The following is a 72,089-nucleotide window of genomic DNA, read 5'->3' as shown; positions in this document are numbered from 1 at the left end:
CACGTGATGTTGAACGTTATTTTGTTCCATGTTCCACGTTTCTCACGTGATGTTGAACATTATTTTGTTCCATGTTCCACGTTTCTCAAGTGATGTTGAACGTTATTTTGTTCCATGTTCCAAGTTTCTCACGTGATGTTGAACGTTATTTTGTTCCATGTTTCATGTTTCTCACATAATCTCGAACATTATTTTGTTCCATGTTCCATGTTTCTCACGTGATGTTGAACGTTATTTGGTTCCATGTTCCAAGTTTCTCACGTGATGTTGAACATTATTTTGTTCCATGTTCCAAGTTTCTCACGTGATGTAGAACGTTATTTTGTTCCATGTTCCAAGTTTCTCACGTGATGTTGAACGTTATTTTGTTCCATGTTCCACGTTTCTCACGTGATGTTGAACGTTATTTTGTTCCATGTGCCACGTTTCTCACGTGATGTTGAACGTTTTTTTCTTCCATGTCCATGTTTCTCACGTGATGCTGAACATTATTTTGTTCCATGTCCATGTTTCTCATGTGATGCTGAATGTTATTTGGTTCCATGTACATGTTTCTCACGTGATCTCGAACGTTATTTGGTTCCATGTTCCATGTTTTTCACGTGATGTTGAATGTTATTTTGTTCCATGTTACCCGTTCCTCACGTGATCTCGGACATTATTTTGTTCCATGTTCCACGTTTCTCACGTAATGTTGAACGTTATTTTGTTCCGTGTTCCATGTTTCTCAGGTAATGTTGAATGTTATTTTGTTTAATGTATAACGTTTTTCATGTGATGTTGAATGTTATTTTGTTCCATGTTTCTTACGTAATGTTAAATGTTATTTTGTTTCATGTATAACGTTTTTCATGTGATCTCGAACGTTATTTTGTACCGTGTTTCTCACGTAATGTTGAATGTTATTTTGTTTCGTGTTCCATGTTTTTCATGTGATGTTGAATGTTATTTTGTTCCATGTTTCTCACGTAATGTTGAATGTTATTTTGTTCCATGTTTCTCACGTAATGTTGAATGCTATTTCGTTTCATGTTCCACGTTTTTCACATGATGTTGAATGGTATTTTGTTTCAATGTTCCATGTTTCTCACGTAATATTGAATGTTATTTTGTTCCATGTTCCACGTTTCTCACGTGATCCCAAAGTTTATTTTGTTTCGTGTGCCACGTTTCTCTCAAACATTACTCACATCTCTCATATTATCGTCTTTCTCCTTTTTTCTTTATCAGTGACGTCATTTTGCTGTCTTCACTATGTTACAAAGACTAACGCAGTAGTTTTCATGATGACAAAACCAGAACTTAAATCTCATATACGTCTAAAAGATTTTTTTGAAAACCGAATAAGTGTTTTATAAATTTCCAGAAATCAAGCTACCGTAAATAAAATTTTTTAAAAGCTGAGTTACCATTCTTTTTATAATCCACAAACATAAAGGATATTTGGCATCAGTTTGCAGGCAATTATTTTTGCTTAAAAACAGAATTTCTGATCTTTTGCCAATAAATGCATTACATAAATATATTTCTTGTAATTATTTCCTGTCAACTTCTGGAAATAATTTTTTTTTCCAGAAAATTTCACAAATACATTTTTTTTTACTTTCTATAAAGCAGCAAAATCTACGTAAAATAGAAATTGGCATACCCGGTATTATTTTACCTTTCTGAATTTTGGAGATGAGAATTGGCTAATCATATTATTTGGATTCTTCAAACTACTGTTCTCATCTTGAGTGTCATTTTCACGTTTCCACAAGGACACGTAACACTGGTTAGAATATCTGGAAAAAAAAATCAATTGTAAAAATGATATTCTCCTGAAGGTTGAAGGTCCAATTTTCAGTGTAGGCGACAAAAAAATACAATTGTGAATTACTTAGAACCTCTATCCAGTCGTATCTGACGGAACAAAAACATGCTATCTCCTTAAAGTAAACAAACGTTCCGTTTGAAATTCCATCCAGATTCACAAGTTCAACAAGGTGCACCTGAAGAAGGTCAGAGGTTACATCGATTGAAACACTGAAAAATGACACTCAAGATGAGAACAGTAGTCCAAAGAATCCAAATACAAATAACAAACTCTAACCAAAAAATCACTGTGCTAGTTCATAATACTCCCTCCCATCACCACAAAAAAAAAAAAAAAATCTTTATGATGTATGTTCCCGTGATGGAAAGGAAATATCATACACCAAAAATCGTGAACTAATCAAATAATTTTTTTTATAAAGAAAATCATTTTTTAGTGATTAATGGGTATTTGTAGGCATTATGACGATGAAAAAGTTTGATTTTAAACTATTTCTTTGGCGAGCTGTTTTAAGGAGGGAGTAGACCAGTAATGAATTTGGATTTTTCCAATGTTTCCCTATGTTAAGAATGGCTTTCTAAAATCTCCAAAAGTTTAAATTATTTGGAATTATCTCTCTTATCCTTCAATCTATTTGCAAAATGGTTGAGTGATTACTGACCGTCATTTAGCTACAAAATTTGATTTTCTTTTTTTATTTAAAAAATCTACCTGATCCATTTGTGATTTTTGGTGTATGATATTTCGTATCATGAATATGTACACCATAAAATGTTTCTTTTTGGGGGGATTTTTCGTGAGGACAGAGTTAAAGACTTGCAGTGAAATCCCTTATGAGTTTGGGTTTGCTTCGTTCATGGTTAATGCTTGATGCAGTATCTAACATTGAATCATCAGTTCTTTTCAACATGCAGGTTGGGGGTAGCATCCCTTCCACACAGGTGACTAATTGCATGCATGGCATCATACTCTAATTTCCATTTCAAACTGCCAAGAAACAAGGATCAACTGTAGAGAGCTCCCACACTATGCAATCTCTCTGCAGCATTATATATTACGTTTATTGGGATCTTTGGAGGTGAGTAATTTGTGTATTTTTAGTTTATACCCATATCAAAGGATTCCAATAAAAATAATATATAATACCATTCAGTACAAACCCGACAATGGACGACCAGATAAAAACACAAAATTGGATTTATAAGACCAAAAAATCCAACCTTGGTCACTCTTTGGAGCCCGTGTCGCAGTGGATAGATGTGTTGAATCTCTACAGTTTCAGGTGAACATTGCTGAAGATAATGATTTCAATCCTACCCAAAGCAGGCCAGACTATTAGTTGGCCAAAATTTGGTGAGACAACTATGGAAGGCAGTAGTTACTGGAGATACAGTTACAAGACTCAGCATTCCTATCCTGTCGCGGTTAATCACCCGAAGAAGGCCAGAGGATGAGTTGGCTGAAACGTGGTGAAACAACAATTATGAAGATGAGGATAATCGTCCAAAACAAAATATGTATACTTTCTACGACAGTTCTGTCCAAACCAACTTAGATTAGCTTCTCCCCCACCAACCAGGGGCTTCCAATTCTCGAACTATCTTGATAATACTATTCAAACATTCCGTGAGTGATGCAGCCATCATGCAGGTCTTATAAAGACAAAAAGTGAGGGTCATACTGTGTGTCACTCATCATGGAAATGAATCCAGAGCATCCCACTTAGAAGATAGAATCTTGTTATTTTTTGTACAATGAGAAAATTTCATTTTTTTTGAATGGTAGCAAATTTTTGTTGAGAGAAAATGAGGATGAACCTCCATCTGGAGTAGAGTTTGTGTCATTTGTGTCAGGTTACGTGATTAATGAGATTCGTGTTTTGGAGAATTGTTAATTACAATTCAAGTCAGAGTATTTTAGAGTTGACACAGTGATGTTTTGGAGAATTCATTATTATAATTTGAGTCGGACATTTTATGAGTTGGCATCATCATATTTTGAAGAATTGATAATTACAACTTGAATCAGATTTTCTGAGCACTGGCGCTGTCGTGTTTTGGAGAATTATTTATAGGACTAAGACGACAGAATAGTCTTATCATTGGTTTGACTCTTGAGTGTATATCTGACAGTTAATCAATTGAGAACCACATCACTTTATATAAAAACATATATCAACATATATATACTCGAGAGCGAAAATAAAGAAAATATTGTGTTGCCCTAGATCTAATTATTAATCACAATGAGTCGGACTTTTTATTTTTTTGTGTGTATGAACTTTCAACATTTCACTGTTACAAGTATATCAATGAAACCCTTTTGTTCTCAATTTCCATGGGGTCAAGCTGCCTCAGCAGATCTTGGTACCATACGCTTGGCATATCTTTTTACTTCACATTGCCCTGTTACTTTATTCTAAATCTACTTTGAAACAATAAAACAAGTGCATTGCAGCCAGAGAAGATTACTTGATGTGTGTACATCAATGAAAGTGCCTATACAAAAACGTTTGGAAACTTATTGAAGGCACCTTGTATGTGTCATGTCGGAATTAGTATAAATTCCAAAAATTATGAAAAATAATCCAGAATATATATGAGATCTACTTTTTGGAAAAAAAATTGTAGAGAATAATGGTTTGAGATTTTTCAGTTTTTCAATGGCGGAGTTTGAGAAAAACACAGGAAATAAATAAGATTTTAAGGACTCTCCAAACTTCAATATATTAAAACATACGAGAAAACTCGATAAAGTCTATTTTTACTTGTAATTATTTTCCTACTAGATTACTTTTTGTAAATTTTTAAACTTCTACTAATTTCAACATGACATGTAACTATGTAATAATGTTTTTAACCAAAATGTGTTTATTTCAAAATTCACCATTCTCCACCAGCACTGAAATCAGATATACCTTCTGTAAGATTTGTATTTAATAGCATAGCAATCTTTTTTTAGTTATTCAATACAAAAACACAATATACATTTACTGAAACGGATTTATTGAAGACAAACAAATACTGATTGTATTTTATCCATAGCAACGGTGATTGCAAATTCATACAGCATGTGGATACTATCGTGTAAGTCAACATTTTGAATATCTGATAGAATTGAACTTGTCATGGCTAATTCCATAATCTGTGACAGTATTCATTAACCTTCCCATGATTTTTTTTTGTGTCTGTGTGTAATACATATATACATATAAAAACATACAAACATAAATGCATATATATTATACACACACATATATATATGTATGCATATATATTACATATGTATACATTCACACATATGTATGCATATATATTACATATGTACACATACATATATATTACATATGTACAAATACACATATATTACATATGTATACATACACATATATTACATATGTATACATACACACATTACATATGTATACATACACACCTATTACATATGTATACATTCACACATATGTATGCATATATATTACATATGTACACATACATATATATTACATATGTACACATACATACATATTACATATGTACAAATACACACATATTACATATGTATACATACACACATATTACATATGTATACATACACACATATTACATATGTATACATACACACATATTACATATGTATGTATATATCCACATGTATTCCTTAGAAAATACATATATGTGTGTATGCATCTATAAAAGTTAATGCGCAAAGTATAAAAGATTTTCGTTATTCATTTTTTGTTATAGGAATACAAAATGTCTTTTGAAAATAAACTTTTTGTTCTTGGAAAAAAAAAAAAATTCCTACACCCAAGAAAAAATGAATAATAAAAAAGTATATAATAAACATATATATACTTTGTGCATTAATATTTTTGTACATACATACATTTATGTATGCATATATATGTATGAAGTAAATGGTAGTCTGCTTGGAGCATTTGCTGGTAAATATATAGGTATTTAATAAGGATGTTTGCAATGTGGTAGAAATGTGTGAAAGAGATGAAGAAAAATAAATAATTAAAGACAATACAACATTTTTCTCCAAAAACTTATGCATTTATTTTTAATTAAATCGTAATTATAAATTACTGTTAATAGAATCCAAAATGATGGAATATATATATATATATATATATATATATATATATATATATATATATATATATATATGAACAAATGATTAATAAAACATGTTAAAAGACATCTTGAAAAAGAGTTAAAAACATATTTAATTTTAAAAAAGGAAGCACAAGACGTCTTTTAACATGTTTTATTAATCATTTGTTCATATTATAAGCTCTATTTCCTTTTCGGTTTTATTGAGCTTTTACATCTGGCTGAGTTTATTTTACTTGTAAATATTAACTCTTTAATATTTATAATATATTTTAAGTTTACCATTTTGATTACCTTGGTAAACTTATTGTAATTTATATATATATATATATATATTTATATATATATATATATATATATATATATATTATATATATTAGTCAGTTTTTCTAGTTCGCAAAGTTCATTAAATAATGAACTTTGCAAACTAGAAAAAATGAAACACTTATAGCAAAAATTTTTAATTGTTCTTAAATTTGTTGTGAATACGAGACAAAAATTGTTACATATATTCATATAAATAGGTAAATATTTTAGTAATTTTATGCAATTCTATGCTTTTTCATCTATTAATTTATCTTTTTTTTATTAAGTCACTTTAATTAATTACTGCTAATATTGACAAAACTATCGCATGGATATAGGAAAAATAGGGCAATAAAATTACAAAGGCATAACATCAAATATTCATCATTAACTGTTATGAAATAGTTATGCAAAGAGACGTATTTGGATTGATAATCACATATATATAAATATATGTACATACACAGTATTTCAAATTTCATCTTGTATTATGGATTTAAATAACAGTGAATTAATCATGTGATAAATGAAAAAAAATTTAATTTATTCAGATATATATATATTTTTTTTATTAAAAAAATAAAAATTCTATTACCCTAGACTTTATTAACAACTAGCAGTTCAGCTCAACTTTGCTCAGGCCCTATATACTGTTCATAACTTTATGTGCATATATATATATATATATATATATATATATATTCAAAAGTTTGACTCATGTCCAGTTAACCTACCTCTAAAATTTCAAGTGTTTAGACCTAAAATTGGCGGAGGAGTTTGGTAGAGTCTGCAAAGGTCAACTCTTTCAACTTTGACCTCTTGCCAGCCACATTTTCATCCAATAACTGACTAAAAAGTTTGCTGCATGTCTGAATACCCTTTATGTAAAATTTCAAATGACCCAAAATTTGCCAAATAGTTTGCCAGAGACCACAAAGGAAAAATCTTTTGAACTTTGACCGCTTGGTAGCCAAATTTTCATCCAAAAATCGATTAAAAAGCTCGCCCTATGTCTGAACAAACTTTATGTAAAATTTCAAATGTTTAGACCAAAAATTAACTGAGAGGTCAATTTTTTTTAACTTTGACTCCATACCATTTGTTTTAGGCTCAATTCAAGTTAAAAAGTTTGACCCATGTCCAAGGAAGCTACATCTAAAATTTCAAGTGTTTAGACCCAAAATTAGCAGAAGAGTTTGGTAGAGTTTTCAAAGGTCAAATCGTTTAACGTTGACCCCTTGACAGACATTTTACTAATTTCATGGTTAGAATGGACAATTGCAAGTAGTCATCGGAGATAAAATCGAAGACAACTTTCAATGGCGTTTATGACAGACAAATTTTTGGCTGAAAACCAATTAAAAAGATTTTCCCAAATCTCAAGTCTGTAGACTGAAAATTGACAGAGTAATTTGGGAGGGAAATGTACAGACACACAGACAATTTCACTTTTATAGATAACTGATAGATTTACTAAAATAATAATAAAAAAAAAAACTAGATAAGACTTTTAAGAAAAATATTACATATATTGTCTCCAATTTTCAGAAAAATATTACATATATACTTTACATACATATATATGAAACGTTTGGATATCAAATACATGTTCCTTAACAGAAAAGATTTTTTTAATGTATTTATCTCCACATATATATTAACCTTACATAAGACACTGGAAATCAAATCTTTGAGAAAAATTACTCTCCAACTAGATAAGAAACAATATAATTAAGTCATACTAATATATATATATATATATATATATATATATAAAAAGCCAAGTAAGTTTGCATACACAAGATAAAAAATCCAGTGAATCCTTACTGTGTTCATATAAAAGTGCTCAATAATAGAGTTGCTTATTTGGTATAAAATTTTTATTTAAACAAATATTATTTGACTACAAATTTGCAGACATGTTTCAGTAAGAGCTTAAAATAGCTGTGGGAGAATATTCCACTTCTCGCATCTGTAATGAAAGATTTTTGATTTGAAGAGATCTGGCAATTTTTAGCTCTGACTGAAACATGTCTGATAATTTGTAGCCAAATAATTTTTGTATAATTAAAAAAATATTATACCTTTTATATATATATATATATATATATATATATGGCGGTTGTTCCAAAAGTAATGCGTCCTAGTTTTTTAACTCAAAATGTTAAATAGCTATGAAGACAGGAATGGTACCATTAAAACAAGCAATCCTTTGTGCTCTAGAAATCTATTTTTCTACATGGTCACCACCATTCTCAATGTACTTTTGCCAGTGATGAACAAGAGCCTTGATACGTGGCTTATAAAAGTCAGCCCCTGCCGAAGCGGTCCATTTTTTCATGGCTGAAAGTCTAACAGTGCCAGGTCAGGATTATATGGTGGGTGAAACAGCACCATCCATCCAAACTTTGTCATACATTCTGTGATCTTCAAACTTGTGTGTGGCGGCCTGGCATTGTTGGCGTGTTACGAATGGAATGCTTTCCTTTTCTCTGACCTTATACGGCCAATCCAAGCTTTTAGTTTTCTCAACGTTTCAACAAAGGTCAGAGTTGATGGTCAATGCTGGTTCCAAGAAATCCAGGAGGACGACGCTTTTCCTGCCCCACAAGATGGTGTACATCACTTTGCCCATAGATATGTGTCTTATACTTCTTCGCTGGGGAGCATGAGTGGTACCATTCCATTGGCTGCCGTTATAACTGACTCAGTGGTGATACCATATCTCTTCATTAGTGACAATACAGCCAAGAATCTGTTACCTGTGACTTTGTACTGGTTCAATATGCCCTGACAGACATCCAGTCACTAGTCCTATGTGAGCATTCGTGGAACCTACCCAGCCCACACTTTGCTGTATCCTAGAGATGACATTGTTTCCAGTGCACCGACATCCACATTCAACTCTATATGCATTTCATTCACCGTTATCTGCCAATCATGATGGATGAGTTAGTCAAGGTGCACAGTGTTTTCTGGAGTGGTGGCTGTGCATGGGTATCCGGAGCATGCTTTGTCACTCAACAATCTAAAACAGACAAACCCATTTCCTAACTAAGCTAACATCAACTGCATCGTAAACATTCAACAGGCGCCAGTGAATGTTGATTGGTTCAATTTTTTCTGCATGGAGGAACTCAATAACGCATCTCTGCTTCTGACACATGTCCATGACAAGGATTGCTTACTTACAATCTCACACCGTGAATATTTGCAAGAGAGAGATGAAACCTTCAGGTCATGAATGTATACGTCCAGTCTTCATAACAATGCAATTTGCAATCCCTCTGATCCATTTGGGTGGAACAAAAATAGGACGTATTACTTTTGAAACGGCTCTCATATATGATATACTAAACATTATATATATTAGATTGCCTTTGCTGAAAAAAAAAAACAAAACAAAACAAAAAAACAGTTTATAAATATTGAAGAAAAGAAAAAAATTAAAATTGTTTCATATAAGCTAATAACAAAGCCTTCCTTAAGATATATACAAACTTTTTATACAACAGGGATGCAGGAGAAAATGATTTCCGTTTATTTAGTAACACAAACTATAATACTTGACTTCTGCATTTAAACTTTACTTCTCTTCAGTAGTTTGAAGGCTCCAAAATCAGTATTATTCAGATTAGTGTTCTAATTTTCAATGTTATGTTTCAGACAATTTAACTTCAGGTACATTTTGTCAAACATAGGAACTTGTATAAAAATTCAAACTGAACTTTTGATTTAACATAAGAGTAGATTGTTCTCGTTCCCAGTAACTTATAAGTTATTTATAACAGTATTCTTAGTATGGCCCATACCAAGGATTGAATCATCAACTTTTATTTCAACCTGTCATTTAAAGCTTATTAAGCAGCACCTTTATCCATTACGCAACGAGTCATTAGGGAGTTAGATAAAGATTTCCCCCGAGTTTAACAAAACGCACCTGGCAAAGTTTGAGAGTTACATTGGCTGAAATGCTATGAGAGTAACATACAAGGTGAGAGCAGTAGAATGAATTATCCAAATTAGCAATCCTCATCTAAAGAAAAAAAAAAAAAAGTCTGAAACATAAACTTCAAAATTAAGTTTAAATGATACAGCATGTAAATAGTTTAGTGACTCACATCATCAATCATGATTCTATATCCTGACAAAGACTTCATTGACTGAAACATTGGTTATATGAAACAATAACGTTTAACCATTTGAATATCTTTCTTTTCATATTCAATTATGGCAAACAATACGATGCATCCATACATATAAAATTAACTGAAATTTTGAAATATTTTCAAATTACAGATTGTATAATACTGTAAAATTAAAGTCCATATAAATATTAGTATCAATATTTATAATTTTGTATTTCCTGCTTAATAATGAATTTGTTGTAAATTTTTTAATTTATCGAATGCCAAATTTTCATTTATATATATATATATATATATTTATATATATATATATATATTATATTCAAAAATGGTGAAAGTCCTGAATTGAATTTGTAGACTGTCCCCGCCACAAAAAAATAAAAACACAGAATTTATGTAAAATGTAGAATGAAGTTCTCTACCGAATCTGATTAATTTCAATGTCCAAAATTAAGCCTAATAAAAATACGGAAAAACCCATCAAAGAACGAAAATGTCATATTCCAAAAATCACAAATTGATAAAGTAATCTTTGTTTTTAAGAAAATCAAGTTTTATAAGGAAATGAACAGGTAATACATCTTGTGCGCCATCTTTAATAAAGGGGAACAATTCAAACTACCAAGATCAAAATCAGCTTTGTAATGGTTATAATTTCCTATTAAAATTCTTAAATCATAAAATGATTTTCTATTTATAAAAAATACTTGACCAATTTACATAATTTTTTTAAATATGACATTTTCATGACAGGTACGTATATCATGAAAATTTTCTGTATCTGTTTTCTAATTAGGTTGAATTCTGAACAATAAGCTGAGTTCAGTAGAGAATTTTATTCTAACAAATTTTACATATATTATGTATCACATATTTTATTTTTTTTATTTACAAGTTGAGTGTTAACTATTTTGTTCTTTTACCATAAAAATACTTGTTCAAGATTTTTTAACACCGAAAAGGCTTCAGTTTGATGAATAAATTTAACATGAAATGTACCCCCCCCACCACCAACTCATTAGATTTGTCAACCAGTCTTTAATAAAAAAAAATCCAGTTTACAAACATACTTTGAGGAGTTTAGGTCAAGGATCACTTTCATAGCAAATCCTATTTCAGTCACTTTAAATTATTTACAGTGAAATATGTTTACTTAAACAATGTTTTATTACTGAAAGTACAGAATAGTTAACATTTGATAACTTGTAACTGACTACTCCAACCCCCCCCCAAACAAAAATAAAAGCACATCATTTGGTGCTTGTTCAGAACCCCCCCCCCCGCCACTAAAAAAATCTATACAATGTCCGAAGAAAATAGTGTATACAAAAAATTGTGGAAATTGATTTTTTTCCCCCGATTAAGAAAATCAAATTTTATGGCTAAGCTATGAACGAAGATCTCGCAACACCATCTTCAACACAGTCTGAAAGAACAAAGGAGATAATTCCAAATAATTCCAACTGCCAAAATTTTAGGAAGCCATTCTTAACATGGGGTGGGAATTATTGGACAAACTCAACTTTGCTTAAAAATGACTCGCTTAGTTTTTTATGTTTATTTAAAAACTAAATACATTACAAAACTTTCATACATTTTTGGAGATCAAATAGATGTTAACATGACATTTATTGGGTGGGTTTCTACAACCATTTTGTTTTATTTCTTATTGTGAAGCGATCATCGAGTCTTCAAGGATATCGTGGCCATCTTTTCTTGTCCTCCGGCAGTGTTCAACAGTACTCGTTTTTCAAACAGAATAAACATTTTACATCAAATAAAAACACTAAAACTTATCCAGGTAGGTAGAAAAGTAACTTGTCTTGCCTTTGGTAACATTTATTTGTTATATATTTGTTTTTTGACAATTTTTTCGTACCTCTGTAATAAAAACCCTGTTTGTTTTGTTTGCAAGTTATCACAAGTGTTAACCATTATGTAATTTAACAATTTTAGTAAAAAAAAAATTTTTTTAAATGAAAAGAAAAAGTTACATCGTACATTTAAAACGACGAAATTAAAACTAGAAAAAGAAAAAAATATGGTGCTTAAGGTATAGGTGACAAATCGATTTTTAAAAATATTTTTTTCTCAAGCGAAAACAATATTACGTACTTAATTATCACGTCGAAAACAGTAATATATCCAAAAATTATGAAAATTCATTGGGTAGAATGATTGCTGTAATGCTGTGCTTTTCTAAAAAGCTCTATCGCTTATAAACAAAATCTACAATATTCGTTTCAGAGTTATGTCCCCTATATATAAATTCTTACTTTATAACGTCTAAGAAAATGCGATTTTATCCAATTTTCCATAAAAAATTACTTTTAGTTTTAACTATAACTTTAAGATGATTTTTCGTAATTTTTAGATATATTACTATTTTCGGCGTGGCAATTAAGTACGTAATATTGTTTTTGCTTCAAACGACATTTTTTTTTAAAAATCGATCGGCCGACTGTATCTTAATAAGCACCAAAAATATTAAGGTTAGCTAAGAAAGATCGATAACTCGTTCGGAATCTTGACTTTCATCTAGAAAAGTATGAGTTATTGCACTTTAGCTATCTCATTTCCCGATTTTTTTTTTTTTTTTTTTTTCTTTAAAAGATATCGACTTTATCTTTCTGGAAAAGTTCTCATTTTGGTGTTTCACGTATATGATTAAAATTTCCATAAATTAGTAGTTTTTGTGTGCGTGTTATTTTACTAAAACATGTTTTAAGAAAAAAATATTTGTATTTTAAATAATTTAGGTGACTGAAATAAGATCTAACTGTAAATTGAACAAAGTTCATAGTAACTTTAAGACGTTTCTTTAAAAATAATCTTAGAATTTGGTGTTTGATATAGTCAAGATGTTTGATAATTTCATTAAAAAAAAAAAAAAAAGTGTAAATTCTTTACTTTGTTTAAATGACTGCTTGTATGGGTTTTCAGGTACGCTGAAAAAGAATATCAAATTCAAATTTGACGCAGACAAGTAGTTTTCTGGTGCAATCTTATCGTACGCAAGATGTCAGCCATGGACGGATAGCAGTATCAGAATTTTTGTAGGAATTTTTGACACCCCTAACACGAAACTGCGAATACAATATAAAAATCTCGTAATTTCTCTGTTAAAAGTGGGTTATTTATTTTCTTTATGGATTATACTTCCAAAATAAACTATTACAGTTGTTTTAAAAGTAATAAAAATATTTTTTTTTTTTTTTTAAACAGTAATGAATTTTCCGAACTCAATATTTTTAAATTTTTAAACTCAATATTTTTAAATTTTAAAATTTTAAAAATCTATCAAAATTTTTCTATTGATTCTATTTTTACGATATTTTCAGGGTCAATGTGAAATTTTATGTTCTTTCCAATAAACCGAATATAATATTTTAGACAAACGTTTTTTTTTTTTTATTCACGGTTCCCCCCCCCCCCAGTGTCTATTACAAAGAAAATACTTAATTTCGTCTCGGATAAGTACATAATTATTTACTCACAAATTGAAGAGAAAAGGTCAATACATAATATATTCAAATTTAAAAAAAAACGGACATCGTGTTCTTGTAGAATTTTACCTGTAAAGTTTGAAGTTTAAAACCTTTTTTTAAACCACGTTATTTGTTTTTTCTTTTTTCTTTTTTTTTTTTTTAATGGAACCTTGGTCCTTGCTCCTTTAATTGAAAAAAAAATTAGGGCTTGAATTACATTTTTCGAGGAGTTATAAGCTTGGAAAGACAGGGGGTCGAATAATTCACGCCTCCAATTTTGTAAATGTCTAAAAATAATTAATTTCGACTCGGATAAGTACATAATTATTTACTCACAAATTGAAGAGAAAAGGTCAATACATAATATATTCAAATTTAAAAAAAAACGGACATCGTGTTCTCGTCGAATTTTACCTGTAAAGTCCGAAGTTTAAAACCTTTTTAAAAAAAAAACACGTTTTTTTTTTTTTTTTTTTTTTTTTTTTTAATGAAATCTTGGTCCTTGCTCCTTTAATTGAAAAAAAAAATTAGGGCTTGAATTGCATTTTTCGAGGAGTTATAAGCTTGGAAAGATGGGGTGGAATTATTCGCTATTTTCACAAAAAATTCTGATACTGCTAATGGACGGATGTCAAAAATGGAACGGAACGCAAATTTTAGTGAAACGAAATAAGCGAGTAACTGGACAGCATGAAAAAAAAATCGACTGCTGACAAATAAGTTAATCTTTCAGAATAACAAACGATGCAAAAAAAATGTTACCAAAGACAAACCAAGCTACTTTTCTTTTTTACCTAACTACTAGTTAGGTAAAAAAAAGTAACTTGGTTTACCTTTGATAAAAATGTAAATAAATGAAAACACAAAAAAAAACTTATCTAGTTAGGCTAACTAGATAAGTTTTTGTGTCTTAGTTTATTTACATTTTTTTCACACTACTTATTCTTAACTAAAAACTACAAAAACATTTTTTAAATAGATATTAAAATTGCTGTTTGCTATTCTGGAAGATTAGATTATTTTTTAGTTATTTCATTTCATTGTTTTTTTTTTTTTTCCATTTTGTTTCGGTAATTAACTAGAAAAAGGACGATAAAATTCAATTTTTACGGTATCTTTTGTTTATGAAATTGTTATATGAAACTAGAGTCTAGTTGTAACAAAAAAGTTATTTCATTTCATCAACATCTTAAAATACAGAGTAGTCAAAAATTAAAACACGCTTATCATTAGTTATTGTTATCAACAGCCGAGTGTTTTTGTTTTTTTTTTAGGCTGTAGTACTCGCTAATTTCGTTTCGCTAAAATTAGCATTCCGTTCCATTTTTTTTTTTTTTTTACATCGATTCGCGGCCGCCATTTTGCGTTACGACTTAGTCAAGATGGCCGTTTTCGGGATGTTAAGACATTTTTCCTAATGTTTCACTTAATACATGTCAATGGCGTTCGCCATTCTTCACATAGAAAGGAGGGAGTTTTGTAACATGCGCATCCCGGATACTTTTCAGTTGGACCCCCCCCCCAAAAAAAAAACATGGCCTTCGGTAATAACAATGGATTACATTGGATAATAAATGTCTTAATATTCAGAAAACTACTTTACGCGAAATTAAATGCGATATTCATTTTCAGCATACCCTAAAATCTTTAAAGTCGTTTTGCAAACAAGTGTTGACTGTTGAAATGAAAAAAAAAAAAAAAAGAAAGAAATGCTCTTCTCGCCCTACCACTACCCCTCCAAAAATGATTTTGCTGTAACAGAATATTTTTCGTTCTTGTTTAGTATTCAACTTAATTTTTAAAATACAGAAAAATCTTAACGTACCCGTCACGGAACGAAAATGTCATTTCCAAAATTACGTAAATTGATCAAGTTTTATTTTTAACTAAGAACATCAAGAGTAAGCAAAAAAGAAATCTCAGATCGTTATCTTGCAAAAAACAAAACAAAAACAAAGCAACGGCAGATAAAGCCACAATAATTCAAACTTGCGAGATCAGCCTTGTAACGCTACCGATTTCACATTAACCGCTTTAAATTGTTTAAAATATTCTTTATTAAAAAAAAGATACTTGATCAATTGACGTGATTCTTTAAAAATTAGGTTGAATTCTAACTCAGAACAGATTTTTTTCTGGTGGTGGTGGGAGGTCTGTTGCCACCCGGGCATAAGGTTAGTGGTAAAAGGTTTATATTTTATGCACCATGCGGAAGAGAACAAAAAAGTTCTATAAAATTACCAGACCCCACCCACCCAAAAATAGTGATATACTGTACAGATTAGATTCGATAAAGTTGTATAAAAAAAAAAAAAAAAAAAAAAAAAAAAACAGAAAACAAATATATAACAAATAAATGTTATCAAAGGCAAGATAAGTTACTTTTCTGCCAAACTGGATATATTTTTTGTGTTTTTATTCAATGTAACATGTTTATTCAGCTCGAAAAATATAGTGTTTCCCGATGTATTGGAAAATTCAAAATGGCGCCCGACTCTCTCTTTAACACGGTAAGTTTGGGAAAAGGTGTTATAAATAAAAAACTAGATAAAATACTGTTGGTAACTCGCTCAATATATGTTACCGTGACATAGGTTGACATATATTCTGTGGGTTTTTAATAGTATTTTGTCTAGTTTATTATTTATAACACCTTTTTCCAAACTTACCGTCTCCGCGAGAGAGTCGGGCGACGGGCGTCATTTTGAATTTTCCAATATATCGGTAAACACTATGTTTTTCGAGCTGAATAAACATGTTACATTGAATAAAAACACAAAAAAAATGTATCCAGTTTGGTAGAAAAGTAATTTATCTTGCCTGTTTTTTGACAACTTTATCGAATCTATGTGTATAGTAACACAAACCCTATATATCCTTTTAATATTTTGGTCCACAATCCAGCTAAAAGTCTCGGTCTTAAAACGGAAGTTGATTTAGTTACCTCCCGTAAGTAACTACACTCGTGGGAGATAACTGTGCCAGTAGTAAATATTAAACAACTTTTTTTTTTTTTTTTTTTACTTGTCCGTATCCGGTATAAGCAAGGTTTTAAAATATTTCAGCGCCTTGTATACGGTATCCCCACATATATTAAAAACAGGATGTGTAGGCTTTAATTCGTTATCCAATCCTCCCAATATGTGAAGTCTCTTGCTTCCGTTATGCTGTGCCACGGAAAGGCCGCTCAGGCAATAACACGTGTGGTAATAATCCCTGGGTTTGGAGGGCTTGTCTCGGAGACCCCCACGAGGGTGCTGGCAAGAAGTGAGAACATATTCCTGGAGGGCACCCACTTGAAAGAGCCAAAGTTCAGTCGATATTTCAGAGTCCTTTTCGTCTATCGAAAGGCTCGACTGCAGCAAAGGTATCGCGCCGGCTTGCCAAAAAGAGTAACATCCATCCACAAGTTTCCCCGTGCGACCCTGGAAACCGCCCTCAAACTTCATTTGTCGGTTGACCAGCCACCTGAGGAGCAACTTCGTGTCGCACAGGGAGACCTTTCTTAGTAGACAAAGAGAAGCGAGTCCGCAGAAGGAGTACCCGCCGTGGGCCTCTAGTCCGGGTCTACCTGCAAAACCACCCTCGTAAGTTTGACAGCTGACGATCCATTCTGGGGTGTCCTCAAACAGTGCAGATTCTCCAGATATTAGGTTGCAGATGGCCACACAGCTGGCGACCAGATAAATACCCCTCACGTCGATCTCGCCTCCCGCATGCAGTTCAAACGAACCGTCGGGTTGTTTCATCCGATAGAAAAAATCTAACAGTCCATTTCGATTTATCACCGAGTAAGCGTACTCGTTTCCGAGGATAGCTAAAGCGTTCACCGCTGCGTAGGTAGAAGCCAGATGAGGTTGCTGACCAGGACCACCGCCGAAACCTCCATCGGGATGCTGACAACGTCTCAAAAAATCCGCTATATGCTCGACATTTTCGTCAGCGAGTGGGAGGCAATCTAAAAGATCGAGACTATGTAAAATCCAATAACATAGCCAAGTACGGCTAGCGTCGAGGCATTGGTACGAACTACTTAATTCTTTTAATCCCGCCCTTAAGAATGAGATGTGGCGTTCCCGTTCAAGACGAGGGTGTCTTTTTTCCACCTCTTGAGGAGAATCGCTATCCTCTTCATCCTCGTCCGAAGGCGATAATTCGTACTCGCTATGGTATTTAAGCCGGGCCAGTTCGAACATCTCCTGGATTTTTTTCTCTACTGTTTCCTGTTCTCTTGATGTAGCAGTGGATACTTTGTCGTTATAGAATCGCGATTTTTCCAGTAAGTCCTGTTCTGGCTGCTCTGCATACCTTGGCCGTAATCTTTTTATTGCGGAGGCTGCCATGCTTGTTTATATTAACATGCGGCTAAAAATTCCTTAGATTTCACTTCGAGAGAAAAAGAGTTTCTACTACGATGCCACCTAGTGACCAACTTCGAAATAAAAGCGCACACCAAGGGCAAGTAACTCTCGTTCATCCTAAAATCATTTTACGATATTTTTTGTTGCTTTATTAAGTTGACTTTTTTGAGGAACAGAATTCACTATAAATGAAATAATTTTTATTTTTCAAGTTTAAATTATTTTCGGTGCAAATCCATTATTCAACCTGATTAAAAAAAAAAAGAAGGTATATACAGAAAAATATTTATGATCTACATCATTACCCGTTATGGAACGAACATGTTATATTCCAAAAATCATAACTTAGAAAATCAAATTTTATGAGGGAGCGAGACAGTGTGTATTGATCCGCCATATTTAATGAATTAGCGAAAAAACTCAATTCGAACAACTGAGATTTAAAAATCAGACTTCTAATGGCTACGATCGTTAAAAAAACGATTATTTATCATAAGACTATTTGATCAGTTTACGTGATTTTTGGAATATGACATTTTCGTTCCGTTATAGAGATTTAAATTTTTTTAAATGTATTTTTAAAAACAAAGTGAATTCTGGACAAGCACCTTATTTTCTTTAAAAATTATTTTCTTTAAATCTAATTTACTTAAATATTTGAATTTTACAAATCCGTCTAGACTTCCCGTTAATTTGTCAATAAAAATGTGGAAAGAAATCCCCAAAAAGAAAATGTATTAATACATTTAGGTTATCTTGAACATTTCAACCAGTTGAAATGTATATTTCGCCTGGTGTAAAAGGGGGGGGTGAACTTTTTTTTTATAATATAATAATAACGATATTAGCAAAAATTATGAAATACACAGTATTATTTTGGCCTGTTTATTTATTTATTTTTTCATAAAAATTTTCTCAACAAAAATACAGAAAAATCGGTACTTGTACAGTTTAATCAAGACATTAAAAATGAAAACATCGAAAAAAAAAAAAAAGGGTTGTATTGTACGTATCCGTTATGAACGAAGTTCTCCGAAAAAAAAATCACTTAATTTCATCAAGTAGTTTTTTTTTGTTTTTGTTTTTTTCTACAGGGGTGTAGGCGCTTTACATGGAGTTATCTCCCCGTGGCGTGTTCTTAAATTTCCATAATGACTGATTATTGGCTGACTTCAACGCGCTCTCATAAAAACGTGTTTTTCCGCTGTAAAAAAAAAAAACCCAAAAAAACTACTTGATCAAATTAAATGAATTTTTTTTGAGATCTTCAGTTCAAAACTGATACGTACAATATAACTTTTTTTTTTTTCGATATTTTCGTTTTTTAATGTCTTGATTAAACTTTACAAGTACCGAAAAATCGTCAGATGCCATATTCTAAAAATCACGTGAATTGATCAAGTAGTTTTTTTTTTTTTTAACAATAAAAAATTAAATTTTATGGTGAACTGTAGGGACTGCCAAAATTCACCATAGAATTACCCCACCCTATATGTAACACGATGTAACTTTATTATAAATCAATATTATCAATATAACTTTTGTACCATTTAAAAGAAGGGCAAAATAAACTAGTAATAACTAAAAAAAATATTTTTCATCGAACGAAAATAATGAAATGGCGAAACGAAAATCGTGTTTACACAATTGGCGCTTTAAAATAACCTTTCCATGTAGTAGACCTTCCGAACGTGAAAAAATGCCCGTGTTTAATAAATCTAGCAAAAATCAACTAATTGTCAGATTTTCGTGAAATTTTCAATACTTATCAATTTTAGAATGAAATTGCATATGAAATGCAGTTTCCGTAAAATATATAAGGGGAAATGGGTTTGTATTACTGTACACATAGATTCAAAAAAGTTGTCAAAAAACAAATATATAACAAATAAATGTTATCAAAGGCAAGATAAGTTACTTTTCTACCAAACTGGATATATTTTTCGTGTTTTTATTTAATGTAACATGTTTATTCAGCTCGAAAACCATACAGTGTTTACCGATGTATTGGAACATTCAAGATGGCGTCTGATTCTCTCTTTAACACGGTAAGTTTGGGAAAAGGTGTTATAAATAAAAAACCGGTTAAAATACTGTTAAAAACTTGCTCAATACATGTTACCGTGGCATAGGTTGACATATATTCGGCGGGTTTTTAATAGTATTTTGTATAGTTTTTTATTTATAACACCTTTTCCCAAACTTACCGTGTTAAAGAGGGTGTGAGACGCCATCTTGAATTTTCCAATACATCAGTAAACACTGTATGTTTTTTGAGCTGAATAAACATGTTACATTGAATAAAAACACAAAAAATATATCCAGTTTGGTAGAAAAGTAACTTATCTTGCCTTTGATAGCATTTATTTGTTATATATTTGTTTTTTGACACCTTTTTTGTATCTATGTGTACAGTAATACAAACCTGGGGAAATATTTTTTTTAGTGCGTGTCCCCCCGCCCTATTTATTTTTTTGAACAAAATATATTTAAATCCATCGAAATTTCTATTTATTATGAAACATAAGAGTTCAAATAAGTAAAAGATATTTATTTTTTAAAAGTTTAAATACACGTATTGAACAAAAATTTACCTTGAAGTTCCAATTAAAAAAAATGATATAAATTTAATATTATATTTTTTTTAATAGCTTTTTTTCGAATTAATATATACTATAATCAGTTGAATTGCCAAAAAAAAGAAACTTCGTAAACATTAATTAATTTTTAAAAGATTAAAACGATTAAAATTCTATTATTTCAAAATGTTCCATTACAACATAGATTTTTAATTAATTGTGTTTAAATTTTTTTAATATTAAGTTTTAATATAAACATGGCTCTTGTCAGCTATTTTATCACCAGATTAAAACCAATTTGAAAATATTATTGCACAAATATTAAACATTTTGTAGCCCCCGCCCCTCATATTTTGTTTGTCTCTTTTTACCGAACAAAATATGGAAGCCCGTAGGTAACCAAAAGAACATTCAGTAAAACCGCATTTCATATTTAATATACAAATGTTTATAATATTATTAATCATTAAACTGTGTAAATCTTAAAACCTAACAAAATTATGACAAAGATTAATTATTAATTGCAGTTTGAAGAAGATGAACAAAGGTTTTAAAAAAATCATTAAGTCGCTTCTGCTTTCCATAGTTCGTATAGTTAACACAAATCTGACGTCACGGGAACATGCGCTCCGTTTTTCACATTGTTTTGGGGATACCTAATGAACTGAGATGTTAAGTTTTGATCCGTCATGTTTTATAAATAAGGAGGACAACTCGATTCGAACTATCGAGATCCAAATCATGAATTGGAATGTTACATTTTAATAAAAAATTTATTTTAAAAACATAAATTAACGAATTGTTCCCTTTTTTTTTTGTTTTTTCAAACATTAATTAACAAATATTTAAATTAGCATATGTGTGTTTTTAATAAATAAATTTAAATTACTACAGTGTTTCGATATTTTCTTTATCTATAAACGGTGTAGCGACTAGCTATTTCGACCGGAATAAATGACAGACAGGAACATTTCTACAGTGATCACCGTTTTAAAACGCCTACGCGTTTTTGACAATGTGTAGGAACATGATGCTGTGATGCGACCAAACGCATACAAAAGCAAGTGAACTATGTTTACACGCCCTCATGCTTGAATATGGTGAGCAGCAGGCGGGCACTATAAAGGCATTTACCCGCCAAAATCAAAACAGTTTTTCTCCAAGTTCTCAAGTACAACACGTGTTCGAGGAAGCTCCGTCTTCATGAGACGTTAAAACACCCATCTTGGTTTTACACGGGCAGTAAATGAACTACAATACTCATTGTGGAAATTTACCACCTCCTGTTAAACATTCGTATCCCAAACCACTGTCCTTACAATGTGAACGAACACACACACGCGTGTATTCACTTCTTTGGATTCACTTCTATGCCTGTTTCCACCAGGAAATAAGCCATATTAATTCCAAGCCTTCCTGTGGCACACCTATCATAAAAATCAGTACTTTCAAGCCTTGTGCCATACACACAAAATTCACACATCAATAACCATTCATTTAAAACGTTCAAACACAAGAAAACACTGATGTTGGAACACTTTATTTTAATATTTCTTTCACATAAATAAACATTATTTATTTTATATAAACTTAGCAATTCCGTGTTCTTTATCGAGTGCCGTTTTTTCTTGAATTTATTTTTATTTTTTTATTTACAGATATAAACTTTGTATAACTTAGCGACCATATTTAATTTATTATTAAGGGCCCTGAAAATGCATCCCATAGATTAATGACTCTGCCATGAATTCAGGATCTGATGAGGGCTTATGCAGAATATGGATCGTACATTTCAAATAACATCACTAATAAAAAATGACAGCAAACATTTTATTGTTAATTTAGTAAATCATAACTCCTGTCGTATATGGACAGTGATCAAGAAATTATTGGACAACAGTTACATCCATGCAATACACAATGGAGAACGACACATTGTCATCAAATTCGACTACAAACTGGTGACACTGACGTCAGCAAAATGGCACTCTGCATGAACTGGTGACCCTCAACTTCAGCAAAATTAGCAAGATGCCAGTGGTGGGATTCAAATTTTTTAAGAACAGGTTCTAAGAAAACAGATCGTGTGTGTGTATATATATATATATATATATATATATATATATATATTATATAAACTGTTATCTTTATAAGAATAAAGAATCTACTATAATGTAGTTATAGAATTTTTAAAATATCCAACTATTCTTAGTATAAATTTATTAATAATTATTTTGCTAATATTCTAATTAATACAGGTCTGAATAGGGGTCTACCTAATTTTAACAACCGGTTTGCCGCACTCATAATATGTCATTGATTTACTGACGATTCGCATGAACTGATGCGAACTGGCTGAATCCCATCACTGCAAGATGCAACCTTGGTGCTTCCCATAAACTACTCGCAGTTCTCATAAAATTTCTTATGAGTCTCGTAAAAAAAAAAAAAAAAAAATCGTGGATCACTTCATTTTAAAAAAATTAATGCTTGAGCTAAAATGTTACAAAAAAAAACGAACAGATTCTGAAAGGAAAAAAAGAAAAAAGAATAAAACTATTTTTTTCTTTTCCAGTCATTTAACTGGTGACCTCGACTTTAATAAAACGACCACACATGCAACCATAGCCCTCCCAATACAAACCAGTGACCTGCTGACGTCAGTAAATCAATGACATGCAACATGGACCTCCTTACAAACTAGCAACACTGGTCTCAATGAAGTACCGATTTATGCCAATAATTGCACAAAAATCGAAAATTAAACAAAACACGGCTTCCCTATGCACCAGACTCCGATAACAGTGAATTAGCGACACACAAAACCTCAGTCCTCCCTAAAAACTGACAGCTTTGATTCCAGCAAAATAGTGCCACATGCACACAGGGTCCTCCTACAGATTAGCGGTTCCATAGCCAGCATGTTAGACAATCCACCCACCAACAACAGGTTGGTTAGTTGGTTGGTTGGTTGTTTTTGTTTTACGGCATATCAACCCTTTTCGGGTTATTTAATGCCGAATCCAAAGATTTTGAAGAAAAATTTTTTAATAGAATATATTTTTTGTTTTTAAGTCGGTTTCTATTTAACCCATAGTTGGAACCCTAACAGGTACTACCACTCCGGGTCAGAGTGGACCTGGGAGCAATGGTAATTAAATGGTGGCTCCACACTCCCCAAAGCCTGCAAGCTGGGGCCTCACCACTGGATATAGTTTAAGGTCATATCCAGGACCCCCATTGAGGGAATTTTGCCCTCTGCAGGGGGGGCAGTCGGTGTATTCTAATGCCCCACCGACAGGGCCACCAACAACAGGATTTTACCTACATTGTTGTCAGTAGTGATTATCAATGCCTGTTCAATGCCGACATTCCATTAAATTTGTGATGCGATAGAGGCAGCTCTAACATCAACTACGGTTGCATAGGCCACATTGGAGATACTGCGATTTTCGGCATGCACTGGGGGAATAGCACCTTACCCTACCTCATATGGTAGAGTCAAATCACGAAAGTGAGAACCCTAATCCTACCTTATATGGTAGGGTCACTCCACAATGATGAAACAAGCACATCGGATTCTTAAGCAATCTTGATACATTTTCAAGCTTGCATAAGGGAGCTTCTTACAAGTACATTGCATTCTTATTTGGAATTCAACCTAATTAAGAAAACAAACCTACAGAAAATTTTTATGGTGTATGCTCCCGTCATGGAGTGTTAATGTCATGTTCCAAAAATCATGTAAATTGATGAAGTACTTTTATTTTCATAAAGTAAATCATTGTTAAATGATTTAAAGCGATTAATGTGAAATTACAAGGCTGATCTCATAAGCTTGAATTATGTGGACTTATCTGCCCTGTTTTTTTTTTCAAGATGGCGACGCGAGGCTGTCTCTTTTTGCTTCCTCATAAAAATTCATTTTATTAGTTAAAAATAAAACTACTTGATCAATTCACATGATTTTTGGAATATATCTTCGTTATGTGGCAGGTAAGTACATCAACAAAGATTTTTCTGTATTTTTGTGTTTTCTTAATTAGGTTGAATTCTAAATAAGAACCAAAGTGCTTGTAGGTGACTGTTGAAATTCTTGCTAATCTAGATGCTAACCTTGAAAGAAAGATCCAAACCGTCTATTATTTATTTTATCTTTATTTTGTAACATTTTGTGCAAATCCAACAATAACAGAGTTGTACGATTGGCCTTTCTAATGGCAAATTTTGCCAATTCAGCCATTTTTTAAAAGCAAGTTGGCCTTTTTTAAAATTTGGCTTAAATTTTTTGCTTTTTTCTGATTATTTTATAAAAACATTTATTTGAAAGTAATTATTAAAAGAAAACGTGAAAACTTTTAAAGCAGTTTTTTCTTCAAATATTGTGTAAGCTTTTTGTTTAATTATAGTTTTTTATTTACTTTTTTTACAAATATATCTATTTGAAATAATTATTGAAAACGTTACAAATATGCTTGAAACAGTTTGGGCTTAAAAATTTGCATTGCTTTCTTAAGTATTTTTTTTTTCAACGATTTCACATAAAATTATATTTGGTATTAACTATTAAAGAAACTTTATAAATAAATATTTTTAAGCTGTTGATAGTAACAGTGCAGTTAATGTGGTATTTGATTAACAACTCTTCATTGGACAAACTCTCTATTTAATGTTTCAGCTAATCAGAAAAATCCAGTGTATAATATAAAAAGCTGAGCATCTTTCTTCCTCTTTCCTGTTTTCTATAATATAAATCTAACCTGTCTGTTTAAATGTATGTATGTATGTATATATGTATGTATGTATATCCGCCTAAAATTTCCGACAAAGGCAACAGATTTTCACGGGATCAGTATCATTTCGAAGCTCGACCCTTCGGACGACAGATATCGAAAAATTGGCTAAAAACATTAATTCCTTTCTACCTCAACTGGGCACTTTTCTACAAGGAGGGGTTACTTTTTTTGCTGATATTTTCAAAAGTCATCCCCTCTTTTCGATTGTTTAGCCTTAATTTAAACCTTGCCATTTCCGGTTTGGCGGTAGACGCAATGACAAAGACGTAATGTTTTTTGTTTTTTTTTCACATTCTTTTTCTCCTTCGCAGTACAGGTTCGAGCCTGCCTGTCTACTACCACATTTTTTTTTTTGCTCAACACACACCTCCAAACACTTGGGCAACGCTGAGCACCCAGGCTAGTGTTTAAATAAAAACATACATGCTTGCATTACAATCCAGTTGGCACCACTTTGTATCTTAAAAGGCATTCAGGAATATTCAAATTGTTAACCAAACTCTCTTCATTCCATTATCTTTTGTGGATGTTCTTTAATTGTGAAAAAGACCTCGACAGACGAATATGAAATTTTTATGAACTTCTAGATACAGTGTCCACTGTAGCATATGCATGTTGCTCAATGAAAACACAAGAACACCTCGAAGGTGCATACATGGAAAACTTCAAACTTTTGTTTAGAAAAAAAAAATTAAAGCCTATCCATATTTCAAAGTTAAAAGTTGAAATTGTTGATACCTGTAGCCGAACCTGCAATATTATTTCCATTGCCCAATAACATTGTGAAAGATACCATCTTTTCCTTTTTTTTTTTTTTTTTTTTTTTTTTTTTACGAAAAAGTCACCACTTAACAGGGCCCGGAGGCCACTCGAAGATAAGGCTTAAGGAGTGTACAGTGGTCAAGGAGAACATGTCAGTCATCATTAGTAGTGGAAATTTAGCAAATTGGATTACTTAAGGGAATGGCCATCAAGAATTTGTTCATGTTGGATTTGAAGACAACCATATTGTAGTCAGTTGGAAAGCAGAAAAACGGAACAGAGTTCCACAGATATGCATTCTAAGAAAGAAGCTTTGTTCATGGAATCTACATTTAGGTTTAGGCACAGATAAAGAGTGAGTGAAATTATTAATAATGGTTTCAGCTAGACGAGTGTTTTCGTGAAAGTCAGGCCGGGGGGAGGGGCATAGATTGGAGCTCAGCCAAGCACTTACCATGAAAAAAAAATCAGAATCAAACAAAAGAAAAAAGTATACACACACAATAATTAATTTTTATTGATCACTTTGTTAAGGCAATGCAAAATAAAGTTTTCATAAAAAATGAGAATTCAAAGAATCTGAAAATGTATAAAATGAATAAAATTATTTGCCAATTTTTTTTGAAGATGTACCTTGATTTTTATCTAAAAAAAAAACTCCCTTTGTAACTAATGGGTAGGGCTATAACGAGAGCATATTTTTTTCATTGTTTTGATTCTCGAGTATATATCCGACACAGACACAATTAATCAACCGAGAACCACATCACTCTATATAGAAACATATAAGATATCAAAGGATACCCACACAAGAGTCAAAACACGGAAAAGAATATGCTGTTGTCATAGCCATATTTATAACGAGTAAAATGAAAGGTAGAATAAAAAAAAGCAAATGGTAGCACAACATGTGTACACGTCAAGATTTAGATGAATCCAGTTTTCATTGAAGGTCAAACATTAATTGACCACTTTAAACTACCACCTTATCAAATGTAGGAGTTCTAATTATGTAATTATGTTCTTAACTCAGAAAGATATAATGTGGAAGACATTGTCAAAGGAGGCTGGATTTTTTGTTTCAAAGTAACAAATAATTGGGAATTAACTATAAATTACATTTGTAAAGCGTACTTAATTCAAAGTTAATTCCTAATTAAATATTTGTTACTGACTTTTCAATAGATATTGTCTTATTTTGATTTCAATTTTCAGATTTTTCTCAAATGTTTGTTTACTTCACCTCATAAAATTTGAGTCAAATGGTGTGTACTTTAAACGTCAATCTTTTTATTTGCAACACAAATTCGCAATAAATTGAAAATAACAAGGCCAAAATTGTTTAGGGGATTGGGGAGTTGATAGTCATATCACATTTTGTCTGATTTTTTTTCTAAGCTTAGTCTAAGCTACTTAATCATCTGAATACCGCATTCACTCTATGGGCCTAATCTTACTTAAAATATGTTAAATATTTTAAAACTAATTTTATATTAAAAACTGACATGGAAGCTAGCGTGGGACAAATTACAAACACATAGAAAGAAACAAATAACACGAGATAAGGGGCAGGTTAGAATAATTTATGTATATAATATATGCTGCCCTCTAAGTGTATTTTTAACGTTTACAAAAATATATTAGTTTATTAAGGGATGTGGTTAACAACTTACAGATTAAACAGTAATGTAGGAACCACTGGATGTGTTATGATTAAACCCATTCAAAGTGTAGCTTGCCCACTGTTTTTTGGATTGTTTTCAATTCAAGTCGTGCCCTGCCTGGTACAGGCATCGATGGCTATGACTCTCCATTTATCTCTCCCTGGAGTTATTCATGAATTCATTGTTGCTCATCATTCACAACCCCTATTCATGCTGTTTCTCGAAAGTGTTTGATGTATTGCTACAGCTTTCTTTGCAGTCGTACAGATAGTGGGTTGCAGTTTCTTTCTGTCTGAGCAGTGCCCATACAGGGTGATTGTCCTAACCATTGTACCCAAAGGGATCTTCTGCCCAGCACAATGAGATACAAAACCATGAACAGAATTATTTCTATTGTTCCTGTATGACATTAGTCACTTGCTTTCCATGACCTCACGTTATCTTGATCAAGGGGGTTGAAATGGGTTCTTGACCTTGCTCAGGAGTCTCCCACAGATTAGCAGAGGGAGGGAGGCACCTAACATTTTTCCTTTGACTGTAGTGCTGTCACATTACTTTACACAGCGCCTAGTATTCCCAAATGGTCACCCATCTGTTATTACCCAGGCTCATCGTTGCTTAACTTTGGTGATCTGATGGGAACCGGGTGTCAACGTTTAAAAAGCATGTCAATCTCTATGTGGGAGTGGGGATTAGTGTGAGATAAAAGAAAAATAGCAATGGAATAGCAATGACTGTGATCTTTAAAATAAACTGTTTTTTTTTTAATAAAATACTTTAGACCTTTTATATCATAAAATTTTTGTACTTAAGAATGGTACTGTGAATGTTTACTTAAGAATGGTACCGTGAATGTTTACTTAAGAATGGTACTGTGAATTGAATGTTTACTTAAGAATAGTACTGTGAATGTTTACTTAAGAATGCTACTGTGAACGTTTACTTATGAATGGTACTGTGAATGTTTACTTAAGAATAGTACTGTGAATGTTTACTTAAGAATGGTACCGTGAATGTTTACTTAAGAATGGTACTGTGAATGTTTACTTAAGAATGGTACTGTGAACGTTTACTTAAGAATGGTACTGTGAATGTTTACTTAAGAATGGTACTGTGAATTGAAGTTTACTTAAGAATGGTACCGTGAATGTTTACTTAAGAATGGTACTGTGAATTGAATGTTTACTTAAGAATGGTACCGTGAATGTTTACTTAAGAATGGTACCGTGAATGTTTACTTAAGAATGGTACCGTGAATGTTTACTTAAGAACGGTACCGTGAATGTTTACTTAAGAATAGTACCGTGAATGTTTACTTAAGAATGGTACCGTGAATGTTTACTTAAGAATGGTACCGTGAATGTTTACTTAAGAATGGTACCGTGAATGTTTACTTACGAATGGTACCGTGAATGTTTACTTAAGAATGGTACTGTGAATGTTTACTTAAGAATGGTACTGTGAATGTTTACTTAAGAATGGTACTGTGAATTGAATGTTTACTTAAGAATGGTACTGTGAATGTTTACTTAAGAATGGTACTGTGAACGTTTACTTAAGAATGGTACCGTGAATGTTTACTTAAGGATGGTACTGTGAATTGAATGTTTACTTAAGAATGGTACCGTGAATGTTTACTTAAGAATGGTACCATGAATGTTTACTTAAGAATGATACTGTGAATTGAATGTTTACTTAAGAATGGTACTGTGAATGTTTACTTAAGAATGGTACTGTGAACGTTTACTTAAGAATGGTACCGTGAATGTTTACTTAAGAATGGTACTGTGAATTGAATGTTTACTTAAGAATGGTACTGTGAATGTTTACTTAAGAATGGTACTGTGAACGTTTACTTAAGAATGGTACCGTGAATGTTTACTTAAGAATGGTACTGTGAATGTTTACTTAAGAATGGTACTGTGAATGTTTACTTAAGAATGGTACTGTGAACGTTTACTTAAGAATGGTACCGTGAATGTTTACTGAAGAATGGTACTGTGAATTGAATGTTTACTTAAGAATGGTACCGTGAATGTTTACTTAAGAATGGTACTGTGAATTGAATGTTTACTTAAGAATGGTACTGTGAATGTTTTGACGCTATTACTCAACTAGACTTGTGTGTAATGGTGTTAGGCAAAGCCTAAAATAAAAATACTGATTTTTTCCTCCTTTCACTGAAGATAAAGAAAATCGGTCATGACAGTTTGGGAGATAAACAAGTTACTTCCATCAGATTTTTATCATAACGCATCCAGTGATTCCTACATCACTGTTTAATCTGTTAAATTGTTAAATTAAGTTGGTAAATACATGCCTAAATAAATCAATATATTTTTGTAAGCGTTAAAAATACACTTAGACGGCAGCGTATATTATATACATATATTATTCTAAATATCTTTCTTAAATTTTTTCCTCATAATTCATTGAAAATTTTGAGATAACGAAATATTTATTTTTTGTTTTAAAACAAAGTCAATTTGTGTTAATTTGTCGTTAGTGCACAAAATGCAAAATACTAAATTATCTGACTTTCAAACCAGACAGCATTTTAAGGACATGTAACCCATTTTGTTTGTTTTAAATCTTGGTCATGTTAATGTTTCTGATCAAACTTTAGTATAAAATATGTTATTGTTAAATCATAAAAAACATGCCTCTTTCCTATTTCTGATCTGAAGTCTGGTTGATAATATGAAAAATCTGCCAATCAAGCTTGGTAACAAATTTAGAATGGTCCGGAAATGGGGGATCATTTTATGTTCAATTGTCAGGTTGAGAAGAGAATTCTTGCAGTTTTTAACTTTTAAATTCAGATTAAAATATCTCGGCTCAACATTTTTTGGCCTTCGAGCCAAGATCACAGTGTAGTATTTTTTCTGATGTTCACCTTTTTGGTCCCCAGTCAGCGAAGGAGAAATCCTTTATCACCGAGACAATTTTTATTTTTGTTCCTATTCAGAGTACCCCTTTTTGGGGAGCTGGATTTTCCTCACATTAATGGATGAGGCAGAGTTTTGTAACCCAATTCATTCAACTTCTGCAGGGTCAGTGTAACAACATGTGGTCAGGCATTGTCATGAAGGAGAATTGGGCCTATTTTATTGCCTAATACTGAGTGTTGTTATCGAATTTTCTGATAAATTCCATCCATTTATTGGCAATACTTCTTCACGGTAATGGTTTCGCCTGCATTAAAAATAATCTGTAATGGATGATATTGGTTGGAGACCACCAAATAGTCAGCACGACCTTCTTCTGGCGCAACTCTAGCTTCAAGAAGTGCCATGGAGCTTCATCGGCATCTAACTTCTGAGCTGAGCGTCACTGGTTGTATAAAATAAACAAGGGAAGAAACTCTAAATGTTTAATGTGATTAACGCAAAACAAATAACAAAATAAACATAATATATATACAGTGTTTCTGACTCTGTTTTTCATTTAAGCTTTTTTTTATAATTGCTTAATATAAAAATTACTGTTCGCCTAAAAATTAAATGACGTAAAAATAGCATATATATGTTTTTTGCAACTGTCCAAGAATTATCAGGAGGAAATTACGTCCCTTTTGTATTCTCCTGTGTCTTGCATAAGCAAACACGATTGTGTTCTTCAAATTCTATTTTCTTTAATAAATTATTTTCTACTTTATCGATTTGCATAATTTTTTTAATATAATCATCTTTAAAATATGAGGAATATGTAGATAACCATTGTTTTCAAGTGAAATATAGCATTACGATTTCCGAAATTTCGTCCTGATAGTGTAGAAGTGCCAAACGTTGTTTTAAGGTGCCGATAACATAAACATGGTTTTGGTCTCACAGTTTCATTATTTTCGTACAACGTAAAAATCTTAAAAAGTATTGTTAGTTTATTTTAAGCTTCTTCTTTTAAATGGTACAAAAGTTATCATGATAATATGAAATTAGATTACAGTTACATCGTGTTACATATGGGGGAGGGTTAAATCTGTGTTGTGCTTTGGAGGTCCCTACCATATTTTATTTAACAGATTTTTTTCTTTTTCTTTTTTAAGGTTAATAGAATTGAATAGACATGAAGTGATGATCTAAGATTTTGCAATAACAAAACTTACAATTTCAGACCTTTAAAAGTATACAGGTCGATAGAAAATGAAATTTTTAATACCTTTAGTAATAGTTATTTGCTGTATATTTTGACCCCCCCTCCTGATTTCTAATACTACATCATCGCCTATTTTTAACCTCGTTTTGGTTTAATTGACAGATTGTGTCCGAGGGTCTCTTGGCCTGTGTTTATGCAAAAACCAAACTACTGAACTGAATGAAACTGAAACGAAATAAACACATCATTTACAAGACTTGTTATCTTACTTAGCGTTTTGGAGTTAAAAATTAATGTATCATTACATATTATTACGAGAAACAAGTTGTTTTAATGCTTTTTTCGTCATGGGATTTCAACTCAAAATTTATAGAAAGGAAGGACAACGCAATGGAGTTTCATTCTATATTAATAAACAAACTTTATTTGTTATCTTCGTTATTAAATGCGTACAAGAGAGAAACAGGTTAGTTGGTTGAAGTGTTCGTTTGTAAAGATAGAATTAATATCTTGCCAGCTTGTTGAAGAGAGAACAGCTCAGTCCACACATGTTTATAGCTAGCAGCCGTTGGTACAAAGGAAACTAGTTAAAGGAGAAAGTAAGAGCAAAGACTAGTGTGTTTATGTATGTAGAAGCGTGCATCTGATAGTAGAGACAGGGAAACGGGTTAGTGTCTTGTGGTAAGAAAGAGTAGGTGTCTGTGTGTCGGTGTATGTTTCTTAGCATGATAAAGAATGTTCGTTAGGGTACAGCATGTGGAAATAAATGTGAGTTTGAAGTGAGCCATAGCTAGCTTGTTATACTCACGTTCTGCCTGGGGCCAAAGCCCCAGGTGAAGTCAACTGGCCAGCAGGGTCAGAATGAAAAAGGAAGAAAGGTTTTTGATTTTGCCTTTTATGTACTCGGTCACGTGATTAAGAGCTGACTTGTGATTGGACAAGCCAGGAAGAAATGGATTTCAAATCTCGAATCGTGAGAATTAGCTCCTTCCTGCAATTGTAGCAAGTGTCTGCTGCCACAAATTGTTCCTCGTTTAACATTATTAAAAAACAATATAAAACCATTTTTATCGCTTATACATATATTTTTTTTTAATATCGTATTATGTTTACACCGTCAATATTTCTTTTACCCACTTTGTGTTCCATCATTTTCCCCAAAGTTCGGAAAGATGCACCTGAAGAAGGTCGACGGTTACTTACTTAAAACTATAAGTAAAAAGATTGTGTGCTTGTTTAGGTAGAGTCGACAGATCAATTTTAAAAATATCATTTTAAGCAAAAAACAATATTACGTACTTAATTGTCACATAGAAAATAGTAATATATCCAAAATTTATGAAACTTCATAGAGTAGAACAACTGCTATTGTGTTTTTAGTAAAAAAAAAAAAAATAAAATAAAAATAATAATAAAAGTCTGTCACTATAAACTACAAATACCACAGTGGTATAAATTTTGCGTTCCAAGTTACGTCACCTGTTTGTAAATTCTTTATCGTCTACTTTATAACATCTAAGAAAAATGCAATTTTACCTAATTTTCCGTAAAAATTACTTTTGACTATAAATGACTTTCTACTGGATGAATTTTCCTAATTTTTAGATATATTACTATTTTCGACATGAAAATTAATTACGTAATATTATTTTTGCATTAGTTTAACGGGCATCAAAGACTATAGGTTGTGCACATTTTTTTTTTCAGAAGACATCTTTTTAACATTGTAAATGTAAATTTATTTCGTTTCAGTCAGGTTTTTTACATAAACACAAGTTATGTAGGGCTCAAACAGTTAATTTAACCAAAGTCATGAATTAATAATACATTATTTGATACGTAATTATATTTGGCTAGCAGTTCAGCTTTGCTTTGCTTGGGCCCTATATACTGTTCATAACTTTATGTGCATATGTATATATTAAAAAATGTGACTATGTACGGTAATGCCTTTCTATATAATAGGCTTCCTTAACTACCATAGAGAAAAATTGGTAGAAACCACAGAGGTCGAATTTTTAAAAATTTTGACCCCTTAACATTTATTATTTGGGGCTCAAATTAAATTAAAATATTTCACCCATGTCCAAGTAATATACATCTAAAATTTCAAGTATTTAGACCCAAAATTGGAAAAGGAGTTTGGTAGAGTCTGCAAAGATCAACTCTAGGCAGCCAAATTTTCGCCCAAAAACTGATTAAAAAGCTTGCTACATGTCTGAATACACTTTAAGTAAAATTTCAAAAGTTTAGATAAAAAATTGGCTTAATAGTTTGCTAGAGACCACAAAGGTAAAACTTTTGAACTTTGACCCCTTGGAAGCCAAATTTTCAACAAAAACATGATTAAAAAGCTTGCCCTATGTCTGAATACACTTTATGTAAAATTTCAAATGTTTAAAAAAAAATTGGCTGAGTAATTTCTTAGAGACCGCAGAGGTCAATTTTTAAAAAAAACTTTGACCCCAATTATGACCTCATAACATTTATTGTTTTGGGCTGAAATCAAATTATAAAGTTAGATCCATATCTAAGTAACCTATATCTAAAATCTCAAGTGTTTAGACCCAAAATTGGCGGAGGAGTTTGGTAGAGTTCTCAAAGGTCAAATCGTTGAACTTTGACCCCTTAACAGCCAAATTTCTGGCCGAAAACGGATTACAAAGATTTTCCCAACTCTCAATACACTTTAACTGGCCTTCGGGCCGAGATCACAGTGTAGTATCTGTTCTTCAGATGCTACACTTCAATTTCTTGTTCTCTGTCAGTAGAGGAGAAGTCCTTCACAACTGAGACAATTTTAAATTTTTGTTCCTTTTTCTCCACGTTAAAAAACGATCCTGGTGTCTAACTCTGTCCCGTGGGGAGGCATTGTAAATAGGAACTCTCAATACACCTTATGTCACATCTCTAGTCTGTAGACCGAAAATTTACAGAAGTTGGTAGGGAAGTGCAGTGCGCACAAACAGACAGACATATACTGTTCTTATTTAGAATTCAATCTTATGAAACAAAACATAAATACCGAAAAAAAATTTATGATGAACGTATCTGTCATGGAACGAAGATGTCATATTCCCAAAAATATATAGTTTTATTTTTAACAAAGAAAACCGGGTATTTAGTAGAGAAGAAAACAAACGAAAAAGGGTTAAAAAAAAAAACTTCAAATATATAACAAATAAATGTTACCAGAGGCAAGATAAGTTATATGTGGTTAAACATTTTAAAGCGTCTACTTAACGCTAAACACAAGTAGTGCCGAGTTTGTAAGTTAGAATGGCGCCAATATGTCCGACATCAGACGTTCAACTGGGAAGTTTTGAAAATCGTTTAAATTATTAAAACAAAACAAAATCCTAATAGAAATTTACCCAGTAAATGTCACGGTGACACTTTTTGGTGAACTTTGAACAGTATTTGGTTTATTTTCGAGTTTTGAGCCATTAACGAAACCCCGAAGACGGTTTATTGTTGTCGGCCATGTTGTTGTAAGTTTAACTTATCAATTCGACACTACTTGAATTTCGAACTGAATAAAAGCTTTAAATTACGTTAAAATAGACACAAGTTATCCCGGTAGATAGGAGAGTAACTTATATTGACTTTGGTAACATTTATTTGTTATATATTTGAATTTTTGATCATCTGTTTTCCCGTTTGTTGGTTTCTCTGCTAAACAGAAAATCAAATTTATGAGTAAGCAAAAAGAGATTGGCTCGCTTCGCCATATTCAAAACAAGGACAGAAAACGCCACAACATTTAAAACTTGTGAAATCAGCCTAGTAATGTTAATTATTTCACATTAATCGATTAACATCGTTGAAAAATAATTTCCTTTATAAAAGTAAAACTACTCGATACGATCAATTTACGTGATTTTTTGAAAATGAGATTTCCACTCCATGGCGAGTACGTACATCATAAAGGTATTTCTGTGTCTTAAAAAAAGGTTGAATTCTAAAAATGAACCAACTATACTATACTGTTAAAATAGTGTTTTAAAAATACAAGTGTTAAAATCTGTTATTTTATTTTAATTCTACATTGATAACACTCTCCACAATCATATTATTTTAAATTGTCTTTTTTAGCATTATTGATATTCGTCTAAATTTATAACTTTAAAAAATTTTAGTTGATAAAAATATTGTTTATTTGTTTAATTAAATAAAATTAAAAATAAAAGTAATTTCTTAATATGAGCTAATATAAAAAAAATAAAATAAAATTTATAAGCGCCACCTAGCAATAAAACAAGGGCAGATAATCGTTGTTAAGGTAACAAAAGAGCAGATAACTTCCGCAAACCGGAAATGCAGCGCCCTCAGACGGCCGACTCTTTTTTTTTAAGGCCGTACGCACGCACCTACGTAAAGAATACAAAATCTTTGATTTTAAAAAAGAAAAAGAATTGATTTAATCACATTTTTTGTCATATTTTCCTTTTTTTTCTCACCATTACGACTTTCTCTGTTTTTTTTTTAGCGCTCCAATGAAGCCCAGAACAGAGTGAATGGTGAGTAAAATTGGCGATTATCCCCCTCTCGTCACTTCCTAAAGTATCTCTCTTTTTGTCTGTTATCATTGTAGTACTATACTATACTCTATTTCACCGTATGGAAGCCGCGACGTTAGTTATTATTGATATATATATATGACGAATTACGGAATAACGGCGTTTTATTTTAAAATCTGAACAAAGAAAACGCGTTAGAATAATTAAAAACTGTTTAAAAGCTTTTAATAGTAATTTTCTCTCACCTTCCTAAAATATAAACAAAGTGACTGATCTAAAATACAGTTTTTACTACATAAACTCCTTCAGAAACTGATTTCGTATTATTTATACACGAATTTCAAATTTGGTAATTATTGTAAATCTATCTACTTTCTATTTTGTTTGCACCTGCATACACGCCGTTTTAATTGGTGAGAGAAATGGAATGATATTGTAAATAATGAAAGCCGGTCGAGAGAAATCTTGTGAAATGTGTTCTTAGAATTCAACCTAATAATAATAATAAAAAAGGTAAATTTGGTAAATTTTTACATTAGGTCCACCTCTACAATTTTCTTTAAAATGCCGATTTTTAAAGGTTTTCAGCTATGCTGAATAAGAAAATCACAGTTAAAATTTGCGGAAACAAGTAGTTTTCGAGGACGTGTATTATGCACTATAATTCACTGGCCGGCACGTTTGTATGCACGCGCGATAAACAAACACTGCCACTTAACGGAAACAAATTCACTTTTCTGCGATTGGCACTGCCCTCTCCCAATTTTAAAAAATTTGCGGGTGTGTATGCTGAGAACGAATATCGCAGTTAAATTTGGGGTAAATATTTTTCACCCCCCCCCGGGTTGCTTATTCAGAAAACCGTTCTTAACATGTTGGGAGTGTCTATTCCGAAAGCCATTCTTAACATGGGGAGGTTGGAGGTGTTTATTCCGAAAGCCGTTCTTAACATGAAAATTACTTCAGGAAGTGAAAAAAGTCGTGATTGTTTTGTTTTACATGCATGCATGCAGTCATCATGCAGTGCACGTACTAATTTCTCGGTTATGAAAAAAGAAAAAAAGTGGATTTGTTTCCAGTAGGTGGTAGTGTCGGTCGCAGAGAAGTATATTTGTTTATCGCACACGCGTACAAACATGGCAGTCAGTGAATTACAGTGTATAATACAAGTTTTTATATCTCGAAAACTACTTGCCTCTGTAAATGACCGGTGTACACTAGCATATTCATTCTTTTTTTGTCTTGGAAAATGTTTTCTTTAAAAAAAAAAAGAAAAAAAAATTGCACTCTGCCTCCCTATGCATTTAAACTTTAATTCCAGCTAAAAATTAGTCTGATCGACAATTTAAAGGCTTAAAAATCACTTTTAAACCTTGATGAGTCACGAAGCAAACAAACACATAACCGGCCGTTTTAAATATATATGCATACAATTTCGATCTGCCAAAGTAATTTTTAAGCCTTTAAACTGCCGATTTCAGATTTAGGAAGTTAGGTGCTTTGCTTCGGTTATACTCAATTTCCGCATTTCTACTGACCGTTCTGTTTTACGATGTGTATTCCCTGATTTTTATCAGTTGAGGATTATTTGGATTACTGTTCTCTGTTCTTACGTTTTGACAGATGTAACCTCCAACCTTCTTCATGTTTATCTTGCCGAAATTTGGAATCTGTTTGGAAATTTGAATGGGACCCTTTAATAAACATTTCATAGTACTATTGCAGGTTTTTTTTTTTTTTTTTTTTTTGTTTTTTAGATAGGATTTCAAAGTGAATTCATTTTTTGCGGGATCTTATGTTTATTGAAGTGTTAGGTGAAAGTAGCGAACCGTTAACTAAGCTCCCTCTTCCCATGTTAAGAATGGGTTTCTAAATAATATTATTTTAGCATAGTCTGTAAACTGCAGAAGTACTCATTTCATTGTTAACATGTTTGGTAATTTCGATACAAATTTATCTTTTAAATATCACCTTAAAGAAAGAAAAAAAAAATTTTCCTTTTCACTTGCAGTTTAGAAATAGATCACAACTTTTTGAAAATTAAGTCTGTTCTTCTAAAGAATTGATATTTGAACAGGAAATAAAGCAATCGTACCAAACGGAACTATTTGTTTAAGATGAATTAATTTAGATAAATATGAAGTATATTCTGTGCATTAATTTGAATAACATCAACATCTATAATATACATACATATCACCTTTGTTTAAATGTATGTATGTGTGCCTAAAACTTTTGACAGAGGCGATGGATCTTCACAAGATCAGTATTGTTTTGAAGCTTGACCCTTTGGACGACAAATATCGAAAAATTGGCCAAAAACATTAATTCCTTCACCCTCAACTGGGCACTTTTCTACAAGGAGGGGGCGTTTTTTTGCCGATATTTTCAAACGTCATCCCCTCTTTTTGATTGACTAGCCTTAATTTAATATCTTTTCCTCCTTGGCGGTACGGGTTCCAGCCTGCCTACCTACTACCACTTTTTTCTTTTGCTCAACACACACCTCCAAACACCTGGGTAACGCCGGGCACCCAGGCTAGTTAAAAAATAACTCGGCTGTCACTGAAAATAGTAAGTTGAAGTAATTCAAACAAAAAACAAACTATTAATGGCAATAAGTAAAAGAATTGGACCTTTTATAAAAAGAAAAGATTACATTTTGTTTAAGTCTCAATAAACCTCTGTACTGGAAGAATGTTAGATGTTATGCAATACATTGATACCTGTTCTTATTGTAGGCCCTTTAGCCCTGAACCGTAGCTTCAAATGTAAGAGATGCATGGGAAAGAGTCAATGCTATTAATGGTTGTCCCCCCCTCCCCATACCAAAAAAAAAAAAAGATGATACTAGATGACAATGCCGTAGTGAGGTTAAGAAAAAAATAGATAATAAATATTTTCCTTTACAGAGTCATGGTCATAAAACTAAAATAGCAATAGGCAGACTACTAAGCTAATCAGGGAATGCATAAAACTTAGGAATATCACAATAGTTGGCTAATACAGAACTCCAAAAATGTGACAGTGATATATGCTCATTCGCACAACTCTGAGCTAGCATGTTCAAGACTGCAGAACGCAATGCGAAAGGAGATTGCTGATACATTTCTGAACCAGTGTGATTACTTAGATGGTCTGTGAATTTATATTGTCACAGGTTTGGTCTGTTCAGGCACAGCACAGGGCAGTATTTAAGCGTTGCAGTGGTGCAAGAACCATAAAATAATCTGTAGGCAACACAAGCAGCTGTTAAATTTTGGTGAGAAGACAGATCTAATCCAAGCAAATCATATATTCCAGAGAGAACAGGGTCACATCAGGGAATATCTAGCATATATTATTATATATATTATATATATTATTATATATATAATATATATATATATATATATATATATATATATATATATTAGATGGCATAACACTATATTATATATGGCACAATCATGTTGACATACCGATTCTCACCAGATCACCAAAGTTAAGCAACATTGAGCCTGGCCAGTACAAAATGAGTGACCATTTGGGAAGGTGATGCAATGTGTGCACCGCGAGTTAAAATACCAGGTTGAGAAACTGGCGCAGTCTATCCTTCTCTCGAGGGTAGATGGGACTCTCTTACGCCATGGTAGACACCCCCCTGTCTAGTGATGGCGTCACGATAAAAAAAACCTTTGATAGCCCTGGCAAAGCATCAAGTATTCAGTTACCGACAAGATTTGAATTGTACTACAAAGTTGTGTAGTGAGTTCAATCTCCGCCACGCTGGCTGGCTGGATGGATAACACTGTAGACGCTCTAGAGAATAAAAGACCTTGCAAACTCCAGCGAACACTAGGGACGTGTATTCTAAGTGAGAATGAATTATTGCCTTGTAAAGCATAGTCAGTAAATGCCATTCATGAGGAATTTGGTAGCTCAGGATATGCATATTGTAGATGTGAACTGAATATTGTTAGAAGGGAGTATACAACATTGGCAAAGTTTTAGCTGTTTGCTGCTTCTGTTAGCATCGTGAGCTATCTCTTTCTACATCTAGGAGTAAGTTGTATAGCAGCTGTGTCAAAAGCGTCATGTTATATGGCAATGAATACTGTGTCCTCTCCCAGTCGCATTTGCTCGATTGTAGAACAAATGACAGCTCCATGATCAGATGGATTTGTTATGTGAAATCTGATCCAAACCAACACATCAAGTCAGGATTTATTGAATGCACTATATTTGTCTAAGGATAAATTGGCTGCTTTGGTATGGTCATGTTGAGCGTTCATCGTCCTGGATAAACGACAGTAGAAGAATGTTTGACTTAAATTGCAGGAAAATTGACTGGCTAAAGAAAGCTTGGAAGTAATTAGACAAAACTGAACAGTTTGGAATTTGGAAGCAGTTGACCTGCTGAACTGTGAGACCTAGAGAGTGAGCTTATGAAATATCAGAAAACGTCTGATCTCTGAACAAAGGAAAAGTGATATTAAATGAATGGAAGAAATCCTAAATGAAATCTCGTTGAAATTAAAGATAGTTTCACTGTATTTACCAATTTTTGCATCACTAAACTTGCTGGTTTGAAAAAATAAAAAAAATGGTATGAGCATGCAGAGGATTTTGTTAAGTTTAACTACATTTGCTTAAATGAAATCATGCTGCCTAAATACATACACTGTGTGTTTTGAGATATATTTAAAAGAAATCACTGCTTTGCTCGATTGGAAGCATGCAAGAGCTAAAAATACAGATTATTTAAAAACCGTACATTAGATTCAAGAGATATATCATGGTTTCATTAACATGGGTAGACCATTGCTATTTGACTCACCTCAATTTGTCAGCTTCTCAAGGAGAAAGATTAGAATAGGTGATACTGTTTTATCATGTGTTCTTCCAATTTTATTAACTGTTTTTTTCTTTCTTTTTTTTCTTAAAAAGCAGACAATTTCAGATGAGTTGCAAGGATATTTTCTAAATGGTAAAGATCTACTTGTATCAATGAAACTATGATACACCTCTGGAACCTGGAATGTACAATTTTTGAATAATTTGTAATATAAATAAAATTATACAAACATTGTAAAAAGTGTACGTAGAGTTGTGAATGTTTTAACTTTTTTTTGTTGTTGTCGGGTTCCAAATGAATCTGCCAGCTTGAAAATAATTTTGAAATAAAATTTTCTCACAATACAGCTGAAAATCAAAAGGGTGGGGGGGGGGAGATAGGAGACAGTCATTATTTCTTCCCCAATTGAATTTTACTTATTTATATATGTTAGCAATATATTTGAACTTAATGAATTAAACTTATATACACATGTGCAGTAGGGCAGGTCGATTTTGGAACCCCGGTGAGGCAATGGTGATGATAGTTGGGGTTTGACATAGAAAAGACCTACACGAAATATTTTTCTCAAAATCGTTATCTTTGCTTGAATTTAAAAGTTGAAAAATTGAAGCGATTAAAACTTTTTTGTTGAATTGCCATGAACGTCCCGTTATCAAAACAATCCGTACTGTTAAGAAAATGGAATCATTATTTAGAATATATTTTAAACTACATTTTTAAATAAAATGAGTGAGGATAATGAATTAATAAAATAAATATCAACTTTAAAGACAAAACTATGTTTTTTTAAATAATAGCGACCAAAGTTCGCTTTTTCATTTCAGGAACATTTTTGAGGTGGAAACATTTTAGATTTCATCGTCGCAAAAACATGCTCGTTATTGATATTGAAAATTAACGTTTGTTTATTATTTGATTTGAAAACATGATTTAGGCTTAATTATTTCGAAAGGAAAAACGAAAAAGACTTGTTTAAAATATATATTATTATATTTCAAGTGTCTGCAGTGAATTTAAACATATTTGTTTTATCTTTTTTAATTTGTTTTTCTATTAGGTTGGTGCAAAAATAATGGCAATTTTTGACGTTCAAATGAACGTCAAAATCATTTTTTGCACCAACCTAATATTTCACATCAAATTCTATTTGAAATTTTCATTAAAATATGGTAATACTCCAGTTTTATATTTAAAAAAAAAAATAGTCCATACAATTTTATTCTACACATTCTTTATGAAAGATAAGCACGTAATTTTTCAAGTTTTTCTACTTAATAAAATATACTTTGCAGAAAATTAATGTCAAATTTTAATTTATTTTTAGGGAGTAATTGTTTTTAAGCAGTGTTTTTCTTCTAAAATTATAGTTTTAAAATCAGATAACCCACAAAGATTAATACGAGTAAATAAGGAAACTCCTTTAAAGGTTTTTTGTTATTTGTGCATCTATGTTATTGTGCTAAAATAACATTGTTCTTTAGAAAGTCATTCTTAATATGGGAAGGAGGTTGTATTGTAACTATTCTATACTTTCACCTTAAAATTTCATAAAAATTAAATTTAACTTGAAAATACTATTAAAAATAGCATAGTAACAGATGCACAAGCACAGGTCTTTCAAACTCTAAACACTAAACACTCATTTAAAATGGCACAGCTACAGCAAGAATGAATCTCTTTTTGGATAAATTCATGTTATCGAAGGAGGGGCTAAAATCTCTAAAATCTTAAAATGTCTAAACTAAACACTACTATGCGTCTGATTTGGTTTGGTCCTCTCTCTTCAATACATCTAATTCAACTCTACAAAGTTTTTCATTATTTCTTATAACTAGCACTTATTTTTTTTAAATATGAAACTGGAAGATAGTCTAATACAGTTTCCTTCAGTTATAATCCATTTATTTATTTTACTTTTCAGATTAGAATGTCAGTAAAAGCACGACATTCAGTTTTAACTCGTGGGTCACAAAATTTGCTGGTCCACCTTGTCATTTGTATGAAACAGCACCCCCAACTTCATGAAGTCATCCAGTTCAGTTATTTCCTTGAAAACAGTTATCTCACTTAAAAAAATAGTGAGATTTCTAAGTTAATTGTCAAGGAAATAATTAGTATTCAGCAAGCAGTTAATCCACAAATACCCTTGTTAAGGTAACATTATATAGGACAGAAAGTCAATATATTTTGCTATAAGAGGACCAAACAGATTGACAGGAAATCTCTTGCAGCAATCAAAGTAAAAAGAATGAAGGAACAGCTACACAGACTGTTTGATATATCTTCTTGTAGCTGTAAACTTTCTGCCTTGAGATGTGATGACTTTGCAGTAAAGTACAAGACAGAAAATTGTCAAACAAGGCACATAATCTGCACTTGTTCTCCTAACAAGGAGGTAAAATTAATTCTACAGATTCACCTGCAATTATGTTCGTTTTTTGTGGAAAATAAAATAACATATTGGTATTTATTATGTAATCTGGCTCTATTATTAAACATGCAAATTTTCCAATTTTCAGGTTATACTAGAACTGCCATTTACAGCAATTTTTAACTTAATTGATGGAACAACAAAAAACCTAACAACATTTACTGGTCCTTTGGGGAAACTTTGTATCAATAATTATCAAAATTTGCCTCAAGTAGAATTCTAAAAAATTAGTGTCCCTCCCGATCATCATTATCTGACAGCAGAAGAAACAAATAATCTAAGTGTGAAGACCAGAGGCTACTTTTTGAGTATGCTGTTGGCATTTCTTGTGGAGAAGTTAACTTAGAAAATTGGGCCCTTGAATCAAGGAAGATGGCTAACATAAGCCACAAGATTAATGTGTTTATGGACTAGAGTTGTCTATCCTCAAACACTATGGTAAATTAAACATTTTTGTCAAATTTATCATCTAAGTGTATGCAGTTAGTTGGTTTGAGATCAAAACCGACTATTTTTTTTAACCAACAACAGTATATTTTAATATGATTCAGAGAACAAAACAGTTAATTGAAATCCAAATTACTATTTTAAACAGTTCAAAGTATAGTGCTTTTGCACTACTTTCGGAAAATATAATATTGATGATAAACTCAGATGAATTGGATGTGAGAGAAGAGGGCATTCAAACGATTTTGTCCATTAGGTAAATATATTTATCCATTAAATTTTATTAGTTTTCTTAATTTACCCAAACAATAGTTAGTTTTATTCATATTACATTGCAAAAATATAAAAAATAAGTGTTTTCAAATAATTGTTTTTTTTTTGTGTGTTTTTTCCAGAAATAGTGAAAAAAAAAAAAAAAATGAAAAAGATTACTGCTATCAATTTTGCAGGCACACACTGGTCAAATTTGATTGAATTTTCCCAAAAAGTTGTACATGGGCAGGAAGCAAGACAGACACATTACAAAGTAATCATGCCAGCAAATTAGACCTTCATTTTCCTCAAAAGGAAATTATACAGAACAATTTAGTTCTATTATAAGTTTATATTATTGCCTCTAATAACAAATTAAAATACATGGTTCTGTAACTTGTATCAAGTTGTTATATTGCGTAATACATCTCCACATATCTTTTTGAATTGTGAAATTTAAAAGACTCAGTTGCTAATTAGCTTTTTTTTTTTTTTACAATTTTTGTTTAATCAATGCAGTAAAAGTTCATATTTTGCTAATTGTAATTCGTAATTAAAATTATAATTCATGTCTTTATTTTTCTTTCAATGTATTTCATATAAATATATCAATTTTAATTGAATATTTTATAAAAATAGTGAAATTTCAAAGTCAATGTTGTGAAAAATGCTATGAAAATGAAGGATTTTTCAGCATTTTTCTACACGAATTTTAAAATTAAATGCTCAATTTTCTGTTCAAGATGGGAATCTAATTTTTAGTATATGTTATCACATCAAATCCCAACTATTATCACCAGTGCCATGTTGATTTTCTGCAAAAAGTTGCAAATCGACCTGCCCTATTTCCCTGTATAGTGTGCAGTGATATGTTTTATGTATGTTGCAATATATATATATATATATACACACACATACATACACTAATAATAATTATTTTATCATTGTAGGTACTCTGTAATTGCAGTGAATTGGTTCATCATTGAAAAGGTGTGATCTCTATGCTGGGCAAGGGGAGATAATCTATAACGGTTTCCCCCGCAACTTCAGTTTCTTCCCTTGTCAGCCCAATTCGTTTCCGTTAATGTTTTACCAATCATGACGATCATGGAAGATCAAATTGAGCTAACCGAGGGGTGCAGGCTCCCTGTGCTTTTAAAGAATGGCGAGGGGTGGCACTCTGCTGAAATCCTCAGCAAAAAGGAGGTCGGAGGAAAGCCCCTCTACTATGTTCATTTTGATGACTTCAACAAACGTCTTGATGAATGGGTTCCAGAGGAAAGAATGGACTTGACCAAGGTTGAAATTGTCAAAAAGGATGCCAAGACACCAAAAAAAGATGCGAAGACAGGAGAAGAGACTAGTCGTCCAAACAGTCCTGAACGGGAAATTTTACCAATACCTGGATCCACCTTAACCAGCTTACCACCAGTTGCCAGCCCGATACCAGCAACTGTCTTACAAACTCCAGCTGGTTCCCCAGAAGCTGAAGTCGGTATGTCAAATGGATTCTCTCGACAAAAAACACCCACGAATGGTTCAGTGCCCAAACAGAAATCTACACCTGGGCGTAAACGAAAAATGACTATTGAGGAAGAGCCGTGTCTTCCTCTAACCCCGCAGGGGGATTCCCTGTTATTAAGCATAGATGGAGCTCCTCCAAAGGTTCCCCGCCAAACGGGGAGCATGGTTGCGCACCATGACGACTTCATAACTAGAATGAAAAATATAGAATTAATTGAAATTGGGAAGTACCGAATCGAACCCTGGTACTTCTCGCCCTATCCGCAGGAACTTACCCAACTGCCAATTGTCTACATTTGTGAGTACTGTTTGAAGTACGTTAAAAGTAATAAATGCCTGCAACGTCATCTGTCCAAATGTCTACTAAGGCATCCACCTGGCAATGAGATATATCGCAAGAACCATGTATCTTTCTTTGAGATCGATGGCCGTAAGAATAAGACGTATGCACAGCATCTGTGTCTACTTGCTAAGCTCTTTCTCGATCACAAAACACTTTATTATGATACGGATCCGTTTCTCTTTTATGTCCTCTGTGAGTTGGACAGTCGCGGGTATCACATTGTCGGATATTTCTCTAAGGAGAAAGAATCGAGTGAGGACTATAATGTCGCCTGTATTCTTACACTACCACCATACCAGCGGAAAGGTTACGGTAAGCTGTTGATAGACTTTAGTTATGAACTTTCCAAATTTGAGGCAAAGACTGGCTCTCCAGAGAAACCTCTTTCAGATCTCGGCCTCTTATCCTACCGCAGCTACTGGTCACAGACCATTTTAGATATCCTCATCAAATTGAAGCCCAACGAGGCTGGTGAACCACCGAGCATCACCATTAATGAAATCTCTGAGATGACCAGCATCAAAAAGGAGGATGTCATCTCGACCCTTCAACACCTCAACCTAATTAATTACTACAAAGGCCAGTACATCATTACTTTATCGCATGAACAACTGGAATCGCATTATCGTGCGATGGAAAAGAGAAAGACTTTCATTGATTCTAAGTGCCTACATTGGCAACCAAAAGACTGGAGTAAACGTGGAAAATGGTGAATGGAACACTGGGATGCGAAACCTCATTTTTATCTGTTGGTTCATTCTGATTAATATCTTCATTTGACAAATTTTTTTTTTGTTTGTTTTTAATCTCATTTGCAGTTAGGTCATTGTTATACTTTCCTGATTTCATTTTTATTAAATTACAATTAGGTCACTATTTGATACCTTTTTCACCCTCATTTTTTTTATTCTTTTTAACCACATTGCATTTAGATCTGTATAAAAAATCCCTGGGAAACATTTCTTTTTAACTACATTGTGTTTGAGTTATGAAGCTATACATCTCTGTAAGCCACTTTTTCATTGAAGTTAGGTAACTCTCTTATTATTTATTGTTTAATTTTTTTTTTTTTAAATTATCTACATTCTGAGAAAGTTTTCACATCTCTCGGTAGGCTTTTCCTCCATGGCACTGTTCTGGCGACATCTTCTAGATGTTTTCCCTCATGACCTTGTTCTGGTGACATCTTCAAGATGTTTTCTTCCAAAGAAATATTTCCACATTATTTTGTATTTTGCACCCCATATCAGAATTTTCTCCCCTTTCTAAGAGTGTCTCTGTAAAAAAATTTACATTCATAATAACACTAGTTTTCCTGTAACATCAAAACTGACGACACATTCTTTTTTCATTGCTTCTTTTTATTGCGTTATTGCATAATTCAGTAAAACACAGTTTGAGAGTTTTTTTTGTTTTTTTTTATCAATATGATTAAATAATCACATTAATGAATCCTGTGCCATCAAGCTCAGACATCCAGAAAGGTAAAGAAAAAAAAATAACATTATTAAAAGAAAACTTTTTAGCAGAATTAAACACCATAAAACTTTTGTAATTAAATTCGCTTTGAACAAAACAGTTTTCTTGTTTCCACCACAAAATTACTAATACTTCAAGTCAGTTACTGCTGATGCTTTCATTTGCTTTCATCTACAGACAATTATTTCATCATCATTACAACATGGCCAGTACATCAACTCTGAGAATCGCAACCATAACCACAGTCCAACATCTTTACGCGACGCTAATCTGTCAGACGCTTAGTATTAAGATAAATAATAATACATGTTATGTAATTTTTCATATTCTAGTATTTTAAAACGTATGTGTATATACTTTCATTATTTACTTAAAAAAGACTCAATTTGTGATTGGAGTTTAGTAGTAATTATAGCATGAGAATATATTTGCAATTAGCCTGGTAATGAAGTATAAACGGTTCTTGCTAACTTACTGCTGTAATATATATATATATATATATATATATATATATATATGTATGTATATATCTTTATTTATTGAATGATGCAGCAATTCATGTCTACTCATTCAGGCTTGGATCCTTTCCAACTTTCTAATAAGGTTAATTCTGAAAACAGCGCCATTGCTAAACACCTTGAAAACTTGTGGAGTAGACAACATGTCTATTCTCAAACATACTACTAATAACCATAAACTAGAAATATTAGAAACATTATTAATCTATATATCTATAAAAGTGAATGTGTCTATGTGTCTACATTTCCCTACACAATAACTCTGTCAATTTTAAGTGTGCAGACTCGAAATTTGATATACAGAGTATTGAGATTTGGGAAAATCTTTGTAATCCGTTTTTGGCCAGAAATTTGGCTGTTAAGATTTGATCTTTGAGAACTCTACCAAACTCCTCCGACAATTTTGGGTATAAACATTTGAAATTTTAAATATAGGTTCCTTGGACACATGGATCTAACTTAACTTGATTTGAGCCTCAAACAATAAATGTTAGTTTAAAAAATTGACCGCTTTTTTTTTGCTCAACATACACCTCCAAACACCCGGGCAATGCCGGGCTGAAATGCTAGTTAAAACTAAAGAAAACGGATATCAATAAAATAAATTTAATTAGGAGGTTGGAAAGGATTCAAACCAGACTGAGTTGACATGAATTGTTTGTGTCATTCAACAAAATATGCTTAAAAGAAAGAATGCTGCTTAAGTGTGTGTGTGTGTGTGTGTGTGTATATAAAGTTACATTTTTCCCCAAAACTCTTCTTGATCCTTGATGCTTTTATGTTCCTCTTGACAGTTTGGAGTCCCTAGCGTCTGTTTGCAAGCAGTGGTGGGTACTGATATTCGGGGATGTAGAGCACTTGGGAGCGTCCAAGATAGACTGAACAAAACTCAAAAGAGCATGTAGGAAACACCAAACCTTGCCAGCCAATCATGGAGATCTCTGAATCTGTGTGTGTGTGACTGAGCTCTTGTCTAAGGCAGATCTTGTTAATCACATGGACGTGCACAATGATACAATTCCGTTGCTGCTGGTTTCATCCAGATTAATGACCGTCTTCAGTGTCATGTCTGTTTGAGGTTGTGCATGTCGCTGGCAGGACTTAAGAGTCATCTTCGGGCACATAGGCGTTCACTGACTGACTGAGGGAGTGACACTCTTCTGACAAGATGTCTTAATTATCATTTCTCCCAAACCTATGGCCTTGATGGAGAGGAGACTAAAACTTGCTGCTATGATTTCAAATGATCTGAAATAATAGGAAGAGGAGACTTGATTCCAACTAGTTTGCATATGTTATATCTCCCCTCTTTCGGAAATAGGGCATGATTATGAATAATCCTTATACACTGTGAAATTTACTTCATGTATAAAAAGCAAAGAGGGGAGATATAACATGAGAAATATTTTGAATCAAGTCTCCCCTTGCTGTTATTTCAGATCATTTGAAACCATAGCAGCAAGTTTTAGTTTCCCCTCCATCAAGGCCAGAGGTTTTGGGGAAATATCGGATATTTTGTAATTCATATGCAAAACTAGGAAAACAAATGACTGATTGAAACCTTTTATGGCTGTAAAAAATGGCCAAAAATAGGCTCTGGATGATGGATGATCCCCTTAATGTGCGACCTTAAGGGCAAATGTCACATAACCCACTGCACAATTCAGGTCATTAGCTTTCCAACAAGTCTTCATTTATTAAGTTCTGATCAATAGTTGCTGTTATATTTTCCCTCTTTGGTTTTCATACATGAGGTAAATTTCACAGTGTATAAGGATTATTTGATACTGGAGATATTCATGATTTTACCCTATTTCCAAAAGAGATGAGATATAACATATGAGAAATATTTGGAATCAAGTCTCCCCTTGCTGTTATTTCAGATCATTTGAAACCATAGCAGCAAGCTTTAGTCTCCCCTCTATGAAGGCCAGAGGTTTTGGGGACATATATGGATATACCTATACTGGTGGCCAAATTGAATATTGAAATGCTCATATCTTTGGTTCCATGAGACAAAACTTCTGGAAAATTTGCAGGCTTTTTGAAGATTACAATTGATAAAAAAAAGAACCCATATTTTCAAACCAATGAAATATGCCCAAATTTGCTTACATTTCTATATATAGTGTCCTGGCAGGCCAGCTTCAGTTTTGCTGCTTCGGGATAAATTTGCTGAACGTTTTTTTTTCTTTTGCTTGGTTGTCTCCCCTTTAGCGTTGCCAGACTAATATATATATATATATATATATATGAATGGAAATGTATAAAAAAGAATACGAAAAGTATAAAAGCTTATAACTTTTCTTTATTCGTTTTCAATTGGTGACATGCAGGAATACAAAATAATATGAAAAAAAATTAAAACTTTTTCTACAGGTACATAATTTTCGACCGATCCTTCAGTCTTCATCGGTGTAGACATATATATATATATATATATATATATATATATATATATAAAATGTGTGTCATTCACAGACACTATTTAGCTAGTGTGGTTAGACCAGCACTAATTCCAAGCTTGAGATCAAACTAACAACTGTTGAGTTGATAGTCGATAGATCTAGCCACCAGACCGCAGGGGCATGGGCTTCTACTAAATGATTTTATACAAATACAGTGCTTTGTTTATTTACAAAGAGCTTTGCATTATGCTAAAGTAGTAGCAAGTCATATCATTCTGCTCCATTTGAGAAGGGATAGGGTCTCATATAGTAATTCACCGACTTACTCTTTTTCTTCAGTGTGACTAAACCAACACCCATCCCAGCCCGAGATTTAACCAACAACTATCATTTGTAGCCATATCACGTTAAAAATAATGGTTCTTGTTTGATCAGCAAAGTTAAGCAACATAGAGCCTGGTGAGTATTTATATGGGTGACCAGTTGGGAATACCAGATGCTGTACAGCGTTTTTATAATAGTGCTCAATAACAAGTAGAGAGTTTATATTTATTTAGTATAAATTTTTATGTATGCAAACATTTTTGGCTACATATATGCATACATGTTTCAACTAAAGGCAAACTGAAGCTTTGCTAGGCTAAAATAATCAGTAGAAAATGCATGTTGATGCTAAGAAAATTACGTTTCCAAGCAGTGGCCATGATGTGGCCAAAATTTTGATGGACATTCAAAAGATGTATTAATGTTACATTGCGAAATCGTTTTTTTTTTTTTTTTTTTTTTTTTAAATAAATAATACATACACAAATGGGGTATGGTAGTTTCAAATAATTTAACAGAGAAACTTTTTGATATAATCACATGGGCCAAAGTAGATCTGATAATTATGGGAAATTGTCAAGTACAATTTTAATTAAAAATGTAAATCAGTTTTCTTTCTGGTTCTCCATTGACAAATTTCACACCATTTAATGAGAAATAATAAACTGATTTATCTCCCCCTTTCTTTTGCATAACTCTTCTAAATTAAAGGCATAGAATGTGTTCATGTCAATGGAGAAACACATTAACAATAAAACTAATTTAGATTTTTTAGGTAAAATTCTACTCTATAACTTTTCATAATTTTTGGTGTAGATACCTAATTTTGCCTTAACTCGGCAGTAGCATTTTTGATTTTTGCCCTTCGTACTAAAGTCTATGGCGTTTTTTGCCCATTTTTCTCTAGACTGTGGTATGTTGCTGGTCTTGTTCAGTTCTAAGTGGTCTATCTTCTCAGGCTTTGCCTTCTCTCTTTGAGTTAGTTTATTGCTAATCGCCTAAGGTACCCTCACTGGGGAATGCCAACAAGCAGGCCAGAGTGCTCCTCCTTCTCGAAACTGGCTTTTCAACCCTACTTTCAGACCCTTGTGTCTGATCTTCCTGCCATAGGAAGGAGATAAATACAATCTACACTTGCCTTATATGTAAGTAGATTGAAGAGTTTTTCTGCTTTTGTTTATTTGGAACGGCTATAATTCATTTATGTATGTCTACCTTCAAGCACCAAGAAAAAGCCTTTCTTCTTTCATGTCATTAGAACATTTTTTATTACTTCACACTGCTAATCAAAAAGAAGATCTCTGTTTCCATTCGTCCCAAACCTAATGTCACCATCTTAGTGACTTCTGCATCAATGCTTTTAGGTTAAAGAAAAAAAGATCTTATTGGTTCCCCGATAAAGAAGGTATTCGACCTAGTAATTCACTCCCATTCATCTGATCACACTTGTCTCAATAATCATGTCTTGGATTTTTTTTTTTTTTTAATTTTGCACAAACATTAGTCATGGTGAAAGTAAATATTTCACACATGAAAATGCTCAGCTTGTTTGATCTAAAAATCAGTATTAGTGCAGAGGTCAGTGCGTGTATTTGTGTGTATGTATTTATATAAGCCATCATTCGCTCATGCATGTAATATTGTTGTCACATCTGGGCTGGTGAATCTACCGCTAGTCTCTCTCTCTCTCTTAGGATTCCCCAAAAAAAGTCTTCAACCTAATAGGTCCTTCACTATGAAACCGTTTAACTTCTGTTCCTTTGACGCAATGTTGCATCTGTTTTATAAATATTTTAATGGGATGTACTCTGATGAACATGATGCATTTGTGCCCCCTCGATGTAAATACCTACAACTAACCCAACAAGCAGCAAAATTCTACCCCTTCACTGTAAGAGATCCTTAGATTCTGGGAAGCCTTCTACTTCCCTCAAACTGCCAGACTTTGGAATTCTCTCCCAGTTTCCTGCTTCCCTGACTGTTCTGACATGCAGAGGTATAATGTAATGTGAACAAGCATCTTGCTGCTCATGTTCCTACATATGGTCCCAAATAATATCCTCTTACATCCAAGTGGCATTATGTCTTGTTTTGGGTGAATAAGAGTAATATTACAGATGATGAAAACAATATAAGTACTGTTGGTCTCAAATCTAAACAAAGGAGGCTTATAGGAAATAATTGACGATAGTTCAAAGTTAAAATTTGTTTGATCGTCAAATCATTAAGAAAAACTCTTTAGACCATGGTATTTCAAAGCTTAATGTTTCTCATCAGAAGAGAAGAGCAAGGTTATATATATAAAAAGTCATGATTTCAAAAGTAAAAAAAAAAATATCTGGGTGCCATCAGCTAGAATCAAAAGCAAAATTTTAGCATTCAAAGCTGGTGACGTTACCACTGTACCCACGTGACATGCATATGAACTGATTAAAAATTTAAAATAAACTAAGATGAATGTACAAAATGTAATACTTTTTTTTTTTTTTTTTTTTCAATTTTGACCCCTTAAAAACCATTTTAACCAGCTTAAGATCCCTGAAAGAATGGTCTGTTAAAAAGTCCAATCATTTGAGACCTCTAGCGCTGCTCGGCGACTTTTAAATGAAATTCATTATTACATAAATTATAATTCTTTTATTATCTTTACATTTAAAACATAAGTATATATTGATTTATATTGAAATGTTTTAAATGTTAATGTTATTTAATTCAAATAAATAATGCAATCAATTCATAATAGAAATTGGATTGATAAATAAATATATAATAAAATAACAATAAAACTAGATAAATATATATAAAAAATCGTTTAATACAACTAGGTTTGATAAAGGGAAATAACTCATTTCAATATAAAAGTGAATTATCGACCTTTAATCTTTTTTAAACAAATTACAATAAAATATTACAAAGGGAAATTTTATATTAAAATAAACTAAAATTAATGAAAACTAATTAAATGACAATGGAAGAATTATACTTTATGCAATAATAAATTTAATTAAAATAGTAATAAAAATGAATTATATAATTTAGATAAAATCAACAATTGGTATAACCGGAAATGAAATACATTTTGTAATTAGTTTTGTATAAAATTGAATAAATATATAAATATGTTATATATATATTACAATTATCAGTATTATCTAAGTAAATATATATATAAATTAATTATAAATAATAAATTCATAAAATACTCAATAGAATATTTTTTAGTAGTGTATATCCAAATTAATATAATTTATTTATATGGAAATTAAAATTTTGGTGACTTTACTTGAAAATTCAAAATGGCGTAATAAAAGATAAAAGGTAATTGCAACTTTTCTCCCAATTTTTGGATTTTGTAATCATGCCCAAATGCATTTTCTTTTTTGATGGATTGATAGTTGCTATTTCTTCTGACGAGTTAAGGACAGAATAGATTCATTGATTGATATAATAATTAAGTTAATGATTTTTTTACAAAACAGTTGCTGTCAAAAATTATGAATGTCAACGTAATTAAAGCAATAAATTGTACGATAATCAACATCATGAAATTTGGAATATAGACTTTTGTCATTTGTTACAATGGGCTCCATAAATTAAGAATTAGTATATAAAAAAGGTGGAATATAATTGAAAAAAAAATCATATTTTGACAGAAATATAATTATATATACACACACACACACACAGAGATCTGGTTCAATATTAGTGATAAGTAGGTCTGTGACAACAGCATGTTCTTTTCCTTGTTTTGGTTCTCAGATATATATCCATGATATCTTATATATTTTTATGTAGAGTGATGTGGTTCTTGGTTGATTGTGTCTGTGTCGAATATATAATTGAGTGAAAACAATGAAAAGAATATGCTGTTGCCCTAGTCCTAGTGAGAAGTTCTGTATATTCTTTTTTTTTTTTTTTTTTTTGTTTAAATATGCCGGGCTTACTGTCTTGCATTTTCGACAAGAGAGTAGAGAAATTTGCCAAACGTGGATCGATTTAGGTACTGTGGCATAATGAATGGTTGATGGATCAGATGACGTGTCTATAAACATTTGAGTACACTGTCCTCACCCCCAAACCTGGTCTGGTGATTGATGTTAGTTTTTTTTGGCTTGAATGAGCAATACATCGAGGATGAGTAGGTGTAGGCTGCAAAATGAGACAACAAGAATGATCATGTATTTTGTAAGGAATTTTCTAAATTCTTTCTTGGGTGTCTTATGTGTAGTTAAGTATTGATAAATTGCACTTAGGCATTGCTCATTCAAGCCGAAAAACCTAACATCAACCATCAAACCAGGTTTGGAGGTGGGGACAGTATATTCAGTACACTCTTTAACCCTTATCCTCGAGTGGCCCCTTGGCCTTGATAAGTGGTGATACCTATGTAAAAAAAAAAAAAAAAAAAAAAAAAAGTTAGTAGACACATTATCTGATCAGTTAATTCACTAATGAACATTTACGTTACCACAGTACCAAAAGACAACTCCTGTGTGTTGAAGATGTTAGTATGTTTGGTGAATTTCCCTACTTCCTCGCCAAAAACACAAGAAAGTTATCACGCCAGATTGAAAAATTGAACAAAAAAGAATATGCAGAGCTTAGCCCTACTATTCAACCAGATTTGTTTAAATAAAAGAATGCTGCCCAAGTATATATATATATATATATATATATATATATCAATATTTTTTAACCAAAATTTTATTATATTAAAATTCCGGTAGTGTTCATATACCAATAAAATCCAAGTCAAAATTAATTGATTCAATTATTTAAGCCTCATGATCATCAGTTTCCATAATCATGCATATAATATTTTTGCGAAAAAACAAGACAACAAAATATAAAATGAGAACATCTTATTGTGTATTTTCTTATGCATTACAATTGTTTGATAACCATTCTTCGGACGATTTAAGGAGGATAAAAATTACTACCAAAACAGTAGCAGAAACTCGCAATGAAGCAAGCGAACAACAGAAGATGTTGTTTTGAAAGAAACAGCTTATCTTATAGGCTTGTACATAATGATGTTTTTCAGCTGTTTTCACTTGAGAAGTAATCCTTTTTGGATAAGGTTAATGTCAAGAGAAAACGTGCCTTTTTAGGGCTTTCCTCATCTAAGTTTTTCCTTGTATAGGATGGTGTTCATCGTTTTATTTTTTTTTTCATTGCATTTAAAAATATTCCAAAGCAGCTACTTTTCAGATGGCAAAATACACTCAATATATTGAATACACTCATAATGTCTATTTTAAGAAATCAGCAGTTGGACCTACCTCTCCAACAATCTCATATTTACTTTTAATTTTTTATCCAAATAGTTATTAAACAATTGTAACGCATAAGAAAATACTCAATATGATGTTATAATTTTATATTTTGTTGTGTTGATTTTTGTGAAAATATTATATATACATACTAGTAATCCTGAAATAGCATTGGCTGCAAGTAATTATAGTTCAATGTTTATTTTACATTAACCATTGACCGTAAAATGTTAGTTTTAAATTATTGTCATGTAATTAGAAATTAACGTATCTGTGACCGGTAACCTAAGATTATTGTTGATCATTGTAATTAATCTTTACAATGGCTAATACAAACAGTGAACATTAATTTGCATACTTCAATTTTACTAACTTTTTCACTCTTGATTTTGTAACTAGTTACAAATGAACTCTTTTGTTTAAAAGTAATATTGAAAAAAAACAAACAAAAAAAAAAAAAAACCAATTGTAAGTTAACCCATAATGATAAATAATAATAAATACGGAACAGTAACTCGTACTAAATGAATAAGAATTATCCCCCCCTGGAATGATCAGTAGTTTCGTTCTTGTTTCATTTATTTCAGTTAGTTCTCAAAAATCGAAGAGCTCCTTCGTGAGGTTAACACTTAATTTCTGTATGAAATGCATAGACATTCGAATGTTCCATTAAAACTCTCTTTTACCTCTCAAGTTAGGAATATTATTTTTTCTTTTGCTATATATATAAGATATACTGTAACATGTATATAACTGGTCAATGAACAGTTATATACATGTTATAGTATATCTTTCTCTTTATCTTACTAGATTCCAAGACAAGAATTTACCTAGTCTGATAGAGTATCCAGCTTAGTGTTGTTACTATAGATAACAGCTCTTAGAGAAAGTGCACCAATTCTTGGATAAGCCAGTGTAGGGTAGCCATACCGACAGGATTTTATTTTGACTTCAAATACAATGTTATTTTAAATATTTGGTCATGGATTGCTTGTAGGGGGAAATATCCTCATATCAGGTTGTCTTGACAAATCCCTGTACATAAGGACCTTAGACACCCGGGTATAATGTCTCGTTGGCATTCAAATTCCACAGTTGTTTGCCTTTTGTGTGATTAGTTAACAATATCCCCATATTACCAACTGCCATACTGGAAAAAGTAATTTTTAAAACAAATTGTATCAAAATATATTATATTTCGAATAGCATCGTACAGTAATAACGAATTATTGGCTAGTCAGAATCAATTTGTCATTAAATCTTATTTTGGTCCACCTTTAAAATAAGTCTGACTTTTGGCCTTCAGGCCAGGATCAAAGTGTAGTATCTGGTCAGATGCTGCACTACATTTTTTATTCTCAGTTAATGGAGGAGAAATCCTTCATGACTGATACATTTTTTTTGTTACTGGCCAGAGTGTCCCTTTTTTGGGGAGCTGGTTTCCCTCCACATTAAAAACCAACCTCATGTCTAACTCTGCCCTCATGGGGAGGCAAGTGAACAAAATTAAAAAAATATTGGATCCAGAACGGTAAATTCCTTGAACATAAGTTTACACCACATTTATGTCCCCTTACAAAGATAAATCTCAAAATATAGTACTATTACTGTTTTGGGAAAAATTTTAGGATTTACTTCCCTTTATTGAAATGTCTTATTTTAATTTGTTGCTTATATGTCAGTTGTGTAGTTTGATGTGTTTTGCCTGAGGAACAGTTTTGCACCACTTGTATTAAAAATAAGATACAATGATATGAAACCTAATGTCAAGAATCCTTATTCCAATTCTGACCAAAATCCATTACATGATTTTGATTCTAGAAAATGTCTAAAATTTAAGGCTTAAACTGAAATTCAGTGATTATTGTTAAATTGCTGCCTAATGACTATGGATCAAATTTAATGCAAATGTGAAGTATTTGAATATTCAAATGAGATGTTACATTCATATTATGCCCCTAAAAATTTTTTAACTACTCCCAAAAAACTTAAATTTGGTGAATATTTATTAGTTGATGTCTAATCTTGCAATGCAATTCAGGATCATCCCCCCTTAATCAAACTCTTTTTAAGAGATTTCATTAGTTTGACTACGCTGCACCCCACAACTCAGAGTTCATCTACAAAGAAATAGCTTCAAAGCCACTCCAAGATTGATGAAGATGCCTGAGAGGCCATCTGAAGATGTGGTTACACACTATCAAAGCAGATGTTAAACTTAGCTCCAGTTCACAGGTCTACCGTGTTTAACGCTGGTCCTGGGACTGGCTGCGGACAGTTGTGCATGGTCATTACTTGTCTGGGATGCTGTGTGCTTTATGAAAGGAGCTGGCTCAACCAATACTGGATGAATGTTGATGCAATATCAATACTTATTGTTACAATTTTACAAAAATTAAAGGTATCGGAATTTTCATGAAGGGTTTCAATCCTCTCTTTTTCTCCTTTGCATAAAGCTAAATATACTTCACATTACAACCTCTCAGGCCTCATTGCTCTGTTCCAAAATTCATAATGATTGGTTAATGAGTTTAGGAGTGAATCCTATACAAGCAAATGTATAAATATATAGAAATACCTAGTTTTATATGAATAGAGATACAGGTCATTGGCAGAAGACTATTTTGTTGTATCACAACTCAGAATCTCAATCTTTATATAAAGATTGTCAACTACTGACACTTGCTCCATTCATCTGTACAAAATGCTTTGCACGAATGATAATTAACAATTTCACTTGCATTTACAAGACAATAAAAGAGGTAGAGAAACACTTCAGCTAATCAATCAGCAGTGAGCAGAAGGGGAGATAATTCAAATATACATTAGAATTATGGTTTCATTATGGATATAATGAAAGACTTGTTAAATTAAAGACTTGAAGGAATTCTAAGGAAAGTAAAGGTCTGAGAGTAAATGCTATGAAAACCAAACTAATGGTCAGCATTTGCAGTGTTGAAAAGCTCTTCAAAAAGAGGAAAATACTCTTGCTCAGTTTGTGGAAAAGGAGGCAGGTGCAAAAAGGTGATAAATTCTGCCATTACTAACCAGCAGAGTGTTTCCACTGTTGACCAAGCAAAGAGTTTGTCAGGCATGTGTACATAGTATGATGATCGATAGAAGTAGCAAAACCATGGCCACCAAGAGTAAGATGCCCTGTTAACTGAAATATGCCAGCAGGCAATGTAGGTAAGATTTGTCAGACTGTTAGACTGTCAGTACTATATGAGGGCCATTTGAAAAAGAGCAATAAAACATTTTTAAAAAAGAAAAAGGAACACAGTTCGATTAATACTGAAACTGAACTTTATTCAATATGAAATATTATCTATGCAAAATTAAGTAATTTTAAAGCAATATACAATTTAAAACTGATAAAATTATGAAGTTAGGAAATAAAGAATTAAAAAACATATTAAACACCAACGATGAATAATTTTAAGTGAAACAAACGATAAAATACAAAAAATTGAAATCAAAGAAATAATTTAAATACAAATAAACAATAAAAGTTATTAGTGCAGAAATATTTTTTAATTTAATTTAGAGAAAAATCACATAGGTTGAATGTTATTTTTTTTAACTTTAGAGATTATTCAGACTAATGTTCTCATCTTGCATGTTTATTTCACGATGTTTTATCATCGAATCTTGACTTCTCCTTTATTACATCCTCAGGCTGAAAATGATGTTTACATAACTAAAAATATAATTAAAGAAAACGTTCATGCTATAATGTAAACTATTATTAAAATCTAAGAAAAGATAATAAACAAACATTTACAATAATAATCACAGTGTAGTATCTGTTCTGATGCTACACTTCATTTGTTCTCTCCTCGGTCAGTGGAGGAGAAATCCTTCATGATTGAGACAATTTTTATTTTATTTTTGTTCCTATCAAGAGTGCCCCTTTTGGGGGAGCTAGATTTTCCCACGTTAAAAAACGACCTTGTGTCTAATTGTGCCCTTGTGGGGAGGCAAGTAAATAAATTAAAAAAAAATATTTTTGACAAATATTCTCATGTAAAAATTATTTGTTTATATTTCTAAAAAGAATCAATTTTAATATATAACTTTCAATCACAGCTAATTTCATTAATAGCCGCATGGTGAAGAATTTTCAAACTGACTTTAGAAAAAAATATAGAACTTTAAAATATTTGGAAATACTCAATGAAAGACATTTTGACAATTATTCTCATGTAAAAATTATTTATAATTCTAAAAAGAAACAATCAATTTTAATATATAACGCTCAGTCAGCGGTAATTTCATTAATAGCCGCGTGATGAATAATTTTCAAATCGATTTTAGAAAAAATATAGAACTATAAAATATTTGGAAATACTCAATAAAAGATTTTATTTATTATTAAAAAGACATTTTGACAATTATTCTCATGTAAAAATTGTTTATAATTTTAAAAACTAAAACAAAATTAAATTAAATTTTCAACCTTCCTGATAGACTTTTTAGCCTTATAAGAAAATAAACAGTTAAAAATATCAATATATTTGCTGTATTAGCAATAAATAGTATTGTTTCTTTAATTTATATTAACAATGTTATCAAACCTTATGAAACTACTTGAATACAGTTCTAATTAGCTACATGTTTAATTATTAACAAATAACATTACTTACTTTACTATATTTGGTTGGAATAAAATTTTCCCTTCTAATGGCACGTATCCAAGTTGAGAAAATTTAGGAAAAGAAAATATATGTATTTTGGGGCCTTTTGGATAATTTCCCCGGCAATTTGTAACAACGCAAGAATACACCTTGTTAGACAGCAAACTGAAAAACTAGACGAAACTGCTGCTGATAGTCTAGACCATATACCTACAAGTGGATCTGATGATGACGTCATGTTGCCATGTGCATCGGCCTTCTTTGCTCTCGGTAGCTACGGCAAAACCTGGCCAGTGACGGTTAAGGACATCTGTTGCATGAAAAGATTTGTGATGAGAATGATATGATGGATGTGTAATATGAATATTAAAGACAGGCTTAGATCTAATGAGTTTGGGTCAATCAATGTGGACCGTGTAAATAGATGTGTGTGAAGGCGTAGAATTCAATGGTGCGGCTATGTTGACAGATTATAGTTTTGCGTTAGTAGGCATAGGACAGTTGAGGTAATATTTTCAGTTCACAGATGAAGACCAAGAAAACTGGGAGAAACTTGAGGGGAAGAGGGATAAATAAAAATCTGGCCAAAGATAGATTTCTAAAAGCTGTCCAACACATGCCAGCACACAAAATATAAGTTAAACTGAATATAATCGTGACAGAAAATGAATTGCATATTCAATCATAAAAATGGTGACCTTTTTCTAACTTTGTATTTTCTGGATTCTCCGGCTTACTGTTCTTATCTTCAGTGTTATTTCTACAGCATTTCGTTTGATGTAACTTTCAACCTTCTTCACTTATCTTTTTGGAATCTGGAATCTTTCTGTCAAACTCTGGTATCTGCATGGAATTTCAAACAGAATCCTTTATTTAATCCATGTTCCAAAAGCCATGATTGAGTAGAAGTCCTAAGTAATTTGCAATTGTATTTTAAGTGTCACTCGCACTGAGGATGGAACCCTCAACCTCCAGAAGAGTGTAAGTTTATAACTGAATTATATCAACTACTTTATTTACTATGCTATGGGTTATAAAATTTTTCTAACTTTTTTTGAGGCTTTGCAAGCCGCTTATCAAGACAAACATAGTGGTATAATTGGTTATAATCAGCTAACGTACTTCCAAGTTTTCTGTGGATCGTTACTGGAAGCAGTGACAAGGCAAATCGGTTCCTTCATTTTTCTTACGTATTAGATAGGTTTTTTTATGATGTTTGAAATTGTTATTTTGATTTCAATAATTTTATTTTTATACTTTCGTAAACATTATTTATATAAATTCAAATAAAAAAATTGAATTTTAAAATAAAAAAAACAAAAAAACTTTTATAATTCTATAAATATACATTTCTAATAAAATTTCAAATAAGATAAAAACTTATCTTTTTAATTTTGTTATTAAAAGTGCAAATAAAAACCAATTGTATTATTTTTATCTATATAATTGTACTTCTTATTGTATGCGTTTCTTATATTTTATTTCAATAAATCTCCTCACAATAGAAATGTGGTGACCTCCATGTAAAAAAAAAAAAAGTTACTGAAAAACAATAAAAGTGACTGAACTGATTTGCCTTGTCACTACTTCTGGTAGCACTCCACAGAAAATTAAGAAATATGTTAGCTGACTATAACTGTATAATTAATAAAATTTTGCTACAAAAGTACATGGCATGGTTCTGGGGTAATCACTGCCACAAATTTACATGCAACTATGCCTTCAATAAGTTTCCATATTTTTTGTACAGCCTATAAAATTGTTGTAGATTCTAGAAAATTCACTATGTTATTGCTATACATCTTATGAGATGACTGTCCAATTTTTATGTTTTCAGGTTCAAATGAATAGCTACAGCAGGAATTTGAATACACCTTGATTGTTCCGGCTGGTGAATTTCAAAAATGCAATCTGGATGTTAGAACGTTTTAGAAGAACAATATGCAATAAAATTCTGTTTTCAACTTGAAAAAAAAAATACCACAGAAATGTATGGAATGCTTTAGGCTGATTTAGGATCACCTTACATGAATCAAGCATCAGTTTTTGAGTGGCATAAGAGATTCAAGGAAGGTAAGGAGTCTGTGAAGGATAATGAGAGGTGTGGAAGGAGTAAGTAAGTTAGAACACCAGAGTTGATTGGCCAAATAAAGAATTTCATTGATAAGGATTGTCGTGTGTCTATAGAGACAATAAGTGCACAATTTGATCTCAGTGTGGGAACTGTACACACAATTATTCGTGAGGAACTGAAACTGCAGAAGATTTTCGCCAAGTTTGTCCCAAAGGTGCTCTATCCTAGTCACAGACTATTTAACCAAGTTCCTGACTCTCTCTATAGTCCAGATCTTGTTCCCTGTGATTATTGGTTATTCCCTAAGCTCAAAGAAAACCTTAGCGGCTGTTGTTATGAGACAATTGAGGAGATGAAAGAGGCTGTGACAGAGGTCATTGATACGCTTACACAAGAGGACTTCCATGTGGCCTTCAAGAAGTTGTTGAAAGTGTACAACAGGTGCATTGCAACCGGAGGAGATTACTTTGAAGGAGACTAGAATTTCATGTGTATACTATCAATAAAAGTGCCCATTTGAAAAAAAAGACTGGAAACTTATTGTGTAATTTCATTTATCCCTGAAAGCTGATCCCAAAACAATATCCTTAAAGGAATTGCGAGTAATTACAAACTGATTCATAATATTAGTATACATGTATCGTTTGCTTTTTTGTATGAAAAGCTATTCTTTTTCATCAATCAGTTGGTGCTGTTTATACTCGTCTAAAGATATGTACTCAACATTCAGTCTGGTTTGGTGCAGTTCTAGGAGGTTTATCCTTCCACGTTTTATGTATATTCACTGTGTTTAATTGCTGGGAATGGCGATAAAAATGCTCAGGTATTTTTTCTGAGTCAGAGTGTACACACTTTTTGTGTACTGCTTTTTTTAATTACCACCTTCATGAGATAGGATGTTGATTTATTTTTATTATTATTTTAGAAATTGCTCCAGACAAGGCATCTGATGTAAGGAGCTAATGTATATATATATTCAAGGTCAAAAACTAGCCAACAATAAATGTTTGATACATAGATTCTAACCAAGAAAACAGCAATTTCCCCCCTTTGTCAGAAATGTAAGGACTAAAGGAAAAAATGAGGGAAGTGAGAATTACAAGGCAACATCCACTTTCTACTCTTGAGTACCGATAATAAAGGATCGGCTTTTTCACAGACAAGGCATTATAAATCTATCCTTGTTCTATCATTTTCATCGCAAATGCTCAACTGAGCTTCAACACATCCACAGCAAACACTCATCTAGTTTCAACCACTATCAACAATTTCCCCCATTCCATATCTGTATCTAAATCTAAACGCAAATTCCATGAATAAAGTTTTTTCCTACAACTTCCTGCCTATAGAACTCTGTACTGTGGACCTGCTTTCCAGCTGACTACAACATTGTCATTTTTAAGTCCAATGTAAACAAGTTCTTCTTAAGCTATCCTCTTAAATAATCAAATTCTACCCAATTTCCACTATTATCGATCACTACACTGTTTATATTAATCTATTTATTGCGGACTATTATTCTCATCTTTATTGCTTTGTTTATTCACAACATTTCAGCCAACTATTCCTCTGGCCTTCATCAGGTGGTAACCACGACGGATAGGAACTCCGAATCTCTTAACTGCATTCTCAGTATTCTGTAGTTGTTGTCGTCTCACCACGTTTTTGGCCAAATAAGCCTCTGGCCGGCTTTGGGTAGGATTGAAACCGCTATCTTCAGACAATGCTCATCTGGAACCGTAGAGATTCAACGTCTCTATCAACTGCGCCACGGGCCCCGAAGGGCTATCAAGGTTGGAGTTTTTGATCTTATAAATCCACGTTTATTTATTATCTGATCTTCCATGGTCGGGTCTGTACTGATTGGTACATATATTATTCCTTAATTGGAATTCATTTTTGAGATGAGTATTATTTATATTTATTTATTTATTGCGGACTATTATTCTCATCTTTATTGGTTGTTTTTCACAACGTTTCGGCCAACGATTCGTCTGCCCTTCGTCAGGTGGTAACCGCGACAGATAGGAACTTCGAATCTCCTAACTGCATTCTTAGCAATCACTACCATCCATAGTTGTTGTTGTCTCACCACTGACGAAGGCCAGAGGAATAGTTGGCCGAAACATCGTGAAACAACAACCAATCAAGATGAGAATAATAGTCGGCAATAAATATCTAAATATAAATAATACTCATCTCAATAACGAATTCCAATTAAAATAATATACACTACACTGTTGCCTCGCTGACTAACTTACACTCATTAACCCGTATCCTCAAGTGGTCTTCAGACCTTAATAAGTGGTGATTCCCTTGTAAAAGAAAAGGTAATGCAGTATATCCTCTAGCAAATGCAAGCAGCAGTTGACTTGAAGTATTATTATTGTTTGTGATGTAAACAAGACTACAACCTTTTCCAAATGAATTAATTTATAAAATATTATGTAAATTGGGGACGAAAATTTGTAGAGAAAACAGCACTTACTCCATTCTCTCCTCAGTCAGTGAAAAAGAAGTCCTTCTAGACGGAGGCAATTTTTTGTTTTTCTAATCCAGAGTACACCTAGATTTTCCCCACATTAAAAACTGACCTTGCGGCTAACTTTATCCTAATGGGATGATAAGTAAGTAGTAACAGGAGATTAGCTTTGTTTCATAATTTAACAAAAAATGTTTTTTATATAACTATGGTAATTTCTGGTGCTTGTCTAAACTTTAATCTATTAAAAACAAACATAAAGAAAAAACTATATGATATGATTACCTGTGAAAGAAAGAAGATATATTCCAAAAATTATGCAATCTGATTAAGCAGTTTTATTTTTATGAATATAATTTTTAAATGATTAATATGGATTTGTAGTCATTACAAGAAAATTGTTGCAAGTTAGAATTATATTGAGTTATCTCCTTTTGTTTCTTGAGATTGTTTGCAAAATAGTGTTGTGAGGCAGTTGATCCTCAGTTAGCCATAAAATTTGATTTTCTTATTCAAAAATAAAGCTATTTGATAAATTCATGTGATTTTTGGAATACAATATTTTCTTTCTGATATAGGTTACTATGCCATATAGATTTTTCTTTCTTTTTTAATTTTTAATATAGACGAATTTCTAGACAAGTACCTAATTTCTATATTTAAATATATATAATTTGTAATAAAAACGTTCTTATGTATACTGCACTGTTTGTTAAACAACACCATACCAAGCATTAGTAACTAACTTGTGTGAACAAGACAACTGTTATAATGGAGAGTAGAGAACGCATTGTGGACGCGTTATTGGCAGCTCCCGTTACTCTCACTTCTCTTTATTTGTCCTTCAGTCCTCATTTTTTAATGAGTGATTTTTCTGACAAAGGAAGAAGAAAAAGCTGTATTCTAGGTTGGCAGTATTTTGCATGAACAGTCAACAGAGATGTTGGAAATTTTCTGTTTCTATGTCTATCCTTGTAGCCATGTCACTAGTAAGGGTGCTGGAGGTAAGCGTTTTATCTGGGCTGACGTTATCCGCCTGATAGTCAGGGACCCGAACCTTGGATTAACCACTAAGGAGGCTGTCCTATCAGCAGGTGCAAAGTACTGGGACTGCTGTATTGCCATTTGATGAATGGATTCTGGACCATGCAGTAGCTTCTGGTGGGGCCTCTCGATGCCATATTAGTGGGTAATTGTTACAGCTTTACCTTATGTTCAACAAAAAAGAAAAAAAAATTTCTTTGTTTCCTTTTCTCTCTTAGTTTCCCCTCTCTGTCCTGCTTTAAGCAAGTTTGACTACCCAGTCCACAAATTCCAAAACTCCATCATGACAAGTTTCAAGAAAAAATACATGATTAAACTTGGATCTTCAACTTCCAACGTAGACCCCCCCCCCACTACCATGTCTTCTTCTCCAACATCAGGGGTCTACGTTCTAACCTTCCAGAGGTTGAAACCCAATTACAGGAGACTAAACCAGACCTTTTATTTTTAAGCGAAACTGGCATTAGACAGACTATTTCCCTAGATGAGTTTGTAATTAAAGGATACTCCAACTTAACTTCCAAATCTGACCCCCATGATCGCCATGGGCATGGAATATGTGCCTACATTAAAGATGGCTTTCCATGTGGTTGGGACATCTCCAGGGAAGATCCTAACTTACCCTATATGTGCTTCCAGTTTGCAGTAGCTCACACTACTGCATTTATATTTACTCTATCGCCCCCAAAACAGCGGAGTTACTATCTTTAAAAGCATATCTGAGAAAATTGACCACGTCCTATCTACTTATCCTTCAGCTAACATTCACGTATGTGGAGACTTCAATGTTCACAATGAGGAATATTTACCCACTCAAACAAGACCGATGATGAGGGGAGGTTCTGTCATGATTTCTCCATTTCTTATGACCTCACTCAGATTGTTCATGAACCCACCCGTGTGCCCGACACTGACGACTAGTATGCGAGTCTACTAGACCTTTTTCTCACAACTGGCCCTGAACTATGTTCAGTTTCCGTTCTGTCGCCTCTTGGATCTTCAGACCACTCTTTTGTATCAATTAAGATAAAAATGAAATGTAATATGTCCTCAGACGTACCTCTCTCCATCATACAGTATATCGATACACTATGGTTGACTGGGATAGCTTCCGTAAATTTATATCAGATCTACCTCTGCGTTCCATGTTTAAAAAGGATGTGTCGTCTATAATATCAGACCTGACGGAATAGTTAATTGTAGGTATAGACTGTTTCATGCCCTCAAAAAAGTTCCAGCAAAAACCTAACAGCCAGCCATGGTTCTCTCCAGAATATGCTGTTGCGCACAGAATGATGTATGGAGACTAAAGCCGCTTTCAGGACTGCCAGCAACCATTGTAAGAAAGTAATAAAGAATGCAAGAGAGTTGTATGCTCAGTCTGTCAAGTCCAAAGTAGCTGAGCAGCAGCTTGGTTCCCACCAGTTTTGGCAAATAGCAAACAGAACCCTGAAAAGAAGCGTGTGCTCTATCCCAACTATCATCAATGGACCTGAGGTAATCTCGTCAGCATCAGACAAAGTCAAACTCTTTACCAAGAACTTTGCAGTTAATCTATCCTTTGCGACCAAGGCCACCAACACTCAATATTTCCTCCTGTATCAGAAAACATGCTATGTGATATACAAATATCTATACGTGATGTTGCCAAGCTAATCAAAAACGTTGATTCCAGTAAAGTAACCGGCCCTGACGGTATTCCAATTATAGTACTAAAAAAACTTCAACCAGAACTAGCGCCCATACTTACAAAACTGTTTAAACGTTGTCTTAAGGAGAATAGCTTCCCATTACCCTAGAAAATCTCATCAGTATGCTCTGTATTTAAGAATTCAGGTGATCGCTCATCTCCCTCTCAGTACAGGCCAATAAGTCTCCTGTGCATCATGAGTAAGTTGCTGGAATCTGTGTTAAATAGAGAAGTAATCAACCATCTTAGATAAAATAAACTTCTTAATGACACACAATATGGTTTCCGTTCTGCTAGATCTACAGCAGATGTGCTTACAGTTATATCTCATAGGATTAGCGAATCTCTCGACGGAGGCAACCTTTCTAGGGAAATTGCTCTTGACATATCAAAAGCCTTTGATAGGGTATGGCATAAAGGTTTACTTCACAAGATCTCCAGCTATGGTATAGCTGGAAATGTCTTCTCAATTATTAAATCATTTCTCTCTGATAGGCTCATAAGAGTAGTAGTTGATGTGCAAAAATCAGAAGCTCACAGTATAAATGCTGGAGTCCCTCAGGGGTCCATCCTGGGCCCAACTCTTTTCCTGATCTATATTAATGATCTTCCAAATCATATCCTTACATCATTCGTAGACATTTATGCTGATGACACTACCATTTATGGTAGCACATCTAAGACAGTAAACGACCAAGTTCTCGCCGATTCTCTCTCCTCTGATCTTGAGCACGTGGTACAATGGGGAAAGGAGTGGCTGGTTACTTTTAATGCATCCAAAACCAAGCTTCTATCTTTACATCAACGTTCTAATCCCCATCTGGCATCAATTGAAATGAATTGCTCTCGTCTTGGGGAGGCCTCAAGTTTTGACAAGTTTCTGGGCTTGACCTTTACTCCTGATCTGAAATGGAACACGTACATCAAATCTGTTGCCAAGGCCACTGAAAAATGGTCGGATCCTTCTATCGATCCAGTAGATATCTCACTGCTGATGCAATTCTCTATCTATATAAGAGCGAGGTATGTCCAAGGATGGAGTACTGTTGTCACATGTGGACAGGAGCTGCTAGAAAGACTTTATCCTGCCTTGACAGAGTTCAAAATAGACTTTGTAGCCTCGTAGGAGATGTCCTTTTCTCTTCGCTGCAACCTCTTTCTCACAGAAGAGATGTTGCAAGTTTGTCTCTTCTTTATCGTTATTTTCATGGAAAGTGTTTGACTGAGCTTCAATCAAAGGTCCCCCCTCGCCAAACTTTCACAAGAAACACTCGTCTAGTTGAAAACACTATCAATAATTCCCCCCACTCTTTATTTGTGCCTAAACCTTAATGTAGATTCCATGAACAAAGCTTCTTTCTTAGAACTGCATGCCTGTGGAATTGTCTTCCGTTTTCCTGCTTTCCAGCTGACTACAATATGGTTGTCTTCAAGTCCAACATAAACAAGTTCTTGATGAGCCATTCCACTTAAGTTAACAAATTTACCAAATTTCCATTACTAACGATTACTACATTGTCCAATTGACTACTGTACACTTTTAACCCTTATCCTTGAGTGGTCTCTGGGTCTTGATAAGTGGTTATACCTTTGTAAAATATATATATATGTATATATATTGGTTCTTTTTTTTTGTTTTAAGTAAATTTAATTATAGTTCTTGTCCAGAATTCAGCCTAATTAAAAAAAATCTTTATGATGTACATGTATATGTATTTGTCATGGAACAAAAATATCATATTCCAAAACTTATGTAAAGTCATATGAGGAAAATGGTAAACAGTATGGTTTCTGTTCTGAGAGATCAACAGCTGATGTGCTGATGGTAATACCATACAGGATCAGTGAATCTATGTATGATGGCTTTGTTTCTAGAGCATTAGCACTTGACATATCTAAAAAATTTGATAGTGTTTGGCATAAAGATCTACTTCACAAGATTTCCTGTTGGAAATGTCCCTGAATCCATAAAATCCTTTCTTTCTGATAAAGTAGTCAATGATAGGCAGAAATCTAAAGCTTACATTGTTAATGCTGGCGTGCCTCAGAGATCTATTCTGAGCTCAACTTTCTCCTTGATCTTCATCAACGATCTCCCAACTCATATTCTACATTCATTTATCAGCATCTATGAAGACAATACTACCATCTGACAACATTTCAAAAGTTGAGAAAGACTAGGATCTTTCTGATTCTCTCTCTTTTGACCTGGAGCATGTGGTACAATGGGGTAAAAACTGGATAGTTACCTTTAACGCATCCAAAATCAAACATTTATCTTTTCACCAGTAAAGCTCAAATCCCCACTTGATAAATGGTGCCTCCCAAAATAATAAAAAGTGAGACATTGTATTTTGATCCGTGATAAAGAGAAACAACTCAATTTGAACTATTGATATTTTAAAGTTAACCTTGTAATGCCTATAATGTACTATGAATCGTTAAAACACATTAAAAAAACATGATTTTCTATAAAAAATGGCTGTTATGGCATTTTCGTACCATGATTTGTATGTACAACATAAAGATGTTTCTTTTATTTTTTTAATAAGATTGAATTTAAACTTGCACCTTGACCCTTTATGACTTGGTTGAACTAATTCGTTCAGTCATAAATAAATGAATATAACAGCATAAATAAACGGGGGAATTGATTCAAGCACGCCTTGTACGTATTAGTTCAGTATCTCAGTAAATGCCAGATACCTCCAGATTGCAACTGTCCATTGCTTACATTCAGTATGCCACCATCTAAAATTAACAATAAATATTGTTTTTAATCATCTACATCATGTTATAAAGGGTTAATTATAAAAACCGTGGGAGAAGGAATTATAAAAAAAAGGTATTCATTTTTTAATAACACAGGCGTACTAGTAAATTAATAATTTTTAACTCTTCTGTCAACAAAATTCTGGTGCATGGAACTACCAAACTCACGAAAAGTTGACATGTCAAATTGACCAGTTGTTTATCCTAGTTGAGTTGAATTGGCTTTTCCTATGTAGCATAATCACTCGGACCATGGTGGTATATGTTCAGCAGTTCTGAGCAATATCACACGAGATAACTGATTGATTCCAGTACTGAATGCTGACCACGTATGGATCTAGAAACTCCTTGATGGCTTTTCGCTTTTGAATTTTAAATAGTCAGACGACAACGTTTGAGATTCCTCATGCTATGTGACTATCTGTCTGTCTGTCTGTGTGTCTCTCTCTCTCTCTCTCACACACACACACACACACCCAGTACTCATATTGTGTTATTTTATAGCTTAATTACAATGATGATCATTATGCCACACAGTTATGGAGATAGTTCCACAATGCTATGAGATCAGGGATAAATATAAATTCTACCAGCCATTTTGCATTAAAAGGAACTTTTAAATTGAGCAGAGCTTGTTTCATTCAGTAGGTATCATCATAGGTGATGAAGTTGTGTGCCACATTATATAAAAGGCGGTTGTATGTGTGTTTGTATTTCAAGCAAAAAGTAAAAAACCACAAAACAAAAACAAAATTATATTTTTGATCAGCTTTGCCTTGGATGTATAATATCTAAAATTTAGAAAACAAAATTCATTATCTGAGGGTCAACTGAGCGAGGGAGGTCGTTCTTTCAGTGTCATTATATACTTATTTTGAAAGAAAATGTGGACTCC

The 72,089-nt window shown here is 32.6% G+C and overlaps 2 protein-coding genes across 5 annotated transcripts; one reads left to right on the top strand and one right to left on the bottom strand.

Moving 5' to 3' along the window:
* Window positions 1-16,758: 16,758 nt before the first annotated feature.
* On the bottom strand, window positions 16,759-18,222 carry LOC145266512 (protein farnesyltransferase subunit beta-like). Its single transcript, XM_080122246.1, has one exon. The coding sequence runs from the start codon at window positions 18,220-18,222 to the stop codon at window positions 16,900-16,902; it is 1,323 nt and encodes a 440-aa protein (XP_079978372.1). The 3' UTR covers window positions 16,759-16,899.
* On the top strand, window positions 18,197-47,374 carry LOC145266510 (histone acetyltransferase KAT5-like). Of its 4 annotated transcripts, none has more exons than XM_080122243.1 (3): window positions 18,197-18,337; window positions 36,626-36,656; window positions 45,577-47,374. In XM_080122243.1, exon 3 carries the CDS (start codon window positions 45,725-45,727, stop codon window positions 47,204-47,206), a length of 1,482 nt encoding a protein of 493 aa, XP_079978369.1. In that variant the 5' UTR covers window positions 18,197-18,337; window positions 36,626-36,656; window positions 45,577-45,724; the 3' UTR covers window positions 47,207-47,374. The 4 variants fall into 4 exon arrangements, with proteins under 4 accessions (XP_079978369.1, XP_079978370.1, XP_079978368.1 ...); XM_080122244.1 differs by lacking the exon at window positions 18,197-18,337 and adding an exon at window positions 35,525-35,627; XM_080122245.1 differs by lacking the exon at window positions 18,197-18,337 and adding an exon at window positions 36,455-36,510.
* Window positions 47,375-72,089: the final 24,715 nt, after the last annotated feature.

The sequence above is a fragment of the Euprymna scolopes genome, chromosome 41 (genome assembly GCF_053919585.1).
Source record: "Euprymna scolopes isolate OS-2025 chromosome 41, ASM5391958v1, whole genome shotgun sequence".
NCBI lineage: Eukaryota > Metazoa > Mollusca > Cephalopoda > Sepiida > Sepiolidae > Euprymna > Euprymna scolopes.
Note: the sequence above shows the minus strand (reverse complement) of the source record. Positions and strands in the feature narration are given on the sequence as shown.

What these genes read in the sequence shown, in the direction of transcription:
- LOC145266510 (XM_080122243.1), top strand. Translation starts at nt 45,725, where the DNA reads ATGACGATCATGGAAGATCAAATTGAGCTAACCGAGGGGTGCAGGCTC.
- LOC145266512 (XM_080122246.1), bottom strand. Translation starts at nt 18,222, where the DNA reads ATGGCAGCCTCCGCAATAAAAAGATTACGGCCAAGGTATGCAGAGCAG.